Source organism: Apium graveolens, chromosome 3 (genome assembly GCF_009905375.1).
Source record: "Apium graveolens cultivar Ventura chromosome 3, ASM990537v1, whole genome shotgun sequence".
NCBI lineage: Eukaryota > Viridiplantae > Streptophyta > Magnoliopsida > Apiales > Apiaceae > Apium > Apium graveolens.
The window spans coordinates 63382662-63454750 of record NC_133649.1 but is presented as its reverse complement, the minus strand read 5'-3'; the positions used below and the strand labels follow the sequence as shown (position 1 = coordinate 63454750).

The 72089-nt window shown below is 36.3% G+C and overlaps 4 protein-coding genes across 4 annotated transcripts; 2 read left to right on the top strand and 2 right to left on the bottom strand.

Annotated features, from left to right (window-relative positions):
* The first annotated feature begins 9578 nt into the window (after positions 1-9578).
* Positions 9579-15782, top strand: LOC141712358 (uncharacterized). Its single transcript, XM_074515270.1, has 2 exons — positions 9579-10665; positions 15529-15782. Exon 1 carries the CDS (start codon positions 9760-9762, stop codon positions 10657-10659), a length of 900 nt encoding a protein of 299 aa, XP_074371371.1. The 5' UTR covers positions 9579-9759; the 3' UTR covers positions 10660-10665; positions 15529-15782.
* A 1699-nt stretch (positions 15783-17481) lies between these two features.
* Positions 17482-35206, top strand: LOC141712357 (uncharacterized). Its single transcript, XM_074515269.1, has 4 exons — positions 17482-17982; positions 18970-19053; positions 19146-19235; positions 34546-35206. Exons 1-4 carry the CDS (start codon positions 17587-17589, stop codon positions 34807-34809), a joined length of 834 nt encoding a protein of 277 aa, XP_074371370.1. The 5' UTR covers positions 17482-17586; the 3' UTR covers positions 34810-35206.
* A 3792-nt stretch (positions 35207-38998) lies between these two features.
* On the bottom strand, positions 38999-39979 carry LOC141714275 (uncharacterized). Its single transcript, XM_074517804.1, has one exon. It carries the CDS (start codon positions 39977-39979, stop codon positions 38999-39001), a length of 981 nt encoding a protein of 326 aa, XP_074373905.1.
* Positions 39980-52672: 12693 nt separating this feature from the next.
* Positions 52673-55229, bottom strand: LOC141712356 (actin-7). Its single transcript, XM_074515268.1, has 5 exons — positions 55082-55229; positions 54326-54394; positions 53826-54219; positions 53127-53740; positions 52673-53031 (listed from the first exon to the last, which is right to left on the bottom strand). The coding sequence occupies exons 2-5, from the start codon at positions 54383-54385 to the stop codon at positions 52966-52968; spliced, it is 1134 nt and encodes a 377-aa protein (XP_074371369.1). The 5' UTR covers positions 54386-54394; positions 55082-55229; the 3' UTR covers positions 52673-52965.
* Between the last annotated feature and the right edge of the window lie 16860 nt (positions 55230-72089).

The following is a 72089-nucleotide window of genomic DNA, read 5'->3' as shown; positions in this document are numbered from 1 at the left end:
CCCCGCAAGCAACAGCAAGGACATTTGATCTAAAGATGAAGGATGTTGTTCAGAATTCTGAGGTGATAGCAGGTACACTTTTACTCAATAATGTCAAAGCTAAAGTATTGATTGATTCGGGAGCAACAAGATCTTTCATATCAGAAACTTTTGTTGATAAGCTTCAATTTGATAAAATGATTATGAGCGAGGTAGTAAATGTGGTAATTGCGAACCAAGAGAAGATTCCTGTGAATCAATTCTGTCCGAAGTGTGAGATTGATATTTTGAGATATAAGTTTTCAACCGACTTGATACTCTTCAAGTTGGGGGAGTTTGATATAATTTTAGGAATGGATTGGTTAGGAGAGAATAACGCTCAGATTAATTGTAAGATCAAGAAAGTGTATTTAAAGACGAAGAGTGGAGAGAAGGTAGTATTTAAGGGGTAGAGGCAAGAACAACTATTTCTTACAATCGTTCAGGCTAAGAAGCTACTTAGAAAAGGTTGTGAGTCATTCCTAGCTTATGTAGTGGATTCAGAAAAAGGCAGTCCCAACATAGAAGATATACCCGTAGTTAACGTGTTTCCCGATGTGTTTCCAGAAGAACTACCAGGCTTACCACCAGATCGACAAATCGAGTTCGAGATCAACCTTGCTCCAGGCACGGAACCAGTTTCAAAGGCCCCATATAGGATGGCACCAGCAGAAATGAAAGAGTTGGCGAGCCAGTTACAAGAATTGTTGGATAAAAGAGTGATACGGCCAAGTACGTCGCCATGGGGAGCACCTGTTCTGTTTGTAAAGAAGAAAGATGGGAGTATGCGACTATGCATAGATTATCGGGAGTTGAATAAGGTAACGATCAAGAACCGCTACCCGCTACCAAGAATAGATGACCTTTTTGACCAGCTGAAGGGAGCAAAATGCTTCTCAAAGATCGACTTGAGATTGGGATACCATCAATTAAAGATCAAAGAAGAAGATATTCCCAAGACAACATTTAAGACCAGATATGGGCATTATGAATTCCTAGTAATGCCGTTTGGATTGACCAACGCCCCGGCCGCATTTATGGATCTGATGAATCGAGTATTTAAGAAGTATTTTGACAAGTTTGTAGTGGTATTCATTGATGACATCCTTATTTATTCTAAGTCGGAAGAAGAACATAAGCAGCATCTCTGGATAGCATTGGAGATACTTCGTCAAGAGAAGTTGTATGCAAGTTTACCAAATGTGAGTTTTGGTTAAAGGAAGTTCAATTTTTGGGGCATGTCATTGGAAATGAAGGAGTTAAAGTGGATCCGGCAAAGATTGAGGCAGTTATGAGTTGGGAGAGGCCAAAGACTCCTACGGAAGTGCGAAGTTTTCTAGGATTGGCAGGATACTATAGAAGGTTTGTCAAGGATTTTTCAAAAATCGCCACGCCGTTGACCAAGTTAACCAGGAAGAATCAAAAGTTTGAATGGAGTGCAGAATGTGAAGATAGCTTTCAAGAGTTGAAGCAAAGATTGGTAACAGCTCCGGTATTAGTGCTTCCAGATGACCAAGGAAACTTTGTGATATTCAGCGACGCTTCACATAAGGGATTGGGCTGTGTGTTAATGCAACATAGTAAGGTGATTGCGTATGCGTCAAGACAGTTGAAACCGCATGAGTTGAAGTACCCGACGCATGACTTGGAACTAGCCGCCATAGTGTTCGCACTTAAGATTTGGAGACATTACCTCTACGGAGAAAAGTGTGAAATCTACACAGATCATAAGAGTTTAAAGTATATTTTCACTCAGAAGGAGCTCAATATGAGGCAGAGGAGATGGCTGAATTGATCAAGGGCTATGACTGCTCGATAAATTACCATCCTGGAAAGGCGAATATTGTGGCTGATGCTCTAAGTAGGAAAGAGAGACTGAATATGATGACAATACCAAAGGAATTATCTGAAGAAATCAAGAGATTTGAACTGGAACTTTGTGATTGTGGAAAAGTTGAAGAAGTTTGCCGTGCAATGACTTTTCAGCCAACACTAGTGGAAAAGATAAAGAAATGTCAAGAAGAAGTAATGGAGAAAGAGAAGAATCAATTGACTGGAGAGGAGATTAATACTCAAAGGGATGAGCAAGGGATACTAAGGTTTTCTTCCAGAATTTGGATTCCTCATGTACCTGAATTAAAGAATGAGATCCTACACGAAGCCCACAATTCGAAATTTTCAATCCACCCGGGAAGCACCAAGATGTATCGGGACTTAAAGCAGAACTTTTGGTGGCCAAATATGAAGCGAGACGTGGCTGAATGGGTTGCGAAGTGTTATACTTGTCAGAAGGTGAAGGCAGAACATCAACGACCAAGCGGATTAATTCGGCTCCTAAAGATTCCAGAATGGAAATGGGAAAATATTGCTATGGACTTTATAGTAGGACTACCGCGAACGAAATTCGGGCATGACGCTATATGGGTTATAGTTGATCGTCTTACGAAGTCAGCGCATTTCCTTCCAATTAACGAGAAGTCGTCACTGGACAAATTGGTTCATCTGTATGTGCGCGAAATCGTACTAAGGCATGGAGTACCCGTATCAATAGTTTCAGACAGAGATCCCCGATTTAACTCGAGATTTTGGAAGTAATTTCAAGAATGTCTTGGCACGAAGTTGAATATGAGCACGGCGTACCACCCACAGACTGATGGTCAGAGCGAAAGGATAATTCAAACAATCGAAGACATGTTGCGCAGTTGTGCAATCGATTTTGCAGGAAGTTGGGACGACCACTTGCCGTTGATTAAATTCTCTTACAACAATAGCTATCATTCCAGTATTGGCATGCCACCATACGAAGCTTTGTACGGGCGAAAATATAGATCACCAACAAGTTGGGATGAAGTAGGAGAAAGAAGGATTCTCGGCTCAGAATTGGTACAACAGTTACATGACACAGTCAAGTTAATTCAGAAAAGGTTGCTTGCTGCTCAAGATAGACAGAGGAAGTATGCGGATCCAGCGCGTAAGGATGTTCGATTCCAAATTGGCGAAGCTGTTTTGTTGAAGGTGTCACCTAGAAAAGGGTTGTCTAGATTTGGCAAGAAAGGGAAGTTAGCACCTAGATATATAGGTCCTTTTGAAATTTTGAGTCAAGTGGGGAAGGTGGCCTACGAGTTGGCCTTACCACCTCAGTATCAGCATGTGCATAATGTGTTCCATGTGTCGTTGCTTAAGAAGTATAATCCTGACGCTAGCCATGTGATAGAATATGAACCTGTAGAAATTCAGGCAGACCTGTCATTTGTGGAGCAACCTGTCAAAATACTCGACTGACAAGAGAAGAGTCTTAGGAATAAGACAGTAAAGTTAGTAAAAGTACTTTGGAGAAACCCTAAGGTCGAAGAATCGACTTGGGAGTTAGAGTCTGATATGCGTTCCCGGTATCCTCATCTGTTCTCTTAGATTCTGGGGACAGAATCCCTTAAGGGGGAGAGGATGTTACAATCGGCATTTTCGTGTAATACTATTTGTAAATTTGGTGCAATTTTAAAACTGAATGCCAATATATTCAACTATTGTATGCTTGTGTGAATGAGAATTTCTGCGTCTTAAAATTTGCGTTATGTGGTATATGATTTTTCAAAGCAAAAGTTTATTTATTTCTTTTATTTTTGATTTATAAGGAATATTTTAAACCTTGAATAAATTTCTTTTTAAAAGTTATTTTGTCAAAAGTGGTTTTATAAAATTTCTAAAAATCTAAGTTATTTTATGGTATAAATTTTATAATTTTTGAACTTGTATTTTATTTTATAAAAATAAATCTTTATAAATTTTAGTTGTCATAATTAGCAAATTACATGGTTGCCCTTGCATGCAAATCCTTTTCTATTCAATTTAAGGGGCTAAAGAGACAATTCCAACCCCACTAACTCTTATTTTACTAGCCAAATTCCTTATTTGCCCTTGCATGCAAAATGATCCAAGTATAATTGGAAGGTTAGTCTTGTCAATTCTCATTCCCACTCACATTTTGTCAAATCAAAAACCATAAAACAAGCAAATGGCATGATCATTCACTCCACTCACACCACACTTTCTCCTCCCTCCCTCCTCCCTCTCTCACTCTCGGTCCTCCTCTCTCTCACTCTCGGGTTTTAGCCGAGAATCACCCCCTCCCCATTTTCTTCATTCCTCATTAAGCTCTCACCTTCTATACAAGTAAATACTACTACCCATATCATGATCACATATATTTCAAGGAGTTTTGAGTAAAAAGTTTAAGTTTTAAGGTTGCATGTCAAGGTTTTAGTTGAAACTCAAAGTACAACCTTGATTCTTATGGATTTAAGGTTGTTTTTGAGAGGACTACAAGGAATGGTGAAGTGCCAAGTCTTGAGAAGGAAACTCTTGATGTTGAATGGTCATTTCCCTTCCATTTCATTCGGTCATGACCTTAAGGGAGCCGAATGAATGGTCCTTGAGATCATTCTTGTTGCTTTGTTCAATCTTTGTATGTTTATGTGATAATGGCATGAATCTTGTAGTGAAAATTTGATGAAACTCTTTGCATGCTAAGTGATCATCTAGATATAGCTTATGCTAGGCTTGCATGTCAATTTCATGGTGAAATATATTTAGAAAACATGTTGCTTTGGTTGGTAAAACTCGAAGACATGCATGCATGTGGATTTTTCTTAGAATGTTATAAGATTTTGATCATTTGGAAAGATTTTGTTAGTAAGCTTTAATTTCAGTAGGAATAAGGTGTTAATATTGATTAGTGTTCCTTGATGCATGGTAATAATTCGGGTATATTTTATAAAAAAAACATAACTTGTTATTTTCAAAAACTTGATGATTTGTGAGTTGTGAAATGTGGTTTCTTTTATTTTTCCATGATTGCACCTTAGGTAAGGATGATCTCCACCAAGATTATTTTGAGTATAAGGGATTTAGTTCAGTAGATCACCATGTTTAAGTCTTGGTTTGGGTATTGGGTTGTTGGTGGTTGATTTTGTCAAGTCAAAACCTTGGAGAAAGGAGAGTTATAGTTTCTGCAGAAAATCAGTTCAGTACCCTGAGGTTTAGAGTGAGTTTTGACCATGTCATTGACTGTGCACTTTGAGGCCCAAGCCACCTAGAAGTTAGTATTGGGAGTATATAAAAGGTTTTAGGTGTTGGTTGGAGGTTTGCATGTCGTTTAGTTAGGTGCACAAGTAGAATAACAAAATCTGTCCAGCAGGGGACAGTTTTGTTGCCAACTTAGAAATAGGGAGATTTGACCATGTCATGGGTAGCCCCTCATTAGGCCCTGTTGGGCCTTAGTTAGAGGGAGTGTCAGAGAAGTTTTTCCAACCATAGTTCATAGTATATGAGTTAGAACCATGTGTCACAAGTTAATTCAAGTCAGGGCGTTTTCTGCCCAGAAAAATAGGGGAAACATGGACTTTAAGCTTAGGCCCAAGAAGGCCCAAGCCAGGCCTTTGAGCCACATCAAGTTTGGGAGATGCCATAAGGTCAGGAGAGTCTTGTGTAAAAGTTTTGAAGGAAAAAATATAGTTTAAGGGTGTCTAATGCACTCAAGAAACCATAGATGTCATTCTGAAATTTGCACCAGTGAGCACTTTCACTTATCACATAGTTTTAGAACACTTAGGAGTGAGATTTATGTTGACCACCATAGTTGCAAGATAGTATAAGGTCAGTAGAGCAAAAGGCCCAAGTGTGGGTCAATAGGTCTAGGATAGTTTAGTAAAGGCACACCGAGTTAGGAAGACAAAATTTGAAGACTTTGTCTAGTTTAGCGACCAAGTGACTTAAGTTGTGATTCGAGATCATCCAAGCCTAGTGTTGCATTATGGTGTATATGGTAATATTTGGTATTAAAATATGATATGTGAGTATATGTGGCTTTTTGTGTAAGTATATTTTGAAGGTGAATACAAATTAAGTTCATATAGGCCTAAGTGCCATTTGTGTTTAATTACGGGATGTGAATAGGTTAAGTTGTTGAGAATATATTATAACGAGGATTATTATTATTTATGTAGGATCTCGAGACGAGGGAAAACTTGCCATAAAGGTCGAGTGAAGCTTCCAGTTGCTCCTACCAGTCAGACCAGACCAGCCTTTCTGAAGGCAAGTGATTCAACCTGTCTTTCGTATTCACTGCAAATAGTTCATATGTATTGACGCAACTATCCTGAGTCATTTTGATATATTTAAATCAACATATCTTATGATTATCTTTGAATCATATAGAAATGCCATGAAACCTCGTGTACGTATTGCAAAGTAGCCTTATCATGATAGTATATTAAAGTAATTTTGAATGCCATGATAAAATAAAGGGTTGTTATAATACTTGATTGATCCTCTTGATTAACATGCTAACGATCCCTAAAGTGCTGATATCTCACCCTGATGCTTGAACCCCTATAGAACCTTACCTTGAACCCTGAAAGCCAGATATTTATCAAAGTGATTCCTCATTAATTGATACCCCTCTTTCTTATCTTAAAGCTTGACAATTCTGATATAACCTGAATTAAAGATCATTTCTTCATACCTTAACACCCTTAATATTCATGAAGCTTATCTTCTTGATGATCCAACACTTGTGCCTTGACGAGAAACCATTGCTTTAAGCCCAGTTTGGCATTACCCCTACATAATATCCAGTAGCCTCACTAAATTTTCTTGTCCAAGTTTTATATATGAAAACCTTTCTATTACCCTAATGGAGTAAAGTTTAGTGGATCATGGCCCTGAGATTTAGTACCATAATTCCCGTGTTTCGAGTTGGTCTATAATCCCTTGATAAAAATGCTTACTGTTAAAAGAGATTTTGTTATAATTCGGCATCAGTTTTTGAAATAAATAAGATGTGGGTTTTCAGTCCCAAAGGGGGATAAATGTTTTCTTTGAATAGTGGATCTGGACTGAGACGCGAGTCCTTTCCACACTTATATTAGGCTTAAATGTTGCCTAGGGATTCCCATTAATGTTCTAGAACCCAGCGAGGTTCGGGATTACTTCGCGGCTGATCACCGGCTGTAATCCGTAGCGTCATAAAATGATTTTTGATTTAGATATGGTTTTGAAATTTGCTTTGATACAAGCAAAATGATGCCATCACCCAAAGTTCTATCTCTCGTTATTATTGGTTATGTCTTTCCATTGTCATTCTTTAATGTATATCTCGATTTATGTTTTGTATCGTACTGTTTAGCACTTATTGAGCATTTGGCTCACTCCTTGCTTTACCCTGATATTACAGCTAGCAGCTCTGGTTAGATTCAAGTAGACCGCCCGTAAGACCTGTGATGCTGATGCTTATGTTCGAGCTCAGGTTGAATAAGAGATAGTAGTTTTGTGTGAGGACTCGATATTTAAAATCAGCTGTAATAGATGGTAGTGTTGGGCTGTTCCAAACCCTAAACTGTAAGATCTTGGATTTGGGTATGTTTATTTATTTTTAAATAATGTAATAGTTATATTTAATTTTGCTGGATTAGTTGGGGGTGTGACACTGTATCATAACAAGTATAAGTCAAATTGACAGCCCTAAGAATTAGTTTTATGATAATCTAAATTTGTATTTTGTACTGTATTACTTGAGTCTGTAAAAACGTCAAAGATTAGACTGGAGTATTATTCTCTAACCAGTCTCAAGCCTAAGAATAAACTTTGGAAGAAGATCAAGAAGATCATGCCTCAGAGAAATTGTGAAGAAGCTTGGAGTTGAATAAATCTGTTTTGAGAAAAATGTTATAAGTCAAGATATCTACAAGTCACAGATCAAGTCATATAGAGAAGTCATTCGAGAACTCCAGAATGACTGATCGAGAAGTCCAAATTGGTCTATCGAGAAGTCCCAGAGATATCGATAAGTCAAATGAAGATATGAAGATTGGAGATATCGACAAGTCATTTTTGCATACCGAGAACTAAGAGATATCGATAAGGAAAATGAAGATGTGATGATTAGAGATATCGACAAGTCATTTCTACATGCAGAGATTTGGAGACCTCGACAAGCCAAGTCCACTTATAGAGAACTTGTAGATCTCGACAAGTCAAAGTTACCTATCGAGAACTCAGAGAGCTCGACAAGCCAAGTTCATTGATACAGAACTTGGAGACCTCGACAAGTCAAAACACTTGTAGAGAACTAAGAGATCTCGATAAGCCATTATACTTATCGAGATGTCAGTTCTCTATACACCAACTGGAGATCTCGACATGAAGCTCAAGTACAGAATGCGGACAAGTTAAATATTCAAGATTATCAATCAATAACGATCTAATCACTTAATTGAAAAGTCTACAAAAGCAGCTTGAAGAATACAAGATCAAGGCCAAGATTAATTGACAAAGGAAAGTCACAGATCCACAGGATTTGAAAAGATGCACTAAGCCAGAAATGGAAAGCTTTAGAGATAACTTAAAATATGGTTTAGTACATCTTATTGCATGCTGTGTAAACCTGTGTATACTGATCTATAAAGTAAACAGTGGTCCTTTACTTTTAAAATGTATCAAACAAATCTAATTTTTCTTGTAACTCTCTCAAGGATGAAGCTGAGTTCTTTACTTACAAAGAACTCATGATTTGTAGCAAAACATTAACTTGATTTTAATACAAATTTAAGTGAGTTTTGAAATATTGTGTGCACTATTTTATTTTAGTTAACATAATATGACTACATTTCTAATCCGCTTTGTTCACCAAGTAACAAAAATTAAAAAAAAACCTTAAAAACAACTAAAACACATTCACCCCCTCTGTGTTGTATTTATTACCTAATAGTTGTATTATGATTTTTACAATTATATGAGTATTTATAAGAGAAGAAATTAAGCCTAAATCAAAATTATAGTCCAAATCTGAAAGATAGACTAATCCATAAACTAATCTAAATCTGAATAGTCTATTTTTATGAGTTTAATTAATAGACTCCTCAAACCCAACATGTAACTAATTATATTTTTTGTACTTGAATTGACTAAAAAGTCCCAAATAATATAATATACGTGAAAATAAAAATCAATTATTATTGGAGATCCACACTTTTGAATTAATTTTCTCGTGAGAGTTTGAGTATGATACTTGGGTGACTTAAAATTCTTTCTTAATCTCGTGGCTCCTTTTCATCAAAAAATTCAGTCATATGTTAGGTTTTTATTAGGACGTAGATCATAAAATATGCTGTTAGTCGGTTAATTTTTGTCGATTTGAAAATAGGGATATAATGTTGTCATGTTACCTTAAACATAGTTTTATTAATAATTTTCCTACTATTTATCCAAAAAAAGTAATACAAAATATTGATATTTAAGTAACTAATTATTTAAGATAATGAAATAATAACATATTAAATATGATATTTAAGTAATGATTAAACATGTCCTTTTAAAATGTGAAATAATAAAATTAATTATGATTAACTTAAAATAGTCAAAAAAATTGAAAATAGATCAAATTTATAAATAATATTATAAGTAAAATATATTTATAAACAGGTTTTTAAAATTGGACATATTCATAAAAAAGCCCTTTAAAAATCTTAATGGAACCCCACCGCACATTCGACATTACCCAAACAAGCCCTGATATAAATAAAATATACCCCCTCCGCGCAAACCCTCTTCTTTGCTTGCAAAAATAAATCTAGGGTTTTGCTCTTCAAATTACACACACTGACACACACAAAATCAAATTCTTCATCTTCTCGTTCACAAAACTTTTAATTCATATCAAACTAGTGTTTGAACTTAAATTTTACAATGGCTCGTAACGAAGAGAAGGCCCAATCGATGCTGAATCGATTCATCACCATGAAAAACGAGGAGAAAAAGAAGCCTAAAGAGCGCCGTCCTTTTTTAGCTTCCGAGTGTCGTGATTTAGCCGAAGCTGACAAGTGGAGGCAGCAAATTATACGAGAAATTGGTCATAAAGTCGCCGAAATTCAGAACGAGGGTTTAGGTGAGCACCGTCTTCGTGATCTTAATGATGAGATTAATAAACTGTTACGCGAGAAAATGCATTGGGAACGTAGGATAATTGAGCTAGGTGGAACTAATTATCTGAAACATTCTGCCAAAATGACTGATTTGGATGGGAATATTGTGGATGTGCCTAATCCCAGTGGCCGTGGCCCGGGGTATAGGTATTTTGGGGCGTCGAAGAAGTTACCGGGTGTTAAGGAGTTGTTTGAGAAGCCTCCCGAGTTGAGGAAGAGGAGGACTAGGTATGATATTTATAAGAGGATTGATGCCAGTTATTACGGCTATAGGGATGAGGAGGATGGGATTTTGGAGAGGTTGGAAGGGGGTGCGGAGAAGAGGATGAGGGCGGAGAAGGTTAGGGAGTGGGAGGAAATGGAGGCGATTAAGAGGGAGGCGAAGCGGGGGGTTAAGAGTGCGGGGGAGGTTGTGGGGGTTGTGAAGGAGTTTTTAAGGGAGGAGGAGGAGGACGTGGTGGAGGAGGAGAGGAGGGAGAGGGAGATGAAGGAGATGGAGAGTGGGGAGAAGGAGTTTATGGTGCATGTTCCGTTGCCGGATGAGAAGGAGATTGAGAGGATGGTTGTGGAGAAGAAGAAGTTGGAGCTTTTGAGTAAGTATGCTAGTGAGAATTTGTTGGAGGAGCAGAGTGAGGCTAAGGCTATGCTTAATATTCATCGCTAGATGATGGTATGTGCTTTCAGTGTTTTGGTTTATGTCTTGTGGTTGTGTATCTTTGTTGGCTTGCGAAATTTTGTTTGTATTAATGTGGTTTTCTATTGGATGGATATACATTGAATGAACTTGTTTTGTAATCTTGACTTGATGCTTCTATGTTTTTATTCTACTGGTGATTTTATGGTTTGAAGGTGTCTGATAAATAAGTGTTTGATTTGTGCATTCCATATATAGTTTGGGGCTTTGAGTAGTGAACTACTTACTCTGATGGTGTTAGGTTAGTTATTAACAAATAAGAAGTGTCTTGGATCACAATCTATATAGTATTGCTAATTTTGGTTTCTATGAATTTTTTTGGTATTGGCTTGACATTTATTTTACTGCATTGGTGGCTTCTACTCTTATGTTTATCTCAAGTAGTACTTTGTTTTTTCTGTTAGTGCTTCAATATTATGTGGAGTCCAAATAGCTTCTCTCTGATGTGTCTGTCAAATTTGAAGTAGAATAGACCAGGTAACTGTCAGGCATCTTCCCTGAAGTCATTTATAACCAATCAATTTTAAGCTTTTGATCCCATAATCAACGTAAAGATTAGGAAATTAAACCACATTTTGTTCCTATACAAATAAGAAAAGAGTCTGAACTATACAGCGTCATCCACAGCCAGCAGGTGTAGTATAGCTAGAACTTTTTCTTAAATTCCCAAAATTGTTCCAGAATGATGTAATTTTTTTTAACCAGTGTTAGAATGCAATGAAATGCTGAAATTTCCTGCCTCAAAACTGATTATGACCGCCTGTGATTCAGTGCAGTTGTCTGAGCTCTCTAAAATACGTATAGCCAGCCAAGAACAAGACCATGAGTCTGAGCCCACGTTTGCGCACCTCAACCTTATATATAAACACCACCTTCAACATATCCTAGATTATGCTTATATTCAAACTTTACAAACAGTAAAATAGTTTCTTTATTATGTTACTGTTATTATAATCTCGATTCTGGAGGACTGCTAGCTGGGATGCATAATAGATGTTTAGCTTAGGTTTTTCTTTTAAAGACATCAGAAATAGTGCATACGAGGTGTACTTTTTAAAATGTCTAAAAATGCGCAAGTTCATATTTAATAGAAAAAATGGACTCAACGGGTTGCTTTCAAATTTTCATCTCTTAAAGTTTGGTTGCAAATGCTTAAAGACATGTCAAGTTTAACTGTTTAAGCATTATTTTTGTCACTGCACTACATTTTTGTAATTTGTGGAGTACCCCAACGGAAAAGTGTTTGGTAGCTAATTGATACTCTTTTATATCGAAAAGATAGAGTGACAAAACAGAGGATATTATATTTTTATCTTTAGGAAAGTTGTAAATAGGACACATTTATTATGAGTTAGTTGCATTTGGTTACCAAGTTTTGCACCGAAGTTCAGAATTATGGCTAAGTTGAAATCTACAAATTGGTGGCTGAGTTTGCACTGATTTAAAAGAGTGACTGTTGTTTGAGATTTACAAATCGGTGGTCATAGTTTACGCATTATAGATTCCAAAAAAGTAAATGTAGTTAATGATTTTAAAAAAGTAATTTTAATGACACAGAAATACATTAATATTTATTTAAAGAAAGTTATTGAGTTCGAGATTCTATATACTCGGCTCGACTTGAGTTTTTTTAACGAGTCCAAAAACTTGTTTGAGCTTGAAAACACGTTCTAACAAGTTGAAGCATACTTATCGAATTGAGCTTGAGTTTGATGCTCTCGAATTATAGCCTAACTGTTAACCAGAACTTGGCTTAATTTGAACTCGATAATTTTTTGAGTTCCAGTAAATATTTTATGTGTCTCTGTTATCAAAATTATCTTTTAAATCATTTACTCCACATAATATTGTTGGATCCTAATTTTTAATATTTGAAACTATAACCGCTGTTTTGAAAATTTGATTTAAACTATGGTCGTATATTTGTATAAACTCTTTTGAAACTCAAAACTTTGGCTACCGATTTGTAATTTTCAAACCACAGCTACTAATGTGAAACTCCATACAAATTTTGGTTATCCGAATTCAACCGTGACTCCTTTATTATCTGTTACCTTCCCTAGTTTACTAATTTGCATTCGCTCATATATTCCAATCTTGTAGAAAAATTAGGATCATAGCTTACCTGGTTGTGTCACAACATTGAACTTAACGAATATAATTTTACTTCAGAAACAAATCGAAGGCACTATATCGGTAGTCCTGAATATGCATACTAGATTCACCCTAACCACACATCTTCGAACAAATTATTTCACTTTAGACTACTAAGAAGATGACGGGAATGGGATTGAAGTATTTTTATACATGTTATTTATGAATTTATATGTATTTAGTTTGGAGAGAATTAAAAAAATTCATTTGTATACTTTATATGTGAGGCTGGGAGTTTACTAAATAATTAGTTTATTAATAATGAATCCCAATTGTTTAGGGGCATTAGTTCATTAGGTTATTTTATTAGGGTTTATATTCCCTATATAAGCATTATAATCCCCACATATTCAATCAATATAAAGTGATTTTGATATCAGTATTATTTGGATCTCGCGGGTTGCGATCCATAGCTTTCACCGTTATGCGGTTCGGAAATTCTTGGGAATGTGGGTTTTCTGTGGTTAATTAACCGAAGTTTATCGCTTTTCTTGTTTTTATTGATTAAATTGTTCTTTTGAGAAGATGTCGTGCATTAGAAAGGCTTGTAATCAATCAAACCATAATGAATACTCAACAATATATCTTTATACACCCTCTAAACACCTTCAGTTATTGATGTAATCACACTATTTATATTTATCTATGTTACTCCGACTCTTCTGTTTCGGTTTCCGTACATGTGTTGGACATCTGGAAACTCGGATTGGAAATGATGCTTATTTCGTATCAGGTCCTTTGACTAAGTCCCAAAATTGTGGACATTTTGACCAATTTGAAGATAAAAAAGAGTCAAACTTAAGATTTAAAAAAAATGCGGGAGAAGAAAGAATGAGATAAAATTAGAAAACACGCCTAATTTGCGAAGTCCTTTACAACATCATGTTTAATCCAAGTAACATAGATATTTAGGGTCATGTTCCACTACAAATCATTTTATCCTACAAATTCTATATAATTTTGCTAAAACTTGTTTTCATGAATTCCTATGTGTTTTGTCAGGAACTCAATATTTCTGACTTTGAATATATGAATTTTGTGATTTTCTTTGTTTTATAGATAGAAATGCCAAGAACATGTAGGAAAACAGAGATTTACAGCTAGAAATATGTTTAGAACAGGTAGAGATCGATAAGTTGAGAAAGATTCATGAGAGAGGGAGGGGGGGGGGGAGGGGGGGAACTAATTCTTTTTTTTGAAAATTGAACTCAACATAACAGAATTACAAATTGAACTAGTATTTATTTAACTCATTCTATTACTTAGGAGGCGACTGAACTACCGTCCCTTCTATTACTGCTTATTATGCTTATTTTAACTGTTACTACTAGTATAGGCACTTCTTGACTGTTTTTAGCTGACATGTAAATCACTGTATCATATCTACTATTATGTTTGAAGTATTTCATGTCACATATTTATAGGAATGCGCAAGTTTATCTTTCTTGTGAATCAGAATGTTCAATTTTGCAAGCTTGGTAGTCAAGCAGTGAAATTGTTGTTGCTTGGTTTTACATGGTACACACTATTGGTATAAACATGTTCTTCGATCACAAAAAAAAAGAGCAGCGCAAATACCAAAAAAATGTAAAAAATAGAACGTGGGAGTTGTACATAAAGAAAAGAAAAAAAAATCATCCATCATACTGATGCCGAGAAGAGACCAAAGGAATCCAGCTGTTGCACTTGGTCCTTTATCTGTTTTAGCTGCGCAAATTTTTGTATTATAGAATACGGTTCTTGGATGATGGTCAAGTGTCCGCTTGCATTAACCCTCCATTTGAACCCCTGAAAATAGCCTTAGTGGATAATAAGGGTAAGGTTGCCTATGTCAGCAAGTTTTTCAGACCCCCTGCAGGAGACATGTGCATCTTGCACTGGGTCTGGTTTTTTCCCCTCGTGTCAGTATTAGAAGACCTAATAATCACATAACTGATATCTTAATAGTCCACTGCCGCTCCTCTCTCTTGCAAGAACTATTTGGCATGGTTATCACGTCGGTAAGTAGAGTCTGGTCGATGGAGGTAGAACTTTTCGACTAGTGGATTAGTCTTAGACTAGTCGCTGACTAGTCGCTGACTAGTCGAGAAATGAACTATAATACATTAAATTATATATATATGTATATATATAATGTATACGGCTTTTCACATCAAAACTCCAATATTCTCACACGGATATTGATTACAAAATTGGTATGTTGATTCAAACATCTCTTTTTCTTTTCCATTTTGTATACACATTAATCAGTCTTAATCAATTGACACACACACACAAGTTTCAATTCAAAAAAGAATATAGCAAGAAAAAGAAAAACGAAGATGTTGCTTTTGACTGGTCTCGAGTAAGGTTTTTGAAAATGTTTTTCTATAGGAAAAAAAATTGACAAGATTTTGCACTAGTCGACATCGACAAGTCGACTGACTAGTCGACTAAGTCGATCGACTAGTCGATAATTTGCAAGTCTCGGCATGTAATTTTTTGAAGCTTGAATTATATAGATGCACATGTAGAATTGTAGTAGTTTTATAATGTTTTCAGTAGATTTAAGGTGATTAAGAATAAACGTGCAAGATACATTGACAAACACTAGTCAACTTTCTTTTGGAAAATTATGAACCCATTTCTGCGCACCATTTTGTTGTCAAATTGGGTTTTGAGCATTCAGTCTGATTTGTTTTTCAGGTCTCAGCTGGTTTTGAGAGAGAAGAGGATTGCTTTTGGAGGAAGAAAAAGAAGGGATTTCTAGTATAAGGAATTATATGTTGACATGCCTAAGGCTTCTTTAAAGCTGTTGATCAGAGACCAGGGGAGGGGATAGAACATTATTGTTTAGATCTGGTTGCATTGTTGGCAGGATGTAATGCACTTTCTTTCATGTACACAACATGAAACTGACAATAGACTTCTTTTCTTATAATGATTAATAACTATTGTTAAATCTCAGAAGTAATTAGGTGTGATTCAGTTTTTGCCTTGATTCGCTTGGCACAATTCTTGGTTCTAATTGCCTGCAGAATCTGCTGGTTGGAATAAGACTATTGTTGCTAACACAATCTGCAGATTGGTAAGAGAAGTCCGGTGTCAGTTGCAACTGTTGTATACATGTGCAGTGAAGTTCTCGAGCAATTGCACATGAGGGAGAATTCTGCAAGTTAACAACGCATACAGATTCTGCTTCAGCATTTCTTCCTCGTTCGACTAGAAAGCTATATCTTCATGATTTTTATATTATAGTATATTTCTTTAGGAGACCGTAGTAATGATAATAGTAATATATATTTCTTTAGTTTGCAACTACCAGGTTTAAAATTCTTTCCTCAGTATTTATGCCTTAGATTTCTTACCTGGTTAGAGCATCTCCAACCCCACTGAGCCCTCAGCAAAAAGTTTCAGCAGGCAATTGAACAGTAGCAAATACTCCACGTCATCTCGGGCACCCTTGCCTATCCAAACTCATGCTGGTTTATATTTTCTCCTGCCATTTGGTTGCGAGCAAATATCTGTTTATTGGATCTTGTTTCTTCTATTTTTTATTTCGAATTAATAATTTCATTTGTAATTAAATGTGTTTAAAAATGTCACCGCATTACAAACAAGTTAGTGTCAATATTAATGTCTTGAAATTTAATAAAATTTTAACTAATATTTCTAAAAATATTTAATCACAATTTCAGATCAATTAGCATGAATATAATTTCTTAAAATTTAAATTTATTGAAAAAGCATTGCTCAAAATTTTAAGATATATAATCAACCATATACCGTCTAACTCCATTAAAACACAATACTTTTGGGATTCAACAAATTTTAACCAATCATTATTTTACATTATTATAACTAATTATTATATCTAACCATATCTCTTGTTTTTCTCATATTACATCTTGGTAAAGGTAAAATGAAGCTACTCTCAATATTTGAATTTTTTTTAATTTAATGCATTTTGCAAATTTTTTTTTCTCCTTATAACTCTTATATATAATATCAAAATGATACCTATGCGATCTTAGAATGATATATATACTATTCTAAATAATAAATTTCAGACTAATGAATACCTTTAATGTAAGTAGCTAGTTTTTATTATGTTTTCGTTACAAGTTCTTTTTATAACATTTTCTTTTAAAATTTGAAATTAAGACAAAGAACATATAATTACTTTTTCTATATAAAAATGATGTAAATCAAGAAAACAATAATATGAATATTACTTGACAAAAAAATGTAACTATCATAATTTCTACAATGCACATTTTAACCTATAAAGTTTGAAATTGTTTTTTCAAAAATACTCAAGGATGAAAAGTTTTTTTTTGCGAAAAAAATATATGTTTTAAAAAAGTTACAAAAGTACTAAACCATATTTGTAACTTAAATCATGTAACCTTTTGATAAGAAGTTGCACGATTTAAATAAAATGTAATCTGAAATGTGATCAAAATAATTTAAAATGTATTTTTCGGAAAAATGAAAAACAAATACATTTGATTGTAAAATATATTTTTGTAAATATTTTAAGTGGACAATAAAATTGAAAAAGAACCTTTAAAAGATATGATATATTTGAGATTTTTTTTGTGATTAACTTAAAAAATAATTAATCAAAAGACTTACTACTAATTTGTCACACGCACAACTCCAAATAGCAAAACCTAGTTCAATCTCCCTTCTCCCTTCCATTTCCCCAAAACCACAAAAACACACACATCTACACACACTGCGACACAGCAAGGCAATACGATGTTTAGAAGACAACTAACATCACTCCTCTCAATCTGCAAACAAAATGCTGCTCAATTCAAACATCTTCACAACCCCACTATCTCAACTCTCATTCCCCACTCACTCCCACCACTTGAATTCTTGAAATACCCAAATCCCAAGATTGGATTTTTAGGCATTAGGGCTTATAGTTTGCTGAGTTTGAATGATTTGAGAGACAATAAAGGTGCAAGAAAGCAAAAGACTCGAAAGGGTCGTGGGATTGGGTCTGGCAAAGGCAAAACTGCTGGGAGAGGTCATAAGGGTCAGAAAGCTAGGGGTACTCATAAGTTTGGTTTTGAAGGTGGTCAGACTCCGCTTCGTAGGAGGCTCCCCAAAAGGGGCTTTCATAATCCCTTTAGCCTCACTTTTCAGGTATACATACTTACTTTTGATTTTGTATGGGTTGTGTGTGTATAGTACTTGTTTCTCTTTGTTTTAATGTTGAAGGTATGAATTTATCATTTTTTTTATTGGCTATAGGGGCTTTTGTAGTTTAATGTCGTTTGCGGTAGTAGATGGTTTGTGATGGAAGGGTTAGGGAATGTGATGTAAGATAATAATGAAAGGCAATGTAATGTAAAGTGAAGCAATTTAGGATCTTTTCATTTGAAATTCTAAAGAGCGGTTTAAAATGTAATGTAAGCTGTTTAAGGTTGTTTGGTTAATCGAGATAATATGTTGTATTTTTCATAATATTTTTGAATTTATCTTTATCTGTGAATACTACGGTACTACCTATTGTTTGGATACAAGTCTGCTGAAATGTTTTGCAGTGACAAAAAATGCTTAAAGTGGCTGAACTTTACATGTCTTGAACATTTGAAAGTAAACATTAATCATATGGCATCGACCCATTACGTCCTGTTTCGTAGTAAATGTTATATGAAATGGAGGCATTTGGCAAGCTTATAAATTGTCCACTGACTTTAGTTGTACTTTTTTGATGTGATAGTTGAAAAAATAAACTTAATCGTCATTAGTCCTCAAGATCACAACAGTAAGATAATAAAGACAAATGCCACCTGTTTTGGTTTAAACAAAAGCGTAATCTGGGATATGGTTGAATGAGTTGTCAATATTTAAGGTTTAAGAAACAACTTTGGCTTAAACTCATAGACATGTGCTTTTGTAGCTTGAGTTTACAAATAATACATACGTACCAATGGGATTGTGTCAACTTCAACTTATCTTAAAAAGGAAGTTATAGTAGTATTCTGATGCTTGTGTCACTTTCTGTAGTTTGTTGAAACTTGACTAGTTTTGTATGCATAACATTATTGTATGTTTCTGGATACTATTATCAATTATTTTATTAGTCCTCTTCCTTTATATTCATGTTTATTTCTATAATCGTGGCAGCCAGTGGGTTTAGGAAAGATTGCAAAGCTTATAAATGCAGGGAAGATAGACTCGTCAGAACTAATTACAATGAAAACACTCAAGGTGAATGGTATTTCTTATATAATTTCTAGCTCCAGATTTATACTTGTGTTACTTTGGTTGACAGTCGGATAGTCGATGCCATGATATTATAGGAATCAGGTGCAATAGGAAAGCAAATACGTGATGGAGTTAGGTTGATGGGACGAGGTGCTGAGCATATACATTGGCCCATTCATCTCGAGGTAATCGATAACGTTTTGCAATTCCCTCTCTCGATAACGGTGATACTTGACTATATTTTTATGCTCACTTATTTTTGGCATTGATTTAAATATTTTTTTCATATTCCTATATTTCTGTTTATGCTCACTTATTTTTGGCATTGATTTAAATATATTTTTTTCATATTCTCGTGTACAGTTTTTGCTCTTGTTCTTCTAAATACAACTTAGGTTTATGCAAAAGAGTCCACAATAAAACGGAAAGCGAACCAGGAAAAAATTGAAACTGAGAAAAAATAGAAATAAAAGGTCTTTTTACAGTTTTAGGTGATTTTCGTATTAGAAGATAAAGTAGAACTGATAATATGTATATGCATGCATAACTTGGCTAAATGTGTTAATTTCTTGATCAGTTTTTGTAATTGTTCATAATTCTTTTAATAGGAGGGACATGCCAAAATAAGTATAAGCGACAATTAAAAAGAAACTTAAACCATCAAGTATACAAATTAAATTTAGCTATAGCATAGTTATCAACTGCGCTCTTAAGCCCAAATCACTGAGAGCTTAGCCTCTTCACTTTGCTAAAAGTACCAGCGCCCCTTTTTCACTGAGAAAGGGCACAAAACCCGTTTTTAGGAGCAGTCTTTGCTGTTTCTTACTTGTTACTCCTGGATGTCATTTTTGTCAGATAATATTATTAACAAAACCTCTAGGGGGTTTGTTTACTTGATTCTACTGGTGTTTGCAATATAATTTTGCAAATGAAAATTTCTTCACATATTTTTCCTGGATGCAGTCCTTTTGTTTTTCTTAAACTAAGTTCGAATGATCAATGTCTCATAGTCAGGTATAAATATTCAATTTCTCTTATTCACTAAGTGAAGCACAACCTCTGACTTGGATCTTGTGTTGTGTTTGGTGGGGGTGAATGAAATGGAATGAGATTTTAAGTGTAAAATGATTAAATTTTTATTCTTTAACTCATTCCATTCCTAACTACCTAAACTATAATTAAACACCCATAAGTTGAGATGGAATGTCCATTCCTTACTAACCCCATTTTCTTCACAATTCTTATCATAAAAATTTTGCATATCTAATTTTTGTTTTCAAAATTTCCCTCCAACTCCCATTTATTTCCTTTAATTTCATCCATTCAATTCCATTTCATTCACCCCAACCAAACACAACCTTAGATTTTTAAGCTTCATCCCTGCTCTTTGCTTCAGCTCAACTCTATTTTATTCACAGATTGGGATCCCCTGCCTTGAAAGCAATGTTTATCGATAATGTAATGATACATGCTATGTTACCCGGACTCGGCTAAAAGTGTTCAACATGGATACGTGTAAAGCATCGGACTTGGAAATGTTTTGAAAATATTACATATTTTTGGCCTTAAATAGGTGTCCGAGTGTCGATTGTCCGCCATGGGTACTTGAGGAAAATTGAAGAGTCGGGTAACAAAGGATATATGTATCCTCTACTTGGAAAAAGAATATGAGTATTTTAACTTTTAACTATAAATAATGCAGTGTTAATATAATGCAGAATATAATATGCTTTGTTTTATAACAGTTATACTCTATCTAAAACTTCCATACTAAATAAATATGTAAATGATGCTAAACTATACCAATTACGATGAAGATTGGAATTTTTTTTGATTAGTTAAGTAATATGAACTTAGCATCAGGGATCCCATATTTATTGCTAATTCATTTTGTCTGGCTAGATGTAGCTTATTATGTTGAATCTTTCTATCACTTCGATATGCATAATTTTTTTTTGTATGCAGTGCACTTCTCTTTGATGAAATTTGTGTTTTTGCTAAAGCTCTGGTGGTCTTATGTGTAATGTTGCTATTTTTTGCATTCAACAAATTTGAGTAGTAGTTTGCTAGACATCAGCACGGTTGGCTTTGAACTCTTCATAATTCAAGACAGTGACATATGGCTTGTCTCTAACAAGACAGTGACAAGTTGTGATATGGTTTTATGATCAAAACTATCTGATTCCTGTCTGTTTGTCTCTAACATAATGAACCCTACTGAATCTGTTCTCTGTATCATCAACTCAACTCTGATGAGCTTTTTCTATCTGCTTATTAACCAAGTTCATAGCTTTCATTTATACTGGCCCTACATGTAATCTTTAATGTGACTTTTAATGGAATTAATTATGCATATTATATGTGTATTGGACTCTTTTTGTTATGTATATATATTATTATATAAAAATTACTAAATTTAAGAATGGACAATTATGACATGATGTTATTCCTAGAAGACTAACAATGAGATTTACAGAAGGGGGGTTGAATGTAAATCTCAAAACTTTTTCAAGTTTTGAGCAGTTTATAAAGTTGTGTGTTCAAGAAGAACAAGTGTGTGAATTGCTTTAAGCTAATACAGACAGATATATATTCAAGCACAAATGTAAGGAACACAACAGACCTTAAAAACTTTTCTGGTGGATTTGTTGTTCCACCAGAGATGGTATATTAGAAAATCTGTGTTCAACAATGTTGATCACAGCTGCGTCCTAGTACAAACTAGATGAATTTTCTCTCAAGATATTTCTTAACAGCTCTGGAAAAATCTCTCTTATTACTAGCTTCTTCTTGGTTCATATATATTACCAAGTGTACAAGTGAAAAACAATATAAAATTACAATAGTAAAATAAGTTCTTCACTTGCTTCTTTTCCTGTTCACTCAAGTACTTTGTTGACTATTGCAACTTTGTACAAAAGAAGAACGGCTGCTTTTTCTGTTGATCCTGAAATTCGGCTACCACATCTCAGTTTTCTCTGTCAACCCACGTGCCTCTGCTTGTAGGTACAACTACCACTTATCAACGGCTGATTAGCAGAACATCCGTTGAAGCTTTCATCCGTTGATGACTTCATCCGTTGAAGGATGTTATCCGTTGAAGCTTTCATCCGTTGATGCTCTCATCCGTTGAAGGATGTTATCCGTTGAAGCTTTAGAGACATCCGTTGAAGCTTAGCTTCTCATCCGTTGAAGGTCTTTTAAGTCATCCGTTGATACCACTTCATTTATACAAAATTACAAGGCATGAAATATTTACAATTGGCCTTCCTATCTGCATATCATCTAGTAGTCAACATGACTCATAGTTTCTCTCAACTTCTAAGAATTACAATTTTAAATACAGAGACTGAAATATGCTACAATACTAGACTTATTTCTAAGTAAAGCTACACCATCAACGGATAGCCAAAGTGGTCTTATCCGTTGAGGCTACAGACACTAAATTTCTACTTAAGTGTTTTGTTAAACATATCATCAAACTAATGCACATATATTCCTAACAATCTCCCCCTATTTATGTCTATAAGAACTGTAGGCATAAATTCAGGGTTAACTTGATGATAACAAAACACTTAACAAATATTTGAATTGAAACTAAGTAGAAATATAAAAAGTGCTGCAAAAGTGTATGTACTAGGAGGTAATTGAAGATTTACAGTATTTCCAAGGGTGCTCCTCTAGCCTGAGCAAATCATCATTTTCTTCTTTGTTCCCTGGTTTTCTTTCCTAGCCCTTTGTCATTTCCCTCAATTTGGAGTTGGAGTTTTCTGAAGAATTCAGCTTCATCTTCATCACTGATATCCAACTTAGATTGCATTTCCTTGAGAGTTTCATTGCTGGCAATCTTGAGTTGGTCTTCAAGTCTGAAAAATCTTCTGACTCCTTTGTCATCTCTGAATTCCATCAACCAATGAGGTGATTTGTGAATTTTAGTTCCCCTTTCTTGTATGAGTAAGGTTCTGGGCAAAGCATTTGGTTCCCTCCAAGTCTTCCTTATGTTGGCAATCTTGTTGAGAATTTCAGTCTTGGCTGTTCTGGTAAAGCCAGAATCCTTTTTGATGGCTGAAAAGACTCTGATCAAGGTAGAGTAGCCTTCATTTAGAATCCTGTGGAGAGGCCATGTTCTTTCCCCAGCTCCTTTATATCTGAACACTAATCTTTCTGGTAACTGTCTGTAGGCAGCTATTCCCCTTACATCCTCCAGCTCATCCAGATAGAGTTCAATGTCTGAAATTTCTTTTATGTCACAGATGTGAACATAATCATCTTTAGAAATGGGTGACTTAGGCTTAGGTTTTTGTTTTTGAGTGAATTTCTTAGAGGTTGTGGGAGGTGTAGATTTTGGTTTTCTTTTCTGTTTCTTTGGTGGTGGAAGAGTGGTTAGAAAGGTAGGCAATGTGATGTTGTCCCAATCAATAGGTTCCTCTTTTGGAATGATTGGTTCACCATGGATATTTATAGAGGGATCAGTAACAAAAGGTTCAGGTATGGAAGGTAGTGGTTTAGATGTAGATTTGGTATCTTCAGGGTTATCTTCACTCCTTCTGTGTGCCTTGGCCTTTCTTCTGTTTCCCTTCTGCCATTCCTCTCTTTCCTCCATATTTTCACCAAATATGCTCCCAAGAACCTCATCTAAGTTAGCAATCTTTTCTTCACCCCTGACTTCAATTCCTTTCATTTCTTCAACTTGGCTTGACTTTAGCTGTTTTTCAAGCTTTGCTTGTGCTCTTTTGTCAGCCTTTAATTGCTTGGCTTCTTCTTTCTTAGCTATTGAGAATTTGGGATGTCCTTGCATCACACATATGCTCTTTCCCTCTCTAATGATAATAGCTCTATTTCTCCTTACAGCCTCATCCATGGACTTTTTGAGATAGGCAATACTCCTGCCTAAGATCTTGTTCTCATCATCTTTTGAAGGAGGAAAGTCCACTTCTTTTAAAGGATTCTTTGTTGAGTCCTTATTGGATCTTTCATTGGGCTTGAGGATTATAGCTTGTAGCTCTTTGGAAGAAGCTTCTCCATCCTTAAGACTCCCTACTGGCATGAGCTCCATGTTGATTGGTTCAATCTTTGTGCTAAATTTCACAGATGTTGATTTATTTTGTGTAGAACCAAACACCAATTGCAACCTTTCATCAATTCTCCTCCATTGTTCTTTCATTTGTATTTCAGCTGCTGCTAGCTGAATCAAATCAATTCCATCAGATTTTCCCTTGATTTGAATGATTGGAGAGGTAGTGATAGCAGGAACTAGCACTTTAGATATCTGAATCTTTGTAGAGGGCTCTCCTTCCCCTTCCCTTTTATTCTCCCCCTTTTTGTTATCATCAAGGAGAGGGGTCAAGCCTTGTGCTTTTGCCAGCTGCATTAGGAGATTGGTTTGAGATTGTTGGTTGAGAAGAAGGGTGGCCACAGAATCTTCAATTCCTTGAACTCTGTCTTCCAACTTGGCCAGCCTTTGTTCAGTAACTGATTCCTTTTTCAATCTCGAAACCAAGTCCTGCAAAGTACCATAGGGCATGACTGAATCCAATTTTTCTGAAGTGAAGGATTTCAAGTCTGCAATATCTTTCCTGAGATCATTTAGACTCATATCTTGCTTTACTTTCTGCAACTTCATGAGATGCAGTGAGTCCAGGTGAGCTTGGAGGATAGCCTTGATATTTGCATTTGAAGTGTTCTGAATGGCCTGTTGAATAGTGATGATTTGTTTGACTAGGTGGACATTGAATTCACCTGTTCTATGCTCCTTAGTCAGGGCCCATTCAGGTAGATTAGGAATGGAACTAGGGTCTTCATCTCCCCCTATGTTCATGCTTCCATCAGAAGAAATAGAGTCATCATCATCAGAATTTACTCCAAATTCCTCAGATGGCTCACCAGCTGTAGAAGGCATCCTGTTAATAGCAGCTTTATCCCTTTGAAGAGATTCTGTTGAGTGCACTAGATGTAGTGTCCTCTCTGCCTCCTCATTGCCCTGAGCAGCCAACAGTTGATAGGCTGTCACAGGATGAGTAAAAGTGTCAGCATCCAAGGAAATGTTATCAATTACAGCTTTGTAATGTTGCTGAAATTGTCTTTCCTTTTCAGCATCATCCACAATCATTGACTCATGAGCAATGGCTGGTTCCACCCTTGTATCAACTGTACCTGCTTTTCTCTCTTTTTCTCTATGTTCTTGCATCAGGGGCTCCCCCTGGCTCACACATCTCACTCCCTCACCTTCACCTTCTAAGGTGGTACTCCACTCACTGACTTTTGCCATGCTGGAAGAAATAGCATGCATTTTTGTGCTCTCAATCTCTCCTTTTGCCTGGGAGCAACCCAGCCTCTCACTCAAATTTTCACTCCCTGCCCTCAATCCTAAAAGTGATTGCACAGTATTCATGTCTTCTACACTTGGAATCATTTCAGTTATTTGTGTAGAGACTATCAACGGATGTGGAATATCCGTTGAAGTTGAAACTGTTGTTATCAACGGATAACTGCTGTTAAGCTTATCCGTTGAAGAGCAACCACTTGTCAACGGATGAGTGATATCCATTGAAGAAGGAAAAGAAGATGAAATTGAAAGTGATATAACTGTTGAATCTGTATAGATTGATTTGATATGTGTTGATACAGATCCTTCAATTATATCTGAAAGAATTTGCGGGTGATCCAACAAATCATCTAAAAGATGATGATCACCTGTATTTGAGTGGGGCTTCTCCCTGAGTTGTAAAGAGGGAGAATCAGGAATTGATGGGAATAGCATATCCACATCCAGAGATGGTGAAGAAGTATTTGGTGATTGATGTGTAGTTATTGTGAGAGAATGGGGCTGTGACTCCACATTTATTGGAGTCACATCAAACTGAGTTTGAGAAGGCACAGAGACAGATGGATGTATCTGTGCAGTGTGTGCACCCTGTGTAGAAGATTGGGTTCTAGCCTTCTTTCTTCTAATAAAGGCTTTTGTAGGTGAGTGTTTGGCTTTAGTGTCCCTCCCTCTTTTGTTCTGTGTTCCTGGATGGGAACTCTTTTCAATAGTAACATCCTTTTGGGAGGATGCTACTAGGGATGTGCTAGAGACCTTTTCAACCACCACAGCTTTTTGAGAAACTGGGGCTTGGCTAGCTTGGGAAGCACTCAACTCTCCTTCCTTATCCTGGGGGTTTCTTTGATGTTCACCCCTATGGAATCTAACATGCTGGATACATCACTATCAGTGTGTGGTGTCATGGCATTGTTCTCAGGTAATTTAAAACATGCTTGTAAGTCATCACAGTTTATACAGTGATTTTTACCTTTGAGAGTGAAGGAGATAGTCATATCCATGGAGTTGAACTCAGCAGTTGTCCAAATCTCCTCAACTACTTCACAGAAAATCGTTGGGGCTTCCAGCATTGCATAGCTAAGTTTACAGTTTTTGATGAAGTCCATCATTTTGTGATAATCTGAGTGGGCTTCATTCTTCTCTACCAGAGCTATGAAATTATTCTTCTCGTAGATGAACCCAGATTGAGACATAATCTTCACGACTGGTGCCATTGTTGTGAGTAGAAATTGCAGAGAATAACTTGAGGGTTTTGCAGAGAGAAAATGGTAAATGCTTGAAATTCTAAGAAAGCGTAAAGTAATAATGAACAATCAGAAGGGCTTATATGCTTTTAAAAAAAAAATAAATAAAGGATTAATCAATAAATAGGTGTTGGTGAATTTCAGCCGTTTAAGAATAAACTGTAAGTATTCTAATAACTACCTTTAAAACCAATACATACAGATGTATGTATGGTATCAACGGTTAAGAAAATAGAATCAACGGCTGTGAAACACCTCAAACGTCTGATGTGACATTTCAACGGATAATGTAAATTGTCATCCGTTGAAAGGTACTTCAGCTTTATCCGTTGACGGATAAAAGTTCCAGAGATATACTTGTCTTTCAACGGATAATGAATATCCGTTGATAGAGCAATTTTGACTTTCAACGGATAGGGAACATCCGTTGATGGAATAAACTTTGTTAAAAGTCAAATTTGTTCTAGCAACTAATATATTTCAGGCTCCACATCAAATTGCAAAGAAGACATGAATTTTAAGAGTAATTAAGCATACCTAGCTCACTTACCAATCTTGTGAATGTTGATTCATCAAGTGGCTTGGTAAATATGTCAGCAATTTGTTGTTCACTTGGAACAAAATGTAGTTCTACTGTACCATTCATGACATGCTCCCTGATGAAGTGGTACTTAATATCAATGTGCTTGGTCCTTGAGTGCTGCACAGGATTCTCTGTTATGGCTATGGCACTTGTGTTGTCACAAAAGATAGGTATTCTATCAACATGAAGTCCATAATCAAGGAGTTGATTCCTCATCCATAACATTTGAGAACAGCAACTTCCAGCAGCAATATATTCAGCCTCAGCTGTAGAAGTAGAGACTGAATTTTGCTTTTTGCTAAACCATGATACAAGCTTGTTTCCCAGGAATTGACAGGAGCCTGTTGTACTTTTCCTGTCTATTTTGCAACCTGCATAGTCTGCATCTGAATAACCAATTAGATCAAAGCCAGATTCTCTAGGATACCAAATTCCTAAATTTGGTGTACCCTTGAGATATCTGAAAATTCTCTTGATAGCAATTAAGTGAGACTCCCTAGGATCAGCTTGAAATCTCGCACACAGACATGTAGCAAACATTATATCTGGTCTGCTAGCAGTTAAATATAAAAGTGAACCAACCATGCCTCTATAACTTGTAATGTCCACAGACCTTTCAGTCTTATTTAATTCAAGTTTGGTGGCAGTGGCCATGGGAGTTTTTGCAGATGAACATTCCATTAAGTCAAACTTCTTTAAAAGATCATGAATATATTTAGTTTGACTAATGAAAATTCCATTACTAACTTGTTTAATTTGTAAACCAAGAAAATAGGTTAGTTCTCCCATTAGGCTCATTTCATAATTACTTTGCATTAGCTTAGCAAACTTCTTACAAAGATTATTATCTTTAGAACCAAATATTATGTCATCTACATAAATTTGAACAAGTATACTAGAGCCATTAACATTTCTAAAGAAGAGAGTTTTATCAACAGTACCTCTAGTGAAGTGATTCTCCAAAAGAAATTTTGATAATGTTTCATACCAGGCTCTAGGTGCTTGCTTCAGTCCATAGAGTGCTTTCAACAGATAATACACATAGTCTGGAAAATTTGGATCTTCAAATCCTGGAGGTTGACTTACATAGACTTCTTCCTCTAATTTCCCATTTAGAAATGCACTCTTGACATCCATTTGATAGACTTTGAAATTGGCATGGGCTGCATAGGCTAGAAAGATTCTGATAGCTTCAAGTCTTGCAACAGGAGCATATGTCTCATCAAAATCTATTCCCTCTTGCTGAGAATAGCCTTTGGCAACCAATCTGGCTTTATTCCTTATGATAATGCCATTTTCATCCATCTTATTTCTGAATACCCATTTTGTATCAATAGGACTCTTGTTCTTTGGTTTGGGTACCAGCTTCCAAACTTGGTTTCTCTCAAATTGGTTTAGCTCTTCCTGCATAGCTAATATCCAATCTGGATCCAATAAGGCTTCTTCCACTTTCTTAGGTTCCTCCTTAGATAGAAAACTACTATACAGACATTCATCTTGAGTAGCTCTTCTTGTTTGCACTTTAGATGATGCATCACCAATGATCAGTTCAAAGGGATGATTCTTGGTCCATTTCCTTTGAGGTGGAAGATGAGCTCTAGATGAGGTGATCTCAGTATTGTCATGATGTGAGATAGAGTTTTGATTAGTTGAAACTCCCCCTGAGTTGTTGGTCCTTTGCAGGGAACTTGGAGTTCCATCAATTAATGATGTAAATTGATTATCAGTTGATGAGCTATGATCAACGGATGTTTCATTAAGTACTTCAACGGATGATGCACAATGTCTTTCAACGGATGCTGAATTTTGTGCATTATCCAGGAGCAAATTTTGTATTCCTTTTGAAGTGTCGTCTCCATCAATCTCTTCTTCACTATCATCACAATATATTTCAATATTGTCAAATTTGAGTCTCTCATAATGTTCCTCATCTGTTAGTCCATCAATCTTTTTATCATCAAACACAACATGCACAGATTCCATAACAATGTTGGTTCTTAGATTGTAGACCCTATAAGATTTTCCAGCTGAATAACCAACAAATATTCCTTCATCAGCCTTTGCATCAAACTTCCCTTTATGGTCAGATTGATTCCTTAGTATAAAACATTTACATCCAAAGACATGAAGAAAGTTTAGAGTTGGTTTTCTTTTCTTGAACAACTGATAAGGAGTCATGCCTTTAGCTTGATTGATCAGAGAAATATTTTGAGTGAAACAGGCACAATTAACAGCTTCAGCCCAAAAATATGTTGGTAACTTTGATTCTTCAAGCATTGTTCTGGCAGCCTCAATTAAAGATCTGTTCTTTCTTTCAACTACCCCATTTTGCTGAGGTGTTCTTGGAGCTGAGAACTCATGCATGATTCCATTTTCTTCACAGAACAGCCTTAATGTCAAATTCTTGAATTCAGTTCCATTGTCACTCCTGATGTTTCTTACTTTTAAGTCAGGATGATTATTGACTTGCCTGATGTGATTGATAATGATTTCACTTGCTTCATCCTTTGATCCAAGAAAACAGACCCATGTGAACTTTGAGAAATCATCTACAATCACTAAACAATATCTTTTTCTTGCTATTGACAATACATTGACTGGTCCAAACAAATCCATATGTAACAGCTGTAATGGTTCATCAATTGTTGTTTCAAGCTTCTTCTGAAATGATGCTTTCCTTTGTTTGCCTTTCTGACAAGCATCACACAGACCATCCCTTGAGAATTCAACAAGAGGAATTCCTCTTACTAAGTCCTTTTTGACTAGATCATTCATTGTCTTGAAATTCAAATGGGATAGCTTCTTGTGCCATAGCCAACTCTCAACTGAACTTGCTTTGCTGAAAAGACAAGTAATAGATTCTGCATCTGTAGAGTTGAAGTCAGCTAAGTACACATTTCCTTTTCTAACTCCAGTTAGAACCACTTTGTTGTCTTTCTTACTAGTGACAACACAGGCTTCAGAGTTGAAGGAAACTGTATTCCCTCTATCACATAGTTGACTGATACTCAGTAAGTTGTGCTTGAGACCATCAACTAATGCAACTTCTTCAATGATGACATTCCTTGTTGAAATCAAGCCATATCCCATAGTAAACCCTTTGCTGTCATCTCCAAAGGTTATGCTGGGGCCAACTCTCTCTTTAAACTCTGTGAGCAGGGAGAAATCTCCAGTCATGTGTCTTGAACAGCCACTGTCCAAGTACCATAGATTTCTTCTATTTTCCTGCACACCACAAAATCAATCAATTTGATTTTGGTACCCAAGTTTCCTTGGGTCCATTCTTGTTAGCCTTTCTCCTAGACTTCATTCCTCCTGCATCTTTAGACTTAGGTGAGTTTGAGTCAACCTTGGTCTTAGATGTGGTTGGTTGAGGTGTAGGGTTAGTCACAACATTATCCAGCACATTTATAGTATTATTAGGCATGGATTGTGCATACATGTTATTCCACATTGGCATATTGTATGGCAATTGAGGCATACTGAATGCAGCAAGATAAGAATTGTTAAAATATGGCATGTTTGCAAAATGTGCATAAGGATTTTGTTGAGACATAACAGGCAGAGCATGTAGAGGTGATACAGACATGTTAGGCATGGAAGAGGGTACAGTTATGGGAGATTTCTTAATAGATTTACAGTTAGCAGATAGATGATTAACACTACTACAATGCACACAGCTTTTTCTAGGAGCATACTTGTCAGGTGTGTAATTGTTATGTTTGTTAACTCCTACCTTCCCATTTCTGTTGGATTTCCTTTTGGATTCCTTTTTATCCTCAACCATCTTGAGCCTATTGTTTAACTGTTCTAAGGTCATGTGCCCTACATTCACCTTTCTGACATCTTTGGATGTGCTTGCTCCTTCTTTGACAAAGTTCTTTGAAGTTGAACCAAACTTTTTGTTGAGTTTCTTTAGATTTTCTCTTTTAGAAACATCTGCCTGTTTTAATTGAGGAACCTTCAACGGATGTTCCTTTTCTTCCTTCAACGGATAACTTTCATCATCCGTTGATTCCACATCCGTTGACAGTCCATCAATTAATTCCAGTTTCTTTTTATTTTTATCCCAGGCAGTTTCACAGAATGATTCAATTCCTTGGACTTTGGCAATTTGAGCACTTACATCCCTAGATGTTTTCCAGGCTTTAATCACCTCTTGCTCTTTCTCTAATTGATTGGAAAGTATTTCTACTTTCTTAATAGATTCAGCTAGTTCATTTTCAACAGATACACAATGCAGCTTAGTCTTTTCTAGGTCAATTAACTTATCTTCTAACACAGCATTTCTATTACTTAAAAACAGATTGTTCTCTTTAATCCTACTATTTTCTTTAGCAAGAGATTTAAGAGATACACGCAAATGATACAGTTCAGTAGACATGTCATTAAAAGCATCATTGCACTCTTCTTTAGTAAGCTGTGTTATATCAGTAGTAATTACCTGGTTGCTTGATGAACTAACTTCATTCTCCTCAGAATCAGCCATGAGAGCCAAGTTAACATATTCCATGTCTTCATCCTCTTCTTCTCCATCAGCTGCCCAGTCTCTTTCTTGAGTAATGAAAGCCTTTTCCTTCTGTTTGAGCAGATCAAAATATTTCTTTTTGTAATCTACTTGTTCAAATTTCTTCTTTTCAGAGGTTGGCTTTCTGCACTCACTTGCAAAGTGTCCACTCATACCACAATTAAAACACTTGAACTTGGATTTGTCCACCATGTTCTTATGGGGTTTAGTGGCTCTAGTGTTTTTCCTGAACTTCATCTTTGCAAATCTCCTGGACAGAAATGCAAGATGCTCATCAATACCATCAGAGTCATCTTGACTGGAGTTGTCTTCATTTTCAGCAACTTGCCCTTTACCCTTGTCTGATTCTGGATTTCTTACACCATCTTTGGAGCTTGATGTAGATCTCACAGTTTCTTTTCTGCATTCTTTCTCATTTTCAGCTACCAATGCAACTGAACCTCCTTTCTTTCTCCCCCTCTCCAATACCTCATCCTGTTCCAACTCTAGTTCATAAGTCTTCAAGATTCCATATAATCTTTCAAGAGTAAAGTCCTTATAATCTTGAGAGTTTCTTAAGGAAACAGTCATGGGTTTCCATTCCTTTGGTAAGGATCTCAAAAATTTAAGATTTGAATCCTTCACCTGGTACACTCTACCATACAGCTTCAGTCCATTCAACAGTTTTTGGAATCTATTGAATGTGTCATTTAAAGATTCATTTTCTTCAAAATGAAAGTGCTCATACTGTTGAATGAGAAGCTGCATTTTATTCTCTCTTACTTGTTCTGTACCTTCACACAGCAGCTGAACTGTGTCCCAAACCTCTTTGGCAGTTGAACAATTTATCACATTATCAAACATATCCTTGTCAAGACCATTAAACAAAATGTTCATAGCCTTCTTATCCTTGTGGACTTCTTCTGTGTCTTCCATTGTCCATTCTGCTCTGGGTTTTGGAATGGATTGACCAACAGCAATTGTGGCCGTAGCAACTGTGGCTACTTTGTGGGGAATGTGAGGACCATTCTCAATGCAGTTTACATAACCTTCATCTTGGGAGAGTAGATGAAGGTGCATTTTCACCTTCCAGTGGTGATAACTGTCTTTGTCAAGAACTGGGATCTTTACTCCAATATCCTTCTTACTCATCTTTGTTAGATTCCAAGATCTTTAAACTCTTTGTGTGTCAAGAGCCTGCTCTGATACCAATTGTTATTCCTAGAAGACTAACAATGAGATTTACAGAAGGGGGGTTGAATGTAAATCTCAAAACTTTTTCAAGTTTTGAGCAGTTTATAAAGTTGTGTGTTCAAGAAGAACAAGTGTGTGAATTGCTTTAAGCTAATACAGACAGATATATATTCAAGCACAAATGTAAGGAACACAACAGACCTTAAAAACTTTTCTGGTGGATTTGTTGTTCCACCAGAGATGGTATATTAGAAAATCTGTGTTCAACAATGTTGATCACAGCTGCGTCCTAGTACAAACTAGATGAATTTTCTCTCAAGATATTTCTTAACAGCTCTGGAAAAATCTCTCTTATTACTAGCTTCTTCTTGGTTCATATATATTACCAAGTGTACAAGTGAAAAACAATATAAAATTACAATAGTAAAATAAGTTCTTCACTTGCTTCTTTTCCTGTTCACTCAAGTACTTTGTTGACTATTGCAACTTTGTACAAAAGAAGAACGGCTGCTTTTTCTGTTGATCCTGAAATTCGGCTACCACATCTCAGTTTTCTCTGTCAACCCACGTGCCTCTGCTTGTAGGTACAACTACCACTTATCAACGGCTGATTAGCAGAACATCCGTTGAAGCTTTCATCCGTTGATGACTTCATCCGTTGAAGGATGTTATCCGTTGAAGCTTTCATCCGTTGATGCTCTCATCCGTTGAAGGATGTTATCCGTTGAAGCTTTAGAGACATCCGTTGAAGCTTAGCTTCTCATCCGTTGAAGGTCTTTTAAGTCATCCGTTGATACCACTTCATTTATACAAAATTACAAGGCATGAAATATTTACAATTGGCCTTCCTATCTGCATATCATCTAGTAGTCAACATGACTCATAGTTTCTCTCAACTTCTAAGAATTACAATTTTAAATACAGAGACTGAAATATGCTACAATACTAGACTTATTTCTAAGTAAAGCTACACCATCAACGGATAGCCAAAGTGGTCTTATCCGTTGAGGCTACAGACACTAAATTTCTACTTAAGTGTTTTGTTAAACATATCATCAAACTAATGCACATATATTCCTAACACATGATACTTGACACTTTTAGACTGCCACTACTAGATGATTTCATATTTAATAGCTATTGCTTTATGGCTGGATACCCCTGTTTAACGACAAGTCCATCTGTTGTTAATAGCTATGCCGATGCCGATGCAGTATGTCATCCTCTTCAATTATTTTATAGCAGTCTTGTTTGAGCCTTTATGATTAGCATTACTCAAAACAGAAATGAGAACTGTAATCGGTCAACCAAAATCGAATAAGCCTTTTGTAATAGTTGTAACAGTTTGGTAGTGTTAATGGCCAATAACTAAACTGAACTGAACGATTTGCTAACAATAACATAAAACCAAAACAAATCATGATACAAACCCCTAGCACAAACTAGACAATTGTTGTGTTGACATATACGAACACGATTTAATGTGGACCGTTTTAATTAGCAAAAAAAACAAAAGAGAATAGACCGTTCTGTGAACTTCGAAGGATGTCTGCCGTCTCTGCATCTTTCTTTGTGGTTTAGGAAGTGAATATAATAGCTTTAATTTTTACTAATGTCATTAAATGATGGAAACGTAATGTTACAGGTTACCAGAGTTACAGTAAGGGCAAAGGCAGCTGTTGAAGCTGCTGGTGGATCTGTTAGGAAAGTTTATTACAACAAATTAGGATTCCGGGCTCTTCTTAAGCCGGAGTGGTTTGAAAAGAAAGGAAGATTGCTGCCAAGAGCAGCAAGACCTCCGCCCAAGCAGGCAGATAAAGTGGATAGCATAGGACGTCTGCCTGCCCCAACAAAGCCAATTCCTTTTACAGCGGAGGAGAAAGAGGCGATGTCCTCTCCAGCCGTTTAGAGTTGTTTCCTTTTTGCTATTGTTAGAGAAGTTGAGAAACACCAGGTAATGTCTTTTTTGTTATTTGCCATTATCTCTTCAGACTAAAAAATTGGCAAGGGGGAGGATTTGGAAGGATACCTGCTTTCATGAATCAGTTCGAGTCCAGAAGGAAATAGCAATATCACGTATCGCCTAAAGGGCCAAGGCTGTGTAATCATGCTCTCTTCTGCTGACTTGTAGATTCTGGTAAAAATATTGTATCGAGTCTCCCCCTAATCAGATTCCATGTCACACAGCTTTTAGCATTTGCCACATAATCTTTGATTATTAATGCAGGACAGGTTAAATAAATGTCTGCTTGATTATGCCATTAGTCAAAACTCTGTCAAGTGCAATTTTAGATTATTTGGATTAACCTGTCATTTAATTACGTTATCGCAAAATGTGGGCAAGTTCTGTGATTATTACTTTTACCACTTCATTTATTAATTTTGAGGGAGGACTGAAATCACATAAAGTTGATATGGTATTAGTTATGTTGCTGTGATTATTTTGGTTCACTTGTGGAAGATGATAAATTATTTCTAACATTGTTGCCTCGAGAAAATGTAAAATTCGAAACTCTAAGCATAAATTTGATGGTAAACTTCGAACTTGGCGTTGGATCATCAATTCTACTACCGAGTTTCGTAATGTGAAAAACTGTACTAGGAAGTGCTGGGTTGCCAAGCACAGCTCAAACATTTGGTTCTGCTTGATGAATAGCATATTCTGCATTGGGCTTAAGGTTTAAGCCTTTAACTTGACATTTAGCAACCTAATCCAATTTCCCCAGTTTTACCATTTTTTTTTTATTTTTTTGACAAAGTGCAATTTTATTACTCCAAACACTCATTCGAGATACATGATTTAATATTGGCCGGAACAGAACTCCACCGGTACGATGAGGGTACATATGAGACATATGAGCTAATTCATTTGCCGACATATTTGCGGATTGTTTAATAAAATATAACTTAATGTTGTTTAACTCATGAACTAGATTTCTACACTCCACAATCACCTTGCAGAGTGTAGATCGCATAGGTGTAGCACTTTTTATCAGTTGTATTACTACTAAGCAATCTGATTCGATGATAATAGTGTTTTCTAAGCAATCTGATTCGATGGTAATAGTGTTTCCTGGCAATTTCTTAGCCCAGGTCAAAGCTTTCTTTACTGATGGTAATAGTGTTTCTTGGCTATTCCTTAGCCCAACTCAAAGCACTGCTATTGCCTCTGCTAAGCTTGGATTCATCATCTCCACGAAGCATCGAGTTTTGGGCAGATGTAAGTGTCCTAAATGATCCCAGTTTTACCATTTTGAAAAAATTTAATATTATCTTTTATTAAACTTATTTTTTAAGAAATATACCAGATTACAAGATATATGATATGACCCCTTCTAACAAAGTGGAGCTGTCTGGATGTTTACTTCTTAGAATTACACTACATAATATATTATATGATAGTATTATGTAATCATACTATACAGTATGCCTTGTACACGAAGTTAAAAACCTTACTAATTACTGACCTCACTTGACTTGTCCTTTCACCTCAAGCAAACTTCTAATTCAAGCAAAAGTAATATATACTCTCATATCATTTATTTAATAATAAAAAAATTCAACACAGAAACTCTGAAATAATCATACTGTCGTGTGTATCGGGTTTATTATTATAATGAGATTATTATTTTATTTAAAAATATAATGTCTCTGTTTTGTCAGGACCCAAAAAAAAGTGATTTTAGGTTATTATTGAATTGAGTTTCAAATATAGGCTTTACAAATCGTATCAAAAAATAGAACTGATTTTGACACCAGCAAATATGAACCTCGTTCGGGAACCGGCAACATGACAGCAAAATGAACAAGGTCAATCAATTCACATCTGTACTATTCTATAATAGACAAAATATTAAAAATTTGGTAGTTGGTCGATCGGTCGGTACTTGCTAAAATTACTTAATTAGCCTTATTTTATTATTCTAATTTTAATTGATATTGAAGTCAATTTGCTTTATTATTTTACCAATTTCAATTCTATTTTATATCGAACTCTATATCATTATAATTTATATTAAATTCAACTTCTTCTACCAATTTAAATTTTAATTCATATCGAGTTCTATATTATTCTAATTTGTTACTTGGGGCTAAATTAAATTTGAACAAACTAAATATAATTATTACGATTTAGTTGATATAATGTGATTTAGGTTAAGATAAAATAATAATACTATCGATCCTCCTAAAAATTATACTAATGAAATTGGATAAATAAAATATAAGGATAAAAAAATACATTATACAATTGATTCAGACTAACACAAAACTAAAATAAAAATACAATCCGACCAACAAAACAAAATTATATATATTAAATATTTAGTCTAAAACAAAATTATCTTATTGATAATTTGTATAATTTGTATTCTATTGATGTGAACTAAAAAAATCAAATTTTAATTAAAATTTAAATATTATTTTTAAAAAATACACATATAATTATCAATAAAACTATATCATTCAATAGGTAATATTGTTTTTTTCAAATATCTTTTATAGCGTTATAGTTAATCTGTAACAACCCGCACTTCCGGACTATTAAATTCTAAATCGAAAACTAAAAATAAAATATATTATTACTCGATAATTCTAATAGATCACGAAATTCAAAGCAGCGGTCAAACTCAATAATCAAAATCATAAAAATAGAGACGCAGCTCCACAAATCCGATAATAATTGTCTAACAGATAATTAAATTTATTCTCTAAAAACAAAATCTTTATTCTAATTCAAATAGCACAAAACGAAGCAGCACAGATCTCCACATAGTTCTCATTCCTTAATCTTAATATGCTCCAAATTCCGAACCTGAAATGTTAAAAGGGGTGAGCTACACAGCTCAGCAAGTACAAATTGACTAACTTTTAAACAGAAAAACAATGGGTGTTTTGATAAAACGATTTTTCTTAAAACAATAATAATTTTGTAAAATATTTTCTAAAATAAATCCAACCCAAAGTTTTATATTTTAAAATTCAGAATTTAAAACAGAACAGAGCAGAATTTATAACAGTACAGATTTTATAACAGATCTGAGCAGAATAAAACAGAACGAAACGATAATTCTTATAAACACCACAGTCTTGATCTACGGCCACACTTTGCCAATAGCCGACATCTAATTCTTATTCTTATTCTCATATACCACACTTTGCCAGTAGCCGACATCTAATTCTTATTCTTATTCTCATATACCACACTTTGCCAGTGGTCGGCATCTAAAGTTCAATAATTACGCACCCTTAATAGGTATCTAAAGTTGCACACTTGTGCGCCTAACAAGGGTATATAAGGCTAATTCCGGAACTATAGCGTAAATTACGAACGGTTCGAAAACGTAGAGACTGGGTTCTAAAATTCACAAATACTTATATCTTATAATTTCGAAATCAAAGTTTTTATATCTTATATGAAATTAAAAACAGAACTGAAATATCTTTTCGGAAATTTAAAAGTAAGTCAAAAGGTACTTACCTCAAAGCCTGACCAGATCTGAATTTACTCTTTTTGACCCTCTAAACGATATTTTCTTGAAAAACACGAAACACGAAAGCTGAAGATAACGAAAAGACCTTTCTGAAAAGTCCAGAATCACTGAATTCTGACTTACGATGAATTTTCTACGAATTTTACAAGACAGCTGATTTTTGCTGAGAAAGTCCTACGAATTTTAATGATAAAAACAAGGAATACGAATATGGTGTATTTATAACGATACAAAACCCTATATCTCAACTAGGAAATAATAATATTTCCTCCTAAAGATTTACAACCTCTCCAAGTAAATTCCATAAATAAAATATTTGATACACACAATTACCTAAACTAAAAAAAATTTCGATTTTCTAAATTATTCTTACACTTATTTCCACAAATAACAAATCTTTTCACAAATCAACTACCTTGCACAAAATGTTTTCAGAATATTCTAATTTTAAAATATTTATCTAGACAAATTAATATCTAATTTCTAATAAATAAATTAAAAATAAAATTACGAATTTTACATTCTTCCCTCCTTAAAAGAATTTGGTCCCCAAATTCACATAACATAAATAAATTAAATAAGTCACTAAAGAAAAGAAATCATACCTTAATTGCGATAGTTGTCATTTCCTGTCAGCTGAAACACACGTCCTTTGCCCATCTTGTTATCTGCTTCCTTCCTTGGTGGCGGTGGCGGATTGTGCGGACAATTCGAAATCTTATGTCCTACTTCTCCGCAATGAAAACAAGCACCTGTATTCCAACGACAGACTTTGTCCGGATGATTCTTGCCGCACCTGGTACACGTCTCTCGATCACCTTGACCCCCGATGTTATCGTACACGTGTGGCTTCTTGAGTGGTCCCCCTTGAAAAGATTGCCCACTAGTTTGAGTGAACCGCCTCTTATTCCAACTGCCAGACGCCTTTTCAGATTCTGCCAAGCCCCTTTCGATCACTAACGCCTTGTTGAGGACAGCCTCGTACGTCTGAAGTTCAAACGACGCCACTGAATTCCTGATGTCACTTCGAAGTCCCTCCTCTAATCTTCGTGCTCGACTGCTCTCATCTGCTACTAGGGTCGACGCGTACTTCGCAAGCTTTGCAAATTCTGCTTCGTATTCAATGACGGTTCTTCCACCTTGTTGAAGTCGAATGAAGTCCCTCTCTTTCTGCAGACGAACTGTTCTCGGAAAGTACTTGTCCTCTAAAGCCTTCTTGAACTTTGCCCAAGTGTACGGTTCATGATTTTCTTCAAGATTTGTCGTCTCATTCTTCCTCTTTTCCATAAGCCACCAGTCGTAAGCGCTTCCTTGCAATTGGTACACAGCTAAGGTCACCTTCTGTTCCTCATTGCTCCCCAGAAGTCCGAAAGCTTTTTCCATCTCTTGGATCCACATCTCAACGATAGCCGGGTCTGTAGCTCCATCAAAAGTTGGCGGGTTCAAACGCTTGAATTGAGAGACGATGTTGGGCTTCGGTTGCTGATTCACAAGTACAGCTAGAGTTTCAGCCAGCTGGTCAAAGACGTTTCCTCCTTCATCATTATTGCCCTGATTTTCATTGTTGTTCTGATTTTCTCCATCCATCTTTACTAGAACACACAAAACAAATTCTAAACTTATAGTCAATAATAAAAAAAAACACAAAAGTCAAACATATCAAATAATCACACAAATAAATGCCCTAAATCCAAAATAATTTTCTAAGACCTATACGATAGTCTAAAGGATCGCATCCTAGGGAATGTACTAGTCCCATACCTAATACACTCCGAAGGACAGCCTGCTCTTGATACCAACTGTAACAACCCGCACTTCCGGACTATTAAATTCTAAATCGAAAACTAAAAATAAAATATATTATTACTCGATAATTCTAATAGATCACGAAATTCAAAGCAGCGGTCAAACTCAATAATCAAAATCATAAAAATAGAGACGCAGCTCCACAAATCCGATAATAATTGTCTAACAGATAATTAAATTTATTCTCTAAAAACAAAATCTTTATTCTAATTCAAATAGCACAAAACGAAGCAGCACAGATCTCCACATAGTTCTCATTCCTTAATCTTAATATGCTCCAAATTCCGAACCTGAAATGTTAAAAGGGGTGAGCTACACAGCTCAGCAAGTACAAATTGACTAACTTTTAAACAGAAAAACAATGGGTGTTTTGATAAAACGATTTTTCTTAAAACAATAATAATTTTGTAAAACATTTTCTAAAATAAATCCAACCCAAAGTTTTATATTTTAAAATTCAGAATTTAAAACAGAACAGAGCAGAATTTATAACAGTACAGATTTTATAACAGATCTGAGCAGAATAAAACAGAACGAAACGATAATTCTTATAAACACCACAGTCTTGATCTACGGCCACACTTTGCCAATAGCCGACATCTAATTCTTATTCTTATTCTCATATACCACACTTTGCCAGTAGCCGACATCTAATTCTTATTCTTATTCTCATATACCACACTTTGCCAGTGGTCGGCATCTAAAGTTCAATAATTACGCACCCTTAATAGGTATCTAAAGTTGCACACTTGTGCGCCTAACAAGGGTATATAAGGCTAATTCCGGAACTATAGCGTAAATTACGAACGGTTCGAAAACGTAGAGACTGGGTTCTAAAATTCACAAATACTTATATCTTATAATTTCGAAATCAAAGTTTTTATATCTTATATGAAATTAAAAACAGAACTGAAATATCTTTTCGGAAATTTAAAAGTAAGTCAAAAGGTACTTACCTCAAAGCCTGACCAGATCTGAATTTACTCTTTTTGACCCTCTAAACGATATTTTCTTGAAAAACACGAAACACGAAAGCTGAAGATAACGAAAAGACCTTTCTAAAAAGTCCAGAATCACTGAATTCTGACTTACGATGAATTTTCTACGAATTTTACAAGACAGCTGATTTTTGCTGAGAAAGTCCTACGAATTTTAATGATAAAAACAAGGAATACGAATATGGTGTATTTATAACGATACAAAACCCTATATCTCAACTAGGAAATAATAATATTTCCTCCTAAAGATTTACAACCTCTCCAAGTAAATTCCATAAATAAAATATTTGATACACACAATTACCTAAACTAAAAAAAATTTCGATTTTCTAAATTATTCTTACACTTATTTCCACAAATAACAAATCTTTTCACAAATCAACTACCTTGCACAAAATATTTTCAGAATATTCTAATTTTAAAATATTTATCTAGACAAATTAATATCTAATTTCTAATAAATAAATTAAAAATAAAATTACGAATTTTACATAATCGATTAAGTAATCACCATGCTAAAATAATATTTTTTTAAGGTACCAACATAATGGAGACATTATATTTTTACTCTCAATAAAATAATAATTTTTTTATAATAATATTTTCCCCCTACCAATGTGATGCTATCACTTTAAATAAATTTAAATGTTCTAAAAAGGTATAAACATATGCGTTTACTAATATTATTATCATGAAATAATATCATTTAAAATTTTAAATAAACAAAATTTAGTATTGAATTCAAAAAAAAATTTTAAAAAAAATATAATACTAAAAAAAGTCTGAACAATCCATACATCGCACGGGTTTTAAACTAGTAAAATTAATAAATAAACAATAAAATCTGCTTGCTCATTAACAAAAGCAAATCTACTTCTGTGTATCACAAATCACGATCTTTCTGTCAACATAATTATTGTTCAAGGGCGACCTTATCGCACAACCGTCGGTCCAAACTATATGATGTACCAATAATATTATTATTAGTCTATAGTTTTAGGAGATGATCTTCTTTGCTTAATTAGCCAACCCCTTCAAATGGGATTGTTGTCCTTTATTTATACTAAGTCCCAAATGGGCTCCATCCTTACAATGTGGGCCTTCTTGGGCTTTACATAATGTATTGTGATTATTCTAACTATAATTCCTTTGGGCCGTCTTGTCCTGGTCCAACATTAGTCCCCCTCCTTGTTTTGCGCGATATCTTTAGATTTGCGTTTTCGTGCTCTCCACCCTTGCGTTTTGAATTCCGAGATTTTTGTCTTGATACCTGAATAAAGTTAGTGACCGGACAGGATAATGAAATGAAGGGAAAAATTAGTGAAAAAACGAACGAACGAAGCAAAAGAAAAATAAGAAATAATCGTTAATTCAAGAAAGGAGTCAAACGTGTGTGTCCGAAAAAAGAAAGGAATTAAACGTAATGTTTTATTTTTTTTTGAAGGTATATATCCGTTCATGCGTGTTTTTGAATTTATTTTTCCAGGTTTTTTTTTGTTTTTGCAGGCTTCCAGGCTAACCTCTTCGACTTCCTCTCCAGGCATCTAAAAGGGGATTGCAGCGCGTTCTGGGCTCGCACTGTAAGTCGTCTACTCTCTCTCTCTCTTCCTTTTCCTTTTTATCTGCGGGTCGGTCGTGTTTATCTATAGTTTACCGATTTATAATGGCCGACTTTCCTTCGTCGTCGTCGTCGCATAGTGCCACCAACCGGGACCCCGGGAAGCGACCGTTAGAGGAGGGTGACGAGGAGTCTGTTTTGAACTTGGATAATCTAGAGATCCCGGACCTAGGTGAGTGTGGATCTTTTGATTTCTTAGGGAGCGATGAGTTTTTGAAGGGGGTGCCTCCAGGTCCTATGCCCTCTCCACCCTTAAGTCCTCGTACCCTGGAACTTAGGAATAGAACGGTCGAGGAAAGTCTTCGACTAGGTAGGATCGAATTTGAGAGCAAACCTAGTTTAAACTATCTTAGTTATTACATCACCGTCGACCCCCCTGCGAGTAAGTTGGAGAAGTACATCGACCTGTCTAACGGCTACCGGTACCGAGTGCCGACAGCAGATGAGAGGGTTTGGATGATGCCCGAGTTCGGAATGCATGGGGTTGCGATGATAATGTTTCAGTTTGGTCTTCGTTTGCCCATGCATCCGTTCTTCCTGACGATGTATGAGGCTATCGGTTGTGGTTTAGGGCAGCTGACACCAAATTCTGTTGCTCAGTTAAGTGGTTTCGTGGCGCTGTGCTGTGATAAGGGTCGATTACCGACTTTGAAATTGTTTTTCTCTATTTATGGTGTGCGGTACTATGGGGGCCAAGTATATTTCGACTCCCGACATCGACGGATGAAGATTGTTAGTGTTAGGTCATCGAATTCTGGTTATCACTCGCAATGGTTGTACGTTGGGGGTCCTGACTTGGAATTTGTAAAGCCTTGCGGGAAAGTTAGCCAGGGCACGATTGATTATTTAAATAACATGGAGAAGCACGATACTGCCTACCTCGATGAGTTTCATGGGTCGAGGACATGGTACACACACTTAGATTTGAAGGACTCTGGATTTCTAGGGATGCACGATTGTAAGGGGGATGTATTAATTGTTATTGCCCTTATTTTGTTTACGTACTTAGTTTTTGTACTTATCATTGTCGGCTCTTGCTTATTTTAATTTTCGTAAGTGCTTATATATAGGATGGCTGACTTATTGTTTTGTTTGTTTCTTTGTAGTGGAAGGAGCCTCACTTAAAAAGGTTTTAGACGGAGGGATTCGAGGAGGAATGGACAAGGCAATGATGTTGTTACTGCAGCGTGCTGCGAGGAAGCCTGCTGATGCGGCCAGGGCTGGACCGTCGGGGGTTCCTCATTCAGTTTCAATTGAATTGCTTGATGACCAGGGAAACAAGGTAATTGAAGACAATGAGAGGGTTGTTTCAGATCTCGTCCGCGTGGAAGGTAACCCTCGAAAGCGGTTTCGGAGGGAGGATGATGAAGTAGCTGTTGGAGGACGGGGGGGGCGGGGTCGAGGGTGTGAACAAAAATGTGGCCACTGCCGGGGAAAGGGTTTATGGGAAGACCGTCGACCCTCGATCGAAGAAAGAGGTGATGAGGGTCGAGATTCAGCCCACGGAGCGATGGACGGGGGGATCAACTGTGCCCTTGAGGGCACTTAACCTCTTTAACTTACCTCAGGACTTGGTTGCTTATGATGGGAGGAAGCGTGAGGACCTTGTTGATCGATGTAAGAGCCGGGCTGGGAGGGTACGTTCATTCCCTTCTCTTTCTTTTTAATGTGCATGTTTCTTTGTTTTCATGTTCGGTCATGGTCGTTTATAGTCATAGTTGCCGACCCTGTTTTCATGTCCCCCCTTTTTTTTTTTTTTTTTTTTGCAGTTTCTTTCCGATTTTATGCATATACTGGAGGATTACAAGGCTGATGTTGATGGTGAGGCTTGTTCCAAGCTCGAAGCTGAAGTTGCTGCCTTAAAGGGGGAAAAGAAGAAGATTGCGGTGGGTTTTGCGGAACTCGAGCACAGGGTGGCTGATTTGTCTAAGGCAAATTCCGCTCTGTCGAAAAAGGTTGCTGAGATGGAGGCTACCGAGCAGGTGTCGAGTGGGAGGATACAGGAACTCGAGGGTCGACTGCTCGAGGTGGAAAGGGAGCTTGAAGAGGAAAAAGGCAAGCGCCAAGGCTTGATTCGACAGGTCGAAGGAATGGATGGCTCCTACAAGTTGATCGTGAAAGAAAATGAAGATTTGAAGACAGAGGTAGAGAAAGCCGTTGAAGATATCGCTGGTGCTCTGGGCGACGGTTATGGACGATGTCTTCGACGGATGGAAGAGGCTGGTTTTGCCGTCGAGGGTCATGCCTTTGATGACTATCTTCGTGACCTGGCATCGAAGGGTGATAACGCATGAAGGCAGGGTATGCCCTGTGATTTTTGTAATCGTATTTGAACATTTTTTTTTGTGATCGTATTTGAACATTTTTAAGTGTTTAAGAGCTTTATTGATACCAACATCATGGAAGTTCCAGAACTTGAGAAGTGTAGTAATCACTGTGGTCCTGGATTTGTAAGAAGTATAAGGTATGCGATCCATTGTTTAAGCTTATTTCTATGTTGTAAGCAGTTACGTATTGGCTGGTTTTGCTATCTATTTGTCTCGAGTTTGAAACATTAAGCCGTTTGTTAATTTCGTAGTCGAGTGTTTACATTATGAGAGAGATTTTATTGCCCAGACCGTCATCGTGAAGTGGTTGTATAAACATTTGCCTAGAAATGAATGATTATTTTTAGTTAAGTAAGGAGCGAAGGAAGTGAAAGTCTGTGCTTTTTCCAAGTTAAAGGAATTTGTTCATCATAACCTCGTAACGACCCCTATTACATCGAGGGTTTGTTTTTGAAATGGCATTTTACTGCCTCAAGATAACAAGTTACAACTGAGATTAAATTACTGATAGAACTTTTTGAGGTGAATTCCATTCCAAGCATTTTTGATGGGTTTCCCGTCGAGGTGCGCAAGCTCATAGGTCCCCGTGCTTACAAGTCTCGAGATCCGATAAGGGCCTTCCCAAGCTGGTTTGAATTTTCCTGAGACAGTGGGTTGTGATGCTGCGGAATCTCTTAAGACAAGGTCGTTAACCTTGAAGTCTTTGGGTTTGACTTTTTTGTTGAAGTACCTTGCAGTTTTTTCTTGTTGGGCAACCATCCGCATTCGGGCTTCTTCCCTTGTTTCTTCTAACAGATCATTGTGAAGGCGAAGTCCGACGAGAGATAGAGCAGGATCGAATACGTCGATCCGTGGTGAGGTGAGACTTATCTCGACAGGTATGACAGCGTCGACTCCATATGCAAGTCGGAAGGGAGTTTCGCCCGTCGCACTTCGGGGAGTCGTCCTATACGACCACAATACATTCGGTAGTTCGTCGACCCAACATCGGGGTACTTCTTCAATTCTTTTCTTCAGGCCTTGTAGGATGGTTCTATTTGTTACCTCTGCTAGTCCATTTGCTTGGGGGTATGCTACAGATGCTTTGATGTGCTGGACTTTTAATTCGAGCAGAGCCTCCTCAAATTGCTTTCCTACAAACTGAGTGCCGTTATCAGAAACTAAGATTCTGGGGATCCCAAAGCGAAAGACAACGTATTCCATAAAGAATTCTATCATCTCTTTTTCTCGAATTTTAGCAAGTGGTTTTGCTTCGACCCATTTGGTTGCGTAATCCACAGCGACTACGATGTATTGGCACTGATTTTTGGATTTTGGAAAGGGACCCACAATGTCTATTCCCCATTGGAAAAAGGGGCATGGGCTGAGAATAGAGTTCAGCTCAGTTGTGGGTCGACGGTTTACATTTCCGTGCAGCTGACATGCTTGACATTTCTTGACGTAATCTTCACAATCTTTCCGGATTGTAGGCCAGAACAGGCCTTGTCGGATAACTTTGAGGGCTAATGTTTTCCCTCCTAGGTGTTCTCCACAGATTCCCGTATGTATTTCTACGATCGCTTGGAGGGCCTCTTCTGGAGACAAGCAACGGAGCAGAGGCTCAGAGAGGGCACGTCGGTATAACTCCGAACCCACAACACAGTAGTTCCTGGCTTTGAACATGAGAGTGCGGGCTTCGGACTTATGCTCAGGCAACTTGTTGTTGATAATGTACTCAAGGAAGGGTTGGCGCCAATCGAACCTAGCCTGGATTTGATTGACTGATATTTCGTCGATAGAGGGGGTCTCCAAAATGTCGACGTATGTTGGGCTGAGATTAGTGGGGAGGTTGGAAGAGGCTAGTTTGGCTAGAGAGTCTGCCCACTGGTTCTCCTCCCTGTCGATGTTTGACATTTTCCATGAAGGGAATTTGCTAAGAAGCTCTTGTGTTCTTGTTAAATATCGGGCCATCCTTTCATTATGTGTCTTAAATTCGCCACTTATCTGTTTGCAAACCAACTGAGAATCCCCAAATATGTCAATGACCTCTGCTTCGAGATCGGATGCGAGTTTTAGACCGGCAATGAGTGCCTCGTACTCGGCCACGTTGTTTGTGGCGGAGAACCCGAACTTGAGAGCCTGCTGAATTTTGAATCCTCCTGGGCTGATTAATATGACCCCTGCTCCTCCAGAGCCGGACGTCGAGGAACCATCAACGAACAGAAGCCACGGACGAGACTGGTCCTCTTCAGGTTTGTGCGTCTTGGATTGGAACTGGCATTCGGCGACGAAATCTGAGAGAACTTGGGCCTTGATCGCCGTTCGAGGTTTATACTCGATGTAGAACTGGCTTAACTCGATGGTCCAAGCTGCGAGCCTGCCTGTTATGTCGGGCTTGTGCAGGATTCTTTTCAGAGGAAGATTGGTCAGGACATGGATTTCTCTCGCTTGAAAATAATGGCGTAGCTTACGACTTGCGACAACGAGAGCGTATACGAGTTTCTCGACTTGAGGGTACCTTGTTTCTGCGTCTCGTAGTGAGTGACTGATGTAATATACAGGAATATCTTTTCCCTCATCGACACGGACCAATACTGCCGCGACAGTTTCGTCGGAAGCTGGGAGATATACCCGTAGCGGCTCACCTGTTAAGGGTCGTGTTAAAACTGGAGGATTTGTCAAAAACATCTTTAACTCCGTGAAATTCTTTTCACAGTCTTCGTTCCATTCAAACTGCGATGATCTGGAAGCTTTTTTCATTGCAGAGAAAAATGGGAGGCATCTCTTTGAAGATTGAGGAATGAACCTTCGAAGTGCGGCTATACACCCTGTGAGTTTTTGTAAGTCTTTAATGGATCTTGGTTTGCTCATTTCTAGAATAGCTTTTGTCTGAGCTGGATCGGCCTCGATGCCTTTCTGGGTAACAAGGAACCCCAAAAATTTACCTGCAGTAAGGCCGAATGAACACTTTGCCGGGTTCAGTCGCATGTTATTTTCCCTTGCATTGGTGAACGTTTCTCGAAGGTCTGTCACGTGGTCGGAGGTAGCTTTTGACTTTGTGATCATGTCATCGACGTATATTAGCATGTTTCTTCCTATCTGCGAAGAGAATATTTTATCCATTGTCTGCTGAAAAGTAGCACCCGCATTGATTAATCCGAAGGACATTACTTTGTATCCAAAGACCCCTCTATGAGTGATGAAAGCAGTTTGTTGCCAGTCATGGGAATCCATCTTAATTTGATTATACCCCGAAAAGGCGTCCATAAAGGACAGGAGTTCGTTTCCCGCTGTGGCGTCGATGAGTTGGTCGATATTGGGCAAAGGGTAAAAATCTTTAGGGCACGCCCTATTCACATCTGAATAATCAATGCACATTCTCCACTTCCCATTGCTTTTCTTAACCAGAACTACGTTTGATATCCATGTGGGGAATTGCACGGGCTCGATGAAGCCGGCGTCGAGGAGTCTGTCGACCTCTTGGTCGATGGCTGCTCTTTTCTCGGCCGAGAATATGCGTTGTTTCTGTCGCACAGGCCTGGTGTCTTTACTGATGTGCAGCGAGTGTCGAGCAGTGGTCTCTGGGATGCCAGGCATGTCTCTCGGGACCCAAGCGAAAATGTCGGAGAATTCCCGAATGAGGTTTGTGATATCTCTTTTGAGATCTGATGAGAGGTTTTTGCCAATTCTTGTTGTTTTATCTGGGTTTCCTTCAAATACTTCTATATCTTCTGTTTCTTCGAGAGGGGAGCATGAATTGCTTGTGGAAGAGTCAATCAACTCTCTTGGGTCGATATCTAGTACTTGATTGACTTCTAGCTCTTCCTCTGTCTTTGCTTAATTTTAGCGAACTCCTCGTGAGATATAGATTCTGTGGATTCTGTCTGATGTGAGACATCGGCAGATGACACTGTCCTCTGTCGACGTTCGCGAGGTTGCGAATATGTTGACTCCGTCGAGGGCTCATATTCGTACTCTGCATCATCTTCATCATAAAATTCATCATCTTGTCCTTCATTTTGAATTGTAGTTTGTTGGAGCTCTCGACGAAGACGGTGAATCTCACGTTTTCGCTCAAGTTTAGCCTGCAATCTCTGAGCTTCGCGCTCTAGAAACTCGAGTTCTTCATCTGAATCAAGCGAATCTTTTGGATTTCCTTGGTTTTGGGCTTTTAGCCTTTCTTTCTTTTCCAAATGTAGCCGCACGTCGCTCGAGAGAACTTTTTTTCCTTTAGATGTTTGAACTCTAAAACGCTGGTCTGACACAGCTTTTCTTTTTTTGTCCCTTTGGAGTGAGTCCTTCAATCCTAGAAATTGATCTTCTGGAGGAGCCTCAGGTGGAGGGAACAAACACTTCGGCTTCAATGCCGGTTGTTTTGGAAGCTCGCGATCGTCGTGGGTCGAGGGGTCGGCGGCAACTTCTGCCGTCAACTCCTTTACCTGAGTTGGTCCGGCGGTTCCCGGATCAAGCTCTTCTACAATCATCTTCTGGTTGGATCTTGTTAAAGCAAAGCTCCTTCTAGCGCCAAATGATGTACCAATAATATTATTATTAGTCTATAGTTTTAGGAGATGATCTTCTTTGCTTAATTAGCCAACCCCTTCAAATGGGATTGTTGTCCTTTATTTATACTAAGTCCCAAATGGGCTCAATCCTTACAATGTGGGCCTTCTTGGGCTTTACATAATGTATTGTGATTATTCTAACTATAATTCCTTTGGGCCGTCTTGTCCTGGTCCAACACTATAAATACGATTTTTTTGATAAATATGGTCTACAGATATAATATTAGTATATGTTCTCATAAATTGTTATAAAAATGATGGTCTAACTCAGGACTGAGAAAGAGAACTCATGACCACTTAAGTTATCTAAGGACGCTCAATACAAAATTTTTTTTAGTATATCATGACCCAAATAAGTGTATGTATAATATTAAAGTTAAGATGCATATAGTATTAGGTTGTTTGCATTAGTTCACGTAGTACAACCTTGATATACATGATAGTATAACATAAATTAAAGATGTGCGAACATGATCACCAAGCATTGCACGAGTGGGATCATCATCTCAAGGTTGAGACCATCATCTTGAATTCTTACAAAGTAGTAGTAAACACTTTGTTTAGTGCCATAGAAATAAGAGGGGACACCATGTAATTGCAACCCCCCAATCCAAGACTGAGTATTTAATTTTGTTACCTAAATGACGTGTATTGATACTTCCGTTATAATTTATTCAGAATCTATCTTATTCAATTATGATTTTAATATGGTATTATTCTAAGAATCATTTAGGGACCTCGATCTTTTTTTACTCTATAATTATGCGCAGACAGATAGGAAGGTGGAACAGCACTAAAGAAACAAACACATTCTCCTCACATGCCTTGCTCATTCAATCATCCTTCTTTCTTTCCCTTCTTACATGTTAACAGTTGGGTTTAAGGATCAATCCTTCCATGTTCTAAGCTATGCTTTCAATTATCAACTTTCACCTTCCCTACTTATTAATGCCCAAGGGCCACGTTCTGAATCACCTGTGACTTGTGTTTAAAATAAGAGTCCGATACTTCACACCCTTTATTGACATCGAGACCAAATTATCCTTAATTTGCACGAGTTAAACAAATTTTGTGGTGTGTGCCCGTGGACATCTACTAAGAGCAAAATTTCATAATTTTACTTTATTTTGATTGATTCATATCTATGAATAATAATAGACCCACTATATACACACAAACTCCACCGATTAAAATAAACTAAACTTACAAAATTTTATATTTATGACGTGCCCATATGCATATTAGAAAAACCGTTAGTTAAATATGTACATAATATTATTTTATCCCGAATGTCAACGAATAATGTGCACCACATCGATTCCTTAAAATAACTGTACAGATATATAACAATTTATTCTACTTTCTTTGTCAATACCTAATAATTTAAAAGTATCACTTATAGATCTAGTTTTAAGGAATAAAAATTATCATAAATCTCTTGGTACTTGTCACATTTTTTGAACAAGGGCACTAACTTAGTATAACCAAATTGTGCCTCTCTGATTCGTGTGAAAACCCTTCACCAGAGTAATCAACATATTTAAAATTGGTAATTCCGTACGATTTATGTTTGCATAGGTTCTCCTCACAAAAAAAATACATATTTAAAATTGATACCAAGTTAAATTGATGATGTCCCCCCCTTCTCTGTTTGTCGTCTAACTAACCATAATTACTGCTACCTCTCTCTCCCATTAAATTTTATATATCATTTTTGGCACATTTTTCAATTTTTCTTTAAAACATAATTTCACAATATTTTTTTAATTTTTTTATGAATAAAAGTTTTATATTTAAAATTTTATTCATTTTAAAAAAAAATATTATAAAACTATATTTTATAAAAAACTCGAAATACGTGAAAAATACAATTGGTCTTGGAAAGGGAGTATAATAAATTGATTATGCATGTAAGTATCAAATCAAATGGGCCAAGTTAATAATGGCATGCTCCACCAACGTTTGGGTAAATTAAGCAAATATATTGAACTAGTCCTTTATTGGTTTGACTGATCTCACACACCTTCACAAAAAAGAAGCATAGGGAGACAAAATTTTGGCACGAATGAAAATGCAAGTAAAAGACCAGTAATATGAGATGCAAACGGCTTATTAAACTAAGTCATTTATGTGTGATGAGATACACTTGTAAAACATACTTGCTCTTCATCACAATAATACTACAAGTGATTTCACTTTTTGATTTACCAAATTTTGAGGACAAAGTTGGAAATTACTTGGAAAAGTATGGCATCGCAAAAATGTAGTGCCTGTGGGCACTTTACACACCCGAACAAGCTGGAAAGATTTTCATTAAAGTCGTAGCAGTCACTTCAGGGGCTAGCGTAACGCCCCACAGGCATAATTATATACACTCAAGATGCTTTCAAGTTTTGATACTTTTGAATCGCAATCTCTAGTTTTCAAGTTCTAGAAACTTCTCTCAAATGGACAGTCATAATAGTCTCTCCCAAGTCATAAGAGCTATTAGCATTTTGTGAAATATAAGATTACATTTTTTGGCTAGGGCTCACAGATAATAAATAGTAAAACATGACAAATTAACGCCCACATAATATATTTTGTGGTGTAGGGGATAGTTTTTGTTTGTGGAAGACGTTCAATAAGAACAGGATATGCTAGCTGTAGGAACCATATCTTGAGAGTTTGAGACAAAACAAGCACACGTACTAAAGACAACTCAACAAACAGTCTTACATAATTCTAGTGGATGTACAAGAAAGCAGTTTTGTACGAACGAGGAAGTTTCAAACAAATGGACGTCCAGAATACTTCAAACAGTTGCAGGATTTTAGAAAGAAACAAAGGCAAGCAGTTCAAAAGAAACTCCAAACGGTAGATGTTCTAAATACTTCAGCCATTTGGCAATTGAAGCTACAGTTTGCATAGTTTCTTCTACAAAAATCTGAACACTGATTGAAGGGCTTGAAAATAATTTCTAGCGCATTAAATATAAACATATATGCTGCGGTAAAAAGTGAGATGATGAAATTAAAATATTCAAGAATCGGATTGAAAAAGATACATAACAAATCACTTCTCAACTCTAAGCATCCTCTACTAACAAGTCACAATTTTCTTTAACATACTTCCAGGGTAGACTGGTACCCGAAACACAGCTGACGAAGAGTAGATACATCAAAATCATTTTTTCTCCCAATTCTCAACTGATCACATAACTGAGTTTACATGAAATATTATATAAAAAGCAAAATAAATTGAAAAAGAAACTCGAGCTCCAATGCATATACTGTAGAACTTAGAAGCACTTCCTGTGCACAATTGATGGACCAGACTCATCATATTCACCCTTGGAGATCCACATCTGATAATACAATAGAGAATGATAAGGTCAGATATATAACAAAATTGGCCATTCACAAATACCAAATCAAAATGACATCTTTTAAGTGGTTTTACCTGTTGGAAAGTGCTAAGAGATGCAAGAATGGATCCTCCGATCCAGACACTGTATTTTCTCTCGGGTGGTGCAACAACCTTGATCTTCATGCTGCTGGGAGCAAGAGCAGTGATTTCCTTGCTCATACGATCTGCAATACCTGGGAACATTGTTGAACCACCACTGAGCACTATGTTTCCATACAGATCCTTTCTGATATCAACATCACACTTCATGATTGAGTTGTAAGTAGTTTCGTGAATTCCTGCAGCTTCCATCCCGATCAAAGACGGCTGGAACAGAACCTCTGGGCAACGGAATCTCTCAGCTCCAATTGTAATAACTTGACCATCAGGCAATTCATAATTCTTTTCCACAGAAGAGCTACTCTTGGAAGTTTCAAGCTCCTGCTCGTAGTCGAGGGCCACATAAGCAAGCTTCTCCTTCATGTCACGGACAATTTCCCGCTCAGCAGTGGTGGTGAACATGTAACCTCTCTCAGTTAAGATCTTCATGAGAGAATCGGTGAGATCACGACCAGCAAGATCAAGACGAAGAATGGCATGGGGAAGGGCATACCCTTCATAAATTGGAACAGTATGGCTCACACCGTCACCAGAGTCGAGCACAATACCTATTGGATTTCGAAGATTTTAGATTGAAGCTATAAAAAATAATGTCAACTACAGAATATACTACTTGTACGGACATATACTAACCAGTAGTACGTCCACTTGCATATAGAGAAAGAACGGCCTGGATTGCAACATACATAGCAGGGACATTAAACGTCTCAAACATGATTTGAGTCATCTTCTCCCTGTTGGCCTTGGGGTTGAGTGGTGCCTCAGTTAGAAGAACTGGGTGTTCCTCTGGAGCAACTCGAAGCTCGTTGTAAAAAGTGTGATGCCAGATTTTCTCCATATCATCCCAATTACTTACAATTCCATGCTCAATTGGATATTTCAAGGTAAGAATACCTCTCTTCGACTGGGCTTCATCACCAACATAAGCATCCTTCTGTCCCATCCCAACCATCACACCAGTATGCCTTGGTCTCCCAACAATACTGGGAAACACTGCTCTGGGAGCATCATCACCAGCAAAACCAGCCTACAGATATCACATGACAATATTTACAACAACGATCTATCATCTTAAACAGTAGTATACATTATGCACTTTGATAAACTTTACGAGCAATATGAAATGAACTAACCTTCACCATTCCAGTTCCATTGTCACAAACTAGGGGCTGGATATCCTCAGCATCAGCCATTTTATGTTACTGCAAAATTTAAAAATAAATAAAATAATCAAACAAAAAATAACATAAAACACTCAGTAACCAAATCACCATTATTGATCCACTTTTAACCATCAATCATTCAATCCCAACATTATCATTTTCGTTTCCATCTGTCCTGTATAGACATTGTCCATTAACTAATCAAATAAGGCAGCCCCATCAAAAAATCACTATACTCAATTCACTTGTCAGTAAAGTTCATTTTAATCAGATATAGAAACAAAAATCACGGCATTCACAAAAACATCGAAACACCACCAGCTACCACATTTACTAACAACCGTAACTCCAAATTCATAATAAAAACCTCACAATCATACTCATAACGAGACATCCGTGCAATTACATCTGGAACAAAAAGCACATCGATCCAATGGCGTAATTTCAGAGGTAAAAAACAGGTCAATCCAGTCAATCAACTAGATGAGTAAAGTAAAGCACATCATTATAAGCTCAATAAACACCAATACACATAAATCAACCTCATATACACACGATTAACAATTCAAAACAATCAAATACATAAATCTATGCATAAAAAGACAGATCAAACTATAAACTAACACTAATTGCATAATCTCAACTTAAATAATCAGATTCAGATCCAAAAAATTCATAATTTGAATATAAAGATAAAGCTAGTTAGATAAAGAGATCGAGCCGTACCTAAAAAAGAGTTGCTTTATCTCTCTCGATACTCTCTCTCTCTGTCTCTGTTGTGAGTGACGATGAAGAGGATATGAGAGTAGTGAGGGTAGATAGATGTGTGTTTATATATCCGAGCGTGTATGTATATAGACACGGAGTGGCACGGGGGTCTGGGAACAAAATTTGAAATTCAAATGAAATGTATTTGAAATTCGATAGAGTTTTTTCTCAAGGGGAAATAAATTAAATTTTTTTAAAGTAAGAGAGGAATCATTTCGACCACCAGAAAAGATAGGGGTGACCTGGCATTCACTGATTCACAGCTAACTCAATGTGTTTTTTGAATTGTAAATTTATTATTTATTATTATTGAAATATATACTATCAAATCAAATCCAACATATTCCAACCAAGAGAACAAGGTTCTTGACATGGCACAATTCCAAATCTTAACTTACTTTACTTTTCTGGACATATAGTAAATTCGAATTAATAGCATCTTCAGCGATAGATGTTATAAGTTTATTAAGATTATTATTTATTAATTAATTGAGGTTAAATGTGATCAAAAGTTTGTACTAGAAATAGAAATTGATAGTATTATCAATTTATTTATTATTAATTAAGCTAGATATTCGTCTAACCGATTTTTGAGGGTGTTTGGGTAAATCGTGGGAATGAAATCGAGATTTTGGTCTAAAATAACACAATTTTTTAAAATGATGTTAAAAAATAACACCCGGAAAAATGTTGGCCCTCAGAGGCCCTTTTATAACGAGTGATGTCATACATTATTATTACAACTAGGCCTACTCATGGTTGTCCACGCATTAGAGCATATGCACCCCATTAGGAACATCAGTTCATCAATTAAATCAATTGAATTGGTACTATTCACACTAAATCAACCTTTTTCTTAATTTTTATACACATATAAGACTCTTTCAATTCATCAAATACTATTTATCAAATAAATAAGTACATAATATTATCATTAAAAGTAAAAAAGATAGCAAGTTGTGCAAAATAAAGATAAAACAGAGGCCCGTTGACAACTTCTTTGATTATTAGATCATATGCACCATATGCATTAATTCAGCAATTCAACAATTCAGCACGTATTTCAATTAACTAATGAAAACAGGTGATTTAGCGCTAGGGAATTCAAGCCATCAATTATTAATGCTCCTTTATTCAACAAGGTGAGCTTTGAAAATTGCCAGACTAATAAACAGGTAGCCCTGCTTTTACCTTTTCTTGTGCCACATGTCTTCCTTTTGGCAATGTAATGGCTATATTACATTAAAATTAGTAACGTTAATAAAATAATGGTCATTTTTTTACTTATAAATGTGAACTTTTGTATTCATTTTTTACACAAAAATTATAATACCCACGTTCATATCTTCTCAGTCTCATTTTTCTTTCATAAAATATACATATAAATATATAATGGGTACTAATTGGCTCCCTTCCGAAGATTTACAATTATGTATTTCGTGGACTCGACAATCTGTTGATCCAATAACCGGTCGATTTCAAACAAGAATAATTTATGGGGGCGAATTTATGATGATTTATGCAAAAAATTGGTGTGGTACTCTCGAAAATTCTCCTGCCGAACCTCGTTCAAAAGTTATTCTTGACTCACACTGGACACTGTTGAAGAGAGCATTAAAAAAATGGCAATGTGCCAAGAATCAAGCTAGTAGACACTCTGCAAGTGGAACCAATTTGGTGGATGAGGTGAGATTTTTTATTTTTAGTATTATATATATATACATATATACATATATTAATTGTCTGCTAACTTAATATACATATTTTGTCATTTTATTTAGACAACTCAAGATTTTCCAGGCTATGAGCCGCGTCCTTGTGGTTCACCTGGAGTATCGATGAAGTTCATCACTATTGCCGCTTCGGTCACCATGGTATTCATGATTTCAGACTTTTCTTGACTGTGTTGTTGCCTCTGACTCAAAAATCTTTTTAATGCATTCATTCTGATAAAAATTTGTTGTGATTTTGAGATACTATCATCGTAATATTATGATATTATTTACATACAATCTTTCTATCTATAAATTTAGAACAAGACACATGTCATTACGTGATTCAACGAAAATATAAATTTATCCACAATCTTATCAAAAATCTAAAATCATCCAAGAATCTATGATTTGATATTATTTGTGGGCCATTAAATAATATAGATGAATTTAGATTTATGATATAAAATTTATTTATTTATTTGATAAATAGTAATCGATGAATTGATGGAGTTGTATGGGTGCATAAAAATTAACAAAAATAGTTGATTCATCATAAATAGTAATCAATTCCGTCATTTTAATTCATGGATTGATGAACCAAAGGAGTTCATGGGTGCATATGCTCTTAAAGGTCATGTTAATGCATCAAAGGAGTATCAATTTTTGTAGCCGTTCAAAAATTGGAACGTTACACATCAACGTTAATATTACTGTTTGTAGCCGTTCTGACCAATTTGCCTAGTTAATAGTGTAAATGTGGTGGACCCCTCCAATTGCTGGCCATCAGTTGCTCCATCAGTTATTAAAGTTTGGATTGCTGAATCAAAGCTCAGTTGATAATTGATACTCCAAAAAAGTGACCGGTGCATGTGACTAGTCCATTAGTCCATTAATAGAATCGCCGAATCAACTAACGGATATGCTGCGGTGCAGATGCTCTTAAAACCAACTCAACCCAACCTTAAATTTGGCTGATTAAATCGAACCATTCAAAACCGTTGGTTAATTGGGTTGATTTTTGATTGGGACGTTTGTAATTGGTTGGGTCAAATTTTAGATATTTAAAACTTTAACCCAACCAACCAGGTTACACACACACACACCTTTATCAGTAGTCGTGACATAATACATACAACATATACACACAAAACTAATCAGCTACTCCTCCATTATTCTGTTGTAAAAGACATTCATGTACTTTAACAAGACTAAGACAACTTGTCAACCCTAAGTAAGTTGTATTGTTATCTAAATTTGTATTCTATACTTGTAACACTTAAAGTCTGTAAAAATACAAAGGAGTAGACTGAAGTCTCTTTCCTAAAACAGTATCAATCCTAAGGATTCTATCTGGAAGAAGATCATGCCTCAGAAGAATTTTGAAGAAGCTTGCAGTTGAATAAATATGTTTGGAGAAAAATGTTCTAAGTCAAAATCTCTACAAGTCACAGATTTAATGTTATAGAGAAGTCATTCTAGAACTCCAGAATGACTTATCGAGAAGTCATTCAAACTCCAGAGAGTACTGACTGATAAGCAATATCTACTCGACGGATGAGCTATATATCCACTCGATGGATGAATAACATCTACTCGACGGATGAGAAATATCTACTCGACGGATAAGCTATACCTCTACTCGACGGATGAGCAATATCTACTCAACGGATAAGCAATATCCACCGGGAGTAGAGAAGTCAGGAAAGCTACTCGAGAACTCAAAAAGATATCGACAAGTCATTCTTTCACTAGAGAACTCAGAGTTATCGACAAGTCTATATCCATTCGAGAACTCAGAGATATCTACAAGTCAAGTGAAGTTATGAAGACTAGAGATCTCGATGAGCTGAAGACCTCTACAAGCCAAACTCTCGATAAGCCTTTGTACTTATCGAGATATCAAGTGTTCAAATGAATCAAATTGGAGATCTCGAAGTACAACCTCAAAGTATAGAATTGCAGATCAGTTTAATATCCAAGATAAACAATCAACAAACAATCCAACAGCTGGATTGACAAGTCTACAAAATGCAGTTTGAAGTGTGTGCAAGATCAATGGCAAAGATTAACTGACAGAGGAAGATTAAAGTAAACACATGATACTAAAGATATGCTAAGCCAAAAATGGAAGATTTGCTTTTTTATAAATAGAAATGACAAGTGACAGTTTAGAAAAGCTAATAGCATGTTTATTATCCACTGTGTGAACCAGCAGTTAATTGAGCTATAAAGTTAACACTGGTCCTCTAGTTAGAAGTAATAATTTAGATCAAAATTCCTGTAACACTCTCGAGAAGAAGATGAGCTCTTTAACTTCGAAGAACTTAGAAATTTTTTAGCAAAACATCTTAATTTTTAATACAAATGTTAAGTGAGTTTTGAAGATCTGTGTTCTTTATTTTGTGCACGTTTAATTTCTGCATGAACACTTTTCTATACAAGATTTAATTTACTTTGTTCAACCATTATCTTTCAAGAAAAGCCTAAAATCAGAAAAACACATTCACCCCCCCTCAGTGTGTGATTCATTACCTAACAAGTGGTATCAGAGCAAAATCTGAAAGAAAACAGATTCAAGATCTTGGAAGAATGAATACACAGAAAATCAGTAGCATCAAAATTCCTACCTTTGACAAAGCTAACTACACTCTTTGGAAAAAGAAAATGATGCTGTTTATCAGGATGGAAAATTCATTCTACATTCAGATCCTCAAGAATGGACCCTTCATTTCTATGGTAAGGGTTGAGGAATCTATAAATGGAGACATTGTCATACCAGCTCATTATGCCCCAAAAGATCCTGCTGAGTATACAGATCCTGAAAAGGAGAAAGTTTCCCTGGATAACAGCTTGCAAATGATATTGATTGAGTCACTTGACAATGTGATGTACAACAATATTATCAACCGTGACACTACCTAGCAGATATGGGAAAAGATTGAGATACTGTGTGAAGGAACTGAGGAGGTTAGATCCAATCAAAGAAGGATACTGATTTCACAGTATGAGGGTTTCATGGCTAAGCCTAAGGAAAGCATTACTAATGTGTTTGAAAGATTTAACAAGCTGATAAATGACTTGCAGCTTCATGACAAATACTACGAAGCTGAAGAAGTGAATCTAAAGTTCTTGCTTACTCTCCCTGACCATTTGGAACAAAAAATCTCAGCAATCAGGGAAGGAAGAGATTTGAGCAGAATAACTCTGGAAGTTCTGTATGGGATTCTTAAAACATATGAACTAGAGATGATTCAAAGGCAATCGCTGAGGTCTGGTCAAAGACATGTTGTGGATGGCTCAAGTGCTTTAATTGTTAATGAAAGCCATTCATTCAATAATGAACTAAAATACCAAACTTCAGATGCCTTATCAAGTGAGAAGAGAACAAATGATTCACATGAGCAAGTCATCTTAGAGTTGGAAAAGGATGAGTTTTACACTCTTGAAGAACCGGATGCGCTAGATCAGTCTATGGCCTATCTAGCTAGAAAATTCTCTAATATTAGAGTAAAGAAGCCAAGGTACTTCAGGAATAAAGGACAATCCTTCAACAAAGACAACAGCTGAAAAGAGAAAGGGAAGTACAATTCTGACAGCAAGAGTGGTTACAAAACTGGATCTGTTGACAGATCTAATAGAAGGTGCTTCAATTGTGATGATGTTAGTCCCTTAACAATATGACAAGAATTACAGAAGGGGGGTTGAATGGAATTCTTGAAACTTTTTTTTGAAATAAAAAATGTTCTAACTCGAATATATATATAAGTGTGAATTGATTAGCACAATGCGGAATAGTTACTTAAATGAATCAAAAGACAAGTATTTAAAAACAAGAGTCTTTAAAAACTTTCTCGTGGATTTGAATGATTCCATCAGAGATATATAATATATATCGAGAGAACTCTTTGTGCAAAACGCTCACAGCTGCTTACAAATATTGAACAACTAAGAATGCAGAGAAATGCTAAGAATTCTGCTTACAAATGTTTATCTGCTTCTGTCTCTGATTATTCCTTAGTTGCTACTTCTTGGTTTATATATCACCAAGATTATAAAGTAATGAGACAGGATAATAAAAAAAACTATCTAGTCTATTACAATGCTACTTCATTACTCTATTTCAGCATCTTTGAATATCTTCATAATAGCATGGAAATGACAATGCTTCTTTGTTCTCGAAAACCCAGTTGAATAGGCTACCACATTCCATTTGCATCCACTCGATGCATGTGACTGTGTTGTCACTGTCAATAGATATTTGAATTCTTTATCCGTCGGGTTCATGATTATCCATCGGGTTGTTGGTTATCCATCGAATTCATTGTTGTTTATCCGTCGGGTAGCAAACATGCACTTGACTTCATTTCACTTATGCAGAATTACAAGACATCATCGATGTACAATTAACCAACCTATTCTGCATATCTAATGAAAGTCAACATGACTTGAATACTACTTACAGAATCTAAACAATGGTGTATGCATAAATGTGCTACATACTTATTGTTACATAAGCTACTCACTCGATGGATAATAAGTTATCATCCGTCGGGACTATATTGAGTCATCCGTCGGGACTATAAACCTTATCCGTCGAGTGCTACATAATTTCACTAAGTAAAATCTACCATGGTGTTTTGTTCATGAAATCATCAAGTACACAACATATACATAACAATCTTCCCCAATTTATGTCTACTGGAATTGTAGCCATAAATTAAGAGACACTTGATGATAACAAAACACCCTAAAAAATACAACTTTTAAAATACAGTAGATAATACTGAAAAGTGCTTCAATTAACAAAATGTACAAAGTTTTGCTAACGGTCATTTTCAAGATGCTCTTCTAGCCTGAGCAGATTTATCTAGTTCCTTGAAGGTCTGGATCTCTTTCCAAGCTTTCTGTTATTTTCCTCAATCTGATTTTGGAGCTGCCTGTGGAATTCCAGTTCATCAGATTCTGAGAGATTTAGCTTTCCTTGCATTTCCAAAACAGTCTCATTGCTAGAGATGCTCAATTGGTTTTCTAATCTGAAAAATCTTCTTACTCCTTTGTCATCCATGAACTCCATTAGCCAGTAGGGCCTTAGATGCACTCTTCTCCCCGTGTAAGAGATGATTAGAGTCTTTGGGAGTGCATCTTTAGCTCTAACACTCCTTAGCTCTTCAATCTTCTTCAATACCAATCTTCTTGCAATAATAGTGAACCCAAAGTTCTTCTTGAAGGATGAATAAACTTTAATCAGTACAACTTAGCTTTCTTGAAGGATCCTGTGAACTGGCCACTAAATCTCCTTTCCTCCTTTGTACTTGAACACTAACCTTTCAGGTAGGTTTCTGTATGCATCAATTCCTCTCACTTCATCTAGTTCATCTAGATAGAGGTTTAGATCATAAAATTCTTTGATGTCACACAAGTACATGTAATCTCCCCTATTGATTTTAGATTGAGCTTTGACTACTGATTTGGATTTGAGAGGTGACAACTTCACTTTCTTGACTGCTCTTGACTTTGTTCTCTTTGGCTTGTTAAGGATTGGCAAGTAGAAGTCAGGAATTGGTATGTTCTCCCATTCTACTGGTTCATCCTTAGGCACTATTGGTTCACCATGGATGTTCCTGTAGGGATCCACCACTTTGATATCTTCAAATATCACAGAGGGTTTTGATGTTTGAGTTGTAGTTGGAGCGGATTCCTTGGGAAACTGATTCTCCAATTCCTTATCAACAATGTCCAGTTTCCTTTTAGTTCTTTTAGCCAATTCTTTGATTCTTGGAGATTTCTTGTGTTGTTCAACTTGCTTCTTTGATTCAATAACTTCAGATGGCTGAGAAGGAATTTGTTGTGATGAATTTATAGCATGTAGCTTGGCCAAGATAGCAATTTGCTCTTTTTTTTGTTTAGTCTTTTTAACATCTAGAGCAGCTTGCTTCTTTTCCTGCTTCAATCTAGCCTTTTCTTCTCTCTTTGCTTGAGCAAATTGAGGATGTCCAGCCACCACACAAATTTCTTTCACATTTCTGAAAATTTTAGTTATTCTCCTTTTTGAAGCTGAATCAGCTGGATCTTTGTAGAAAGGAAATGATCTTGACAGAAGCTTCTTTTCATCAGGCTTAGGTGTCTCATACACAGTATCCAAAGGGTTCTTCAATGATGATTTTGAGTAGTTTACCCTTGGTTTCAGAATTATTTCAGCCTTTGGAGATTTGATGCAGGATGGTTGTCCTCTTTCCAGATAGTTCATGCTCATCTCATTCACAGAAATCTTCTTGACTTGAGAGTGATGGATGGCTGACTTAAATGGCTCCTTGAAAAGTTTAAACTTCTTTTGTATATCCTCATCAATTTTCTCCCAATTGACTAAACTCAACTTCTCCTTATCAGCTGCTCTTATGTTGGTTGCTGCTGCATTGATCAGATCTATACTGTCTGTAACTGGTGGCTTTGAGATAGTAATTGAAGGAACAATTACTTTACTGATTTGAATCTAAAGCCTCTCCCCCTCACTTGGTCCTTTCTCCCCCTTTTTGTTATCATCAAGTTGAGTAGAGGAGGAGGTTTGAGCAGCCACCAATTTTTGAAGTAAATCTGTCTGTTGGGATTGATGAAGATGAATGGCTGTTAAAGATGCTTCCATGGCTGACATTCTTGTGTCCAAGACATCTATCTTGGTTGAAAGATCATAGTTTTTCCTTAATTGCCTCTTGATGTAAAATATTGTAGATTCTGGAAGTTTAGAATCTATCTTGTCTGAAATGGCCTTCTTCATCTCCTCAATATCACCCTTCATGGTGTTTACATCCCTAGCATGTTGGAAGCCTTGGATTTGCTGAAGTTGCAGGGAGGCTAGGTGTGCCTGAAGGAGCTTCTTGGTGCTGGCATTAGTAGTGGTTTGAAGGGCAGTATTTGTCTGATTGATTAGCTGGATTAGGGTTGTCTTGAAGTAGTGCTCATCACAGTGCTTTAAAAATACCCATGATGGCATACCTGATCTTGAACTTGAGCCTACTTCCCCCTATGTCCATTACCTCATCCTCACTATCCCTACTCCCATCACCAAAGAAATCAGATGAACCACCAGTCTCATAGTCCACATCACCAGCTGTAGAAGGTAAAGCTGTGATGGCATCCTTGGCTCTTAGCATTGACTGAGTGGTATGCACCAGATTTAGCATCCTTTTTGCATTATCATTGCCCTGTTCAGTTAGAAGTTGATAAGCTGGAACAGGGTGAGTAAATGCCTCAGCATCAAGGGAGGTGGAATCTATAATAGCTTTAGGATGCTGAGATAGTCCCTCCCTGTCTGCATCCTGGACATTCATTAACTCACTAGCAATGACATCCATCCTTATAGCTCCAGTACATCCATTTCTCTCATTTTATCTCTTTTGTTGCATCAGGGTCTCAACCTGGCTCCCCACCCTCACACCCTCACCTTCACCTACTAAGGCGGGACTCCACTCACTTTTTTTTGCCAATCCTGAAGAAATGGATTGCATAGTTTCACTCATTTCCTCTCCTTTTTCCTGGGAGCAACCCAGACTCTCACTCAAAACACTCTTCTCTCTCAATCCTAAGAGTGACTTTACAACCACTAAATCTTCTGCACTTGAAATAAATGAAGTTTGAAGTTGTGCAGAGATACTCGACGGATGAGTGATATCCATCGAGTGAGTGGTTTTGCTATCCGACGGATAACTGCTGTTAGGCTTATCCATCGGGATACAATCACTACTCGACGGATGAGCAATATCCATCGAGAGAGTAGAAATAAATGAATTGGAAAAAGAAACTATTGTTGACTCTGTGCTGATTGAAGATATTTTGGGCACAGATGATACAACAGTTGCTCAAAGAATTGGCAAGTGAGCCAACAAATCATCTAAAAGATGATGCTCACTTGCACTAGATTTTGGCTTCCCCAACAGAGTCAAAGAAGGGGAATCAGGAATTGATGTATTTATCATATCCATATCCAGAGAATTTATTGGTGAGTTAGGTGTTTGAGGTGCTTCTATGACTAGAGATTTTGGCTGTGACTCCACATTTATTGGAGCCACATCAAACTGAATTTGTGAAGGTACAGTGACTGTGTCTTTAGCACCAGTTTGCACAGTGTGTGTACCTTGTGCATCCCCAAGGGTTTTAGACTTCTTCTTTCTGGAATAAGTTTGGGGTGAGCTTGTGTCCCTAACCCTTTTGGCCTGTGCTCTTGGTTGAGAGCTTTGTTTAATAACTACATCCTTTTGGGAGGATGCAGCTAGAAATGAGCTTTTATCCTTTTTAAGCACTGTAGTTTGTTAGGAAATTGCAGTGTGGCTAGGCTGGGATCCACTCAACTCTCCATCCTTATTCTTAGGGTTTCTTTTATGTTCACCCCTTCCCCCACCTATCTTTCCCTCCTTCACACTCCCCTCTTTGGTTTTAGTGGATTTTGTAACTGACATCTTTTGAGAGATACCAGAGGGGCTTTCTTAGATTTGGATTTTGAAAGAATTGCAGATATGGTGGCTTGGGTAGGCAACTATTTGGTCATTGACACAGTTGCCATAGCCACACTAGAACTCAAAGAAATTAGTGAGGTTGGAATAGTGGTAGGGATAGATGAACTTACCTCACTTACCTGAGGTGCTTGCATTACAGAAAAATAGAACAATGACACATCCTTGTGATGATTGGCCCTGTTCAAATCTGCTATGAGCCTTCTCTCTTGAACCCAACAATCCAATTTGTTGTTAGGGTTCTCAAGCACAATCTCTTCATAGAGGTGGTTAGCTAACATCATAAAGAATCTAGCATAATACATATTTTTACCTCTTTTATTTAACTCTCCTAATTTAAAGCCTAACTCAAACAAGACAAGGTCACTGAAATTATAGAATTTATCTGTAACTAGCATGTAGAGCATGTTAAGCATAGATATATTGACTGAATCAAAATTACTAATTTTTCCTAAAAAGACCTTTGTTATTACATCACACATAAAACTCCATTCTTTCCTAAGACCCATTCTCCTAATGTCACTTAACTTAGAAGTAGAAAGAGCATAGTTCATGGAATTAAGCATATTGATTATATCAGTATCAGTGTGTGGTGAGGTCACAGTGTTATCAGGAATCCTGAAACATGCTTTTATAACATCACTATTGATACATAATTCTTTACCTTTAATGGTGAGTGTGATGGTCTTATCTGTAGAGTTGTAGGTAGCAGTGATCCACATCTCTTCAACAACTTCACAGAAGATTGTGGGTGATTCCAGCATGGCATAGCTAAGCTTGCAATTCTTCATAAAGTCCATCATCTTGTGAAAGTCACCAGATTGCTGAATACCCTTGTTCACTAGTGCAGTGAAATTGTTCTTCTCATAAATGAACCCAGTTTGAGACATAATCTTTACAACAGGTGCCATTGTTAGAGAATAAGAGCTTGAAGAGAAAGAGAGTAAGTGCTTTGAGAGAATGAAATTCGAGCAGTTGATTTGAGAATGATAAAAGAAAAGCAATTGAAATGATATAAGCTTTTATACTATCTCAAAAATAACTGTTAAAAATAATAAAGTAAAATAAAGTTACCAATAGAAATTACCTAAAATAGCCGTTTAAAAATAAACTGTAAAAATTACACCCATTATCCGTCGTGTTATGCTTACAAACTGTAAGTATACTCGATGGATACTGTTCAGGAAATTAATGGCTAAGATTAAGATAATTCGACGGATGAGGATAAACAGTTATCCGTCGAGTCATAAAATATTCTAGAAAAATAAATGATTTTTATTAGCAAATAGTATTCCGACGGATGATCAAACTCGATGGATAAAGATCATCCGTCGAGATGTAAATTTTGACTTAGACAAAATTTCATCCTAGACTGAAAAATCAATTAAATTTCTGGTTGCATTTCAACTTGCAAATTATCTCATAAAGATTCAAGAATAATTAAGCATACCTAACTCACTTACCAACCTTGAAGAGGTGGTGTAATATCCGGGATATATCGTGAAATTATTTTTGCTATTATATAATTATTATGTGTGTTCAATATCTATTCTGTGAGCTAATTGTTAAGTGTTATCTGTACTTGAATATTCAAAAATAATATTAATTGAGTATTTTAATTTTTATATGTCCAAAATAAAATATAGATAATTGTCATATCTTCCTAATTATTTTTATGTTGGTTTATGGATTTATAAGAATCATATGAAATTTCTAAAATCTTTTTCCGGGTAATTAAAATCTATTTTATAAAAACGGGAACCAACCGACGTCAACCGTTGTTACGTTTTTGGAACCCGAAACTCTTTCGAGAACTCCTTCCTAACCTAATTGTAATATTCCGAGCATATTCCATGTTTCGACTTTTTCGATCCGGCGTACGGTTTGTCCTGCGCGGGTCCCGGCGCAACATTTTCGATACAATATTCGTTTCGGTAAATCAATAAAACCCGTATTTTCGATAAACAGGAGCTTTTTATTAAACTATCACAATTATCACTTCGTAATACGTGTAACCAGGCGCTGAGACCAAGACTGCAGTACAAATTGTACTGATTTGGATAATTATCCCGAAAACCGATACCGTTTGGATCAGTTTTTACAAATAAATGTACCGTTTTATATCCGGAATGATCCAACGGGATACAAATTTTCCGTAATTATAAATAACCTTTTACCGTATTTTATTTCGTATCAAAATCATTTGCAGATAGTTAATTATATAATTTTCAGAGAAAAGCCCTAATTTCCTAAAACTGTTCTAAGAATCAAACAACAAAACGAAGGCGTTACCGATCTCTGTTTTCAAAGCTTGAGTAACCAAAACGAAGGATTTGAAGTGTTCTATCAGATTCTGAGCTTTGTTTCACTGCAGAAATCAAGGTTATTTTTCTAAAAATTTATTTATTTTCGAATTTATTTTATAAAAAATATGAAATTTTGTTCGGATGATTGTTTGTATGATTTGATGATTGCATGTTGTAGAGCTTGTTTTCCTGATGATTTTCATATGTCATACGTCTGATTTGGAGTTCAATAACATGTTCAAATTTGAGTTTGATTTTCGAATTTCAAAATTAGGGTTTATAACCGTATGAATGTTCTTAATTGAAATTTGGGAGTTTCTTATTCTGTGATAGATTGATGTTGTGTTATAGTGGGTTGTATTCTCTGTGAAATTTGCAATCTAGTCGTATAACTTTCATGAACCAACGAGGTCTGTAGAGAAGGGAGTTGTGTTTTGAAGTTTTCCGATGTTCGCCGGAAACTGCAAAACTTCACGGCCAAATTCCGGCCAACTCAGGGATTGTTAGGATGAATTGATTGCATGGTTGTGTTCCTGGTGTTGTGTAGATGTGATCTGGAGGTGTTGGTGGGGTGAGGACGCCGGGAACGTGTTCTCCGGCGAACCCGACTGTTTTCCGGCGAAGGGCTGGAAAATTACAGTTTAGTACCCCAACTTTTGAAAACGATGCAGTTAGGTCCCTGAAGTTTCCAGACTTTGCAAATTTAGGATTCCTGTTTATAAAATGTTTAAAAATCATATTTCCTATTTATTTTTATTATAAAAATTCATTTTTAAATTCTGAAAATTCTAAAAATTATTATTTTAATTCTGAAAATTATTTTTAATTCACAAATAAATCTAAATTAATTAGTTAATTAATTTCAGTTAATTTATAATTGATTAATTGGTCAATTAATTCAAAAATTAATTGATTAATTGATTTAATTAATTATTAATTGATTTTAATTAATTATTTAATTAGATTTAATTATTTAAAAATGATTTAAAAATTCTGAAAAATAGTTTCGAGCTTTAAAATATTATTCTAAATTATTTCCAAGGCTCGATAATTATTCTAAAATTATTTCGGAGCCAGAATGGGCCAACCGAACCCTGTTTATTAACCCGAAATTGATCCAACGACCCGTTTTAATTCCGAAAAATGTTTTAAAATCATTTTAAATTCCCATAAAGCCTATTTATGACCCGAGACTTCTTTATAAATAATATATCATTGATTACGTGATGTATTATGTGCTATATGTGACTTGTTAATTGACTATCGGTCTATATATTCAGTGTTTACTTGATTATTGCATAACTTTCAATCCGTTAATCGGATTTGGGTAAACCGAAGGGTAGATAGAAGTATGTGTTGAATAGAATTCCATGAGTAAATTACTGATAGATGCTTATGATATGTGAGCAGAAGAGGCAAGACGTAAGAAAGGGAAACAGATAGTTGAAGAGTAAGACGGTTATGATTGGAAATGAGTGCAGTGTAGTAAGCTAATATCAGGCAAGTGTTCTGAACTTTCTCGAGATATTGTAGTACTTGATAATTCTGTGATATTGCAAGTGCTTTGAAGCACAGAAACCTAAATCCTGATTTCAGTTATTGTTCTTGAGCCATGAATCATATTCTTTCTAATCCATTGATTATTGTATACCCAAACAAGAACCACAAATCTACGATACTACTCCACAAATACATACAAACTAAATACCAGACACTGACATGAACTATTATATACTCAACCCATGTTATCTAATACTTTGAAAGACCAAATCCTTGAAACCTTGAAACGTTGATTCCTTTGTTATCCAATTCTTTCATTACCCAGCATCCAAGCTTTTAAATTGCCTTATTGATCCTTACAAGGATTGAAACCCTTTCATTATTAAACATTTATTGTTGTTAATGATTTCGGTTATTGTTTATTATTGCATATTCTGTTATTATGTTAGAATTGGATTGTTTTTATAAAATTGTGGACCAGATTCGTGGTCAGACCATATAATGGTCAAGTTAGGCCAATGTGTGCCTTGGATCCAGTAGTTAGAGCAATGCTGTGTGCCTTGCTCGGGGTTAGTGCGTGACTGATCAGCAGCCTAACCTTGGTTTTTAAATTAAAAGTATAATATCCAATTCTAAATCATAATCCATTGTTCACTCGATATCATAACCATATTCACCTGATGATCATTATTCTCAGTTTTGTCATTGTGACTTGCTGAGCTAGTTAGCTCATTTGTGCGATGTTGTTTATATTCTTTCCAGTTAAAAAGGAACTAGTTGGTAAAGAGGATCCCCAGTCCAGCGCGAGAGCTAGGGGTTCAGGTTGAGAAAGCGGAGCTAGTAGGCTTCTTTTGGAATAATTTAAGTTTGTAAAAGTTTGTAATAATGTTTAATACTCAGTTTGAATTTGAAATAGTTGGGATTTGAACGGTTTGTAATATATTAGTGTGTTTGGCTTGTGTGCATACTTTAACCTGTTGCGGTCCGTGGTGGTTGGTAAGTAGGGTCATTGCATATATTATTATTATCTTTATTATTGTTATAAGCATGTTATAATTAAGGTGTGTGGACCCCAAACTTCTGACCCGAGTTTGGAGGACGCCACAGGTTTGGTATCAGAGCTACAGGTTATAAGTCACTGACACAAGCCTAGGTTGACGGGAATGGGTAGAGGGATAGAATTAGAAGTAAGGTATAGGATGATAGAACGTCGAGAGGTTGAGTGTTATGGTATAACCGGTATTAGTATAGTTTGCGTCGTGGTATGAGATTCTTATATTACGATATGATTTCAGATAGCAGAGATGGCCGACTATTTTATTCCCGTATCATATGATCACTCAGAGCCTTCAGTTGGAGCACCAGCATCAGATCCACGTCTTGTGATTCCACCAGCATTGGCTATTCTACCTCCACCGGTGTTGCAGCCCGTAGCATTGCAGGCTATTCCACCTCCAGGCATGAGGCCACCTGTTAGAGGACCCCCACCTGCTGACTCAGGCTTTACTAGTCATTCAGTCACAGGAGTACCTTTCCAGTTCTCTTCCTATCCTGTCCCATATCATCAGTTTGAGGCTTGCCTTATGGAGCAGCGATTCCTACAGGGTCAGATCCAGGAGTTATTGCATATCATGCGTACCAGAGAGATGGGGAGTGGTGAGAGGCGACTTAGGGAGAGGCTCCAGGCATTTCGTAGAGCAGCTGCTGTAAGGATTGTTGAGGCTACACATGAGGACATCACCCCTGATTTCCTAGTGGAGTGGGCTAAGTGGGTTCTAGAGGAGCTTGAGGAGATAGGAGGTCCAGATTTTCCATGAGTTAGAGATTTTGAGATGGAGATGCTGAGCAGTATTGTTATGGTTATGTAGTATGGACAATAGTGTGTAGTGTGTATCAGTAGACTTTTGAGTTGTATTTATAGACTAGCGATGTTGACTAGTGAGTAGGTTGTTGTACCCTTTTTGCTTTTACTTTCGAAGCGTCTTTACGCTTGTACTACCTAAAACTTTTGATCTATATATCAGTACCTTTTCCTTTCCAACACTGTCATTTACTTTATTGCACCTGTTTTACTTTACCTTATTTATTGCACCAGTATACCCTGGGATACCATGTACCCTGTTTTCCATAACTGTTTATATTCTGTAAAGAAGCATGCAATTTACTTAGTTACAACTGTTTTCAAAAAGAGATATTTCTATTTTACAAAACTTTTCTTTTATACAAAGATTTGATTCAAAAGCTAAATAAATTGATTGATTCTTTACAGAAAATGTCTCCCAGAAGAAATACCCGCACCAACACCCAGAATGAAGAAACCAACAACAACAACATTAACAACCAAAATGATACAAACCAGAATGTAAAACCAGGACCCATGGACCCAGCAATAGCCCAGATTCTTCAAATCTTGGCCCAACAAACAGTTCACCTGGCACAACAACAGCAGAGACAGACCAATCCCCAGGTAACTTTCAAAACTTTTCAGGCAGTAAACCCACCAGAATTCAAGGGTTCCTTAGAGCCAATTGAAGCAAATGTGTGGTTAAAGGAAATAGAGAAGGCATTTGCCTTGGTAAAAGTGAAAGAAGAGCAGAATGTTGAATTTACAAGTTACTATCTGAAGAATAAGGCCACCTATTGGTGGGAAATGGTGAAAACATTGGAAAGCACAGATGTTATTACTTGGGAAAGGTTTAAGGAATTGTTTTTAGAAAAGTATTTTCCTCAGTTTGTTCAGGATCAAATGGAGCTGAAGTTTTTAGAATTAAAGCAAGGGAACATGTCGATAACAGATTATGAGGGGAAGTTTGAGAAATTGTCAAGGTATGTGCCGTCGTATGTTGATACTGATAGAAAGAAAGCTAAGAGATTCCAGCAAGGCTTGAAGCCATGGATCAGAGGGAAGGTAGCTATTTTTGAATTGGATACCTATGCCGGG

Bases quoted from the DNA above. Each gene is read 5' to 3' on its own strand.
- LOC141712358 (XM_074515270.1), top strand. From the start codon at position 9,760: ATGGCTCGTAACGAAGAGAAGGCCCAATCGATGCTGAATCGATTCATC.
- LOC141712357 (XM_074515269.1), top strand. From the start codon at position 17,587: ATGTTTAGAAGACAACTAACATCACTCCTCTCAATCTGCAAACAAAAT. The intron at 17,983-18,969 runs GTATACATACTT...TAATCGTGGCAG, and splicing joins CCTTTAGCCTCACTTTTCAG to CCAGTGGGTTTAGGAAAGAT. The intron at 19,054-19,145 runs GTGAATGGTATT...ATGATATTATAG, and splicing joins TTACAATGAAAACACTCAAG to GAATCAGGTGCAATAGGAAA.
- LOC141714275 (XM_074517804.1), bottom strand. From the start codon at position 39,979: ATGGATGGAGAAAATCAGAACAACAATGAAAATCAGGGCAATAATGAT.
- LOC141712356 (XM_074515268.1), bottom strand. From the start codon at position 54,385: ATGGCTGATGCTGAGGATATCCAGCCCCTAGTTTGTGACAATGGAACT. The intron at 53,741-53,825 runs GTTAGTATATGT...GAAATCCAATAG, and splicing joins TGCAAGTGGACGTACTACTG to GTATTGTGCTCGACTCTGGT. The intron at 53,032-53,126 runs GTAAAACCACTT...TTGTATTATCAG, and splicing joins CTCTTAGCACTTTCCAACAG to ATGTGGATCTCCAAGGGTGA.